Source organism: Phaethon aethereus (assembly GCF_964289735.1).
Source record: "Phaethon aethereus genome assembly, chromosome: 1".
Lineage (NCBI taxonomy): Eukaryota > Metazoa > Chordata > Aves > Phaethontiformes > Phaethontidae > Phaethon > Phaethon aethereus.
In genome coordinates, this window is record NC_138575.1 from 78,740,772 (window position 1) to 78,812,860 (window position 72,089).

At 43.7% G+C, this 72,089-nt stretch overlaps 1 protein-coding gene across 1 annotated transcript; it reads left to right on the forward strand.

The window, feature by feature from the left end:
• Window positions 1-673: 673 nt before the first annotated feature.
• On the forward strand, window positions 674-55,171 carry PRR5 (proline rich 5; the record flags this gene model as incomplete). Its single annotated transcript, XM_082004522.1, has 8 exons — window positions 674-1,480; window positions 11,966-12,046; window positions 19,859-19,907; window positions 20,586-20,643; window positions 24,709-24,800; window positions 26,981-27,121; window positions 51,278-51,416; window positions 54,621-55,171. Exons 1-8 carry the CDS (start codon window positions 1,350-1,352, stop codon window positions 55,169-55,171), a joined length of 1,242 nt encoding a protein of 413 aa, XP_081860648.1. The 5' UTR covers window positions 674-1,349.
• Window positions 55,172-72,089: the final 16,918 nt, after the last annotated feature.

Below are 72,089 nucleotides of genomic sequence, written 5' to 3' on the forward strand. Positions count from 1 at the left end.
AGGCAGTAGTTTATCACAAATGAAAAGACTGAGTAGAAAGTGAGGAAAAAATGAAAGGATACGCTCTTCTATATTGCAGCCCCCTTCCAGTGAGTGGAAAGTTACTCTGCAAGGAACCCTTGTGGCTTTTACCAGACTATTTGCAGACCAGTGCTGTAGCAATAGAAGAACAGTTCTTACGCTCTGGCTCAGTCTATTGCAAAAGATTTCTTTCCTGAGAAAGCTAATCGGTGTTTTGTTACATTACTTCCCAGCAGATGAGCCAAGCACTCCTGAATTTAAAACAGAACTGTGAGTGAGTGACAGCGAGCTAAGCACAGGCTAGAGTCTTGTAGCAGCATATCTTTCAGCTCCAGTGCGGCAGTCAGAGAAAGATTTTTCCTTTGAAGATAAGACACCTGGGGCTTTTGTAGAAACTAAGTATGCCCCGAGTTGTGCAGCTGTTATCTCAATAGAAAAAGAAAAAGGCAGAGAAAGACAAAGCGTCTGGCTCTTCCGTGCGCCACCAAAAATTCCTCAAAATGATAAAACCCGAACTGGCACTTTTCATTCTGCAGTTGTGTTGCTGGCAAATAATTTCTATCTTGTGGCTTATGTGACACTTTCAGCCCAAGCAGCCTCCCAGGCAAGCCGTGAGGCTGGGCTGTGTGCGTACGGGAGAGAGGGAGTGCGGGAGTGTGCGTATGTATATGTATGAGCGAGGGAGCGAGAGCGCCTGTGTGCAGTGTTGTAACGTGGCAGGGCACAGGCAGTTATGAAACTTTCCAATAAAGTCTCAGTGCGTCAGTATTGGTTGCTTGGGTGTTTTTTTTTTTCCTGCCCGTTGCCCTCCAGTTTCATTTCCATTTATGAGTGCAGAGAGAGAGAGGGAGAGGTTGAGAAATGCTAGCAGACCCCCCCAAGCCGCTGGAGGAGCTGAGCAGTTCCCACGACAGGTGGAGCACGCCGCTGCCGCGGCGCTGAGCGAGATTCCCGGGTCGTGGTGCTCGGGGACAGGGGGAGGGCAAGCCCCCGCACTCGGGGCAGCTGCTGGTTGCAAAGGGGCCCCTTCAAAGTGCTGCAGCAGCCAGAAGTTCGACTTCTTTTATTTTCTGAACGGACTGGAGAAATTATTAACCACAGTTGATGACGTCAGAGTTGATCTGATTAAAGGTTTGTTTTCTTGCTGGCAGAGGTGTGCTCCGTAGAGACTGGTTCTCTCTTCTTTTTTTTTTAAGTTTCTTTTTTGAACAGCAAACGGAGGGAACTGCTCGCATTGCTGCTGCCACTGCCGCTGCTCCAGCTGCGTGTGTGTGTGTGTAAACAGGATGGTGTATCTGTAGCTGCCACGCGCAAACACACATTTGACCATGAGGACTCTTCGCAGGTTGAAGTTCATGAGTTCGCCCAGCCTCAGTGATCTGGGCAAGAGAGAGCAGGCAGCCTTGGATGAGCGGGGGACCCAGCAGCGACGGGCCTGCTCCAACGCTACCTGGAACAGGTAAGGTCTCGCACGATGTGCTGACTCCCCGGCAGCCTCTCCGTGCTCCCGTGGCTGTGATTAATGTGCAGGTAGCCGCTCCATCGCCTTGCAGGCTAGGGTGCCTTGCTCCCAGCTCAGCAAGTTTACAGTATACGGGGCTTCTGCGTTAGTGTGTTACATGTACCGGAGTTCGTGCTCAAGTAAAAGACAGGAGCGTTTTGCTTCCCGTTGCTGTTAACCTTTCTCTGAAGGCTGATGGCAAAGAGCCTTTCCTGCAGATGGCTCAGCCTGCTCTTCCTTGTGACGGACAAGGACTTGTTTCAGAGCTACAAATATGTCTTTGTGTCTGTCTAGATATTCTCATTCGAGATTGATTTGGTTTATTTTAGTTTTAAAAAAATTACATATACATAGCTATTAAAATACATTATTATCTGCATAACTGTATATATTGCTGGTTGTTGATATAGATCTGACAAAGTCTACCCAATTAATACAAATATCTCTGTGTGTGTGTGTGTATGTGCGCATGCCAGCACATGCACTTTGGACAGGGAAAAATAAGCCTTGATTGTTTTCTTTACTGTGTTTATACATCTGAATTTTATTAGTTTGACAAAAAAAAACCACGCCAACATTTTGCTGAGAATGTGTCAGCACAGATAGTTCAGAAAGCACCTTAATGACCATTTTGGTGACACTTGTATAGATAAGTCTCTAAGTTGTTAGGAATTACATTCTTACATCCTTTTTGAAAATGAAATATCATCTCCTGGGTCACAGCTTGGAAAGCCTCATTTGTAATGTTTTATAATTGTATGGCGGTACAGCCATAGAAGAAAAATACCAGTGAACTATAGACAGATTTGTGAAAGGTATTTGAGTTCTGAGAAAAAAAAAAAAAATCACACCTTCTGTCCTTACCACTTGATTTGTGGTTTCATGCCTGCATTATGAATTAGTTGTTTAATGCCAGCAGTGCAGCAAGCACTGAAACTGTACCAGTCTCAAAAATCACCAAGTTTCTGCTTAAATATTGTGCTATTTGTATGACATGGAGCTGTCCTCACGGTCTGGATGGTGATGGTAATTAAAGGCTAGACTGGGCCACCTTGGCTTGTGCCAGTTGGGGTTTCGCTTGGCCAGTAGCCCCATGGAAAGCAGCAGGGAGTAAGATACTCCTTGGTGTGAACCATGGTGACAGAATACAGTCCCCAAAGCCTTTTTGTGACAGTGTGCTGATGGCTTTAGTTGGCAGGGATTAGTGTTTCCAGGTCTTGCTTGTGGGGAGGGAGCCGTGGAAGTGGATGCCCATGGAAAGCAGGTCAGGCACCAGGCTTGCTGGGAGGGGGAGAGCTCCAGGGTTAGGGATTCCATGTACTCAAACCAGAGGGTTTTCCTAAGTGAGATAGAGCAAGAGTTTGTTATATTTAATTTGGACAGGACAGGTTTAGCTCTGACCATAAGTGATTGCCTGTCAGCTAGCTAGACTTCTGCACGTTTCATCCAAACGATTAGACAGTTGTCCCATCGCCTCTTCCTGGGGTAGGTGTCCACGAGTCATCCTGTCACCACTTTGCGTGACCTCAGGCCTAACTGTGCTTTCCTGCTGCCTGTTGCCTTTTCCTTGTGCAGGGATCACCGGGCTGTCCCTGCCATTTGGTGGCACGTGCCTCTCAAACGCTTTGGGAGCACTGGCAGGGCTGCTGTCTTGCGGCGGCAGGCCGGTGCTACCTGTGGTGGCAAGTCAAGTGGGCACTGCATGCCTGCACTAACAGCTGCCTGAAGCTATGGCAAGTCCTGCAGATTACAAGCCAGTTGCACTGCAAGGGCAAAGGGAAGTCCCTTTGTTTGTTGCTTAATACTGCAAGGCTTTCTGCCGAGTGGAAGAGAGAGTGAGGGTAATTCTTCTTTCAGGTGCAAAAGGACTTGTATCCTCTTTTGGTTTTAAGAAACTCAGATATTCTACAGGCTGTAAAACTGGAGATCATCCTCAGCAAAGCCGGGGCTTAAATGATGTTGGATTAGTAGTATTAAGAAGTTATCCACTGTAGCTTCTGCCTGTCACCGGTGCGTGCCCATCTTGGCATGTGTAACAGGGTCTGGTCTTGAAGGAGTTGGTGTTAAGCTCTGCTGGAGAGACTGTAACATCAGTGTTGCAAACTGGGTGTCTAAACTTTGACTAGGAATCTCGGGTGGGTTTTGAAACTCTTGGGCTGTGGAAGGTTTTTTATTTTTCCCCTGCGTAATTGAAACACCCCAATAGAGGACTAGCATACCATACTTTGGTTTATGGGAATATTTGCTCTTCCAAACAAAAGGATTGCCTGTGTTGTTTCATTCTGTGCAATATTGAGCATAAGAGCTTCACAGAAGTCGAGATGCACCAGCAGAGCTCTTTCCTTTCACCAAGCCTGGCTGTTCTATATTTAAATGTCTGCTGGTTTCTTGCCTAATGTTAGCAGCTGTGCCTGGGTGTGGCATATGTGTATCTGCTTTTGAAAGAGGCTTTGAACCAAGTTCGTCAAAACTGATGTGGGGAGAGGTAAAGCACAACCCCATGGCAGGCCCTGCCCCACACGAGACTGCTGGTTCCATGCTGAAAGTCAGCCCTTTGAGGTGGAGCAAGGATGCTGCCTCGGCCCTGCCAGGGGCTGTGCTGAAACGCTGCCGAGCCAGAGTTTTGCTGGTGGGGTCTTCTGCAAGGTAGCAGCTCTGTCACTGTGGGCTTTTCCTGAGGAGGATGTGCGGCTCCGCGTCTGCAGTCAGCTTGTGTGGCTGCAGTCTGGCTGCCCAGTGACGTCCCCTCTGCCACCTCCATTGTGTTCAGACCGGTCTCAGCCCTCAGACTGTTTATACCAGAGGATGCCTGCTGCTTTCTGACACGGAGGGAGAGCAGACTGCAGGAGCTTCATCGCAGGGTTCAGTGTGCAGGGGCGTGTAGCATTCAGTGCTAGCAAGGAAGGTCTCTTCCTCTCCGATAACTTTCCTTCATTTCCAAACTAAAATGCTGTATAACTTCTCAACACTGTTAGATCAAAGGGAAGTTGGTGCCGGGCTGCTGTCTGCTTCTATGCAAATTAAGCTTTATATCACAGCTTTTTCTGAGCTTGCTTTCCCATGAACCCCAAAAGATCTGTACAGCAACACACCGGCAGTGCACATTAACTAGCAACCAACAGCAACATAGTGGAACAATACAGTTTCGTTACAGCTCACAGAATTTGCATTGGATTAAAATAGCTTAGATTTTTTCACTAGCATTGTCTTCAATTCCTTTTCTCCCCTCCCCTCCCCCCCCCCCCCGGCCCCTTTTCTGCTTCAGGCAAAAAAATGAGGGCTGAATGCTGACTAAACCAATTGGACTGAGAAACCCAGGGTTTTTAATCTTGAGCTTGCAAGCCAGGGGGGCCCCTCTCAGGGCAAATAAAATCCATCGAAAGGTTTTCATTCTGACTGAGCTATCACAGACTGCCTAATCAGGAGCTGATACTGTCTGAGTTGTGCTGTGGGAAAGCCTCTAGTCAAAGACACTTGGATCTTCAGTGTAAGAAAATGGGGAAAATTCAGGGAAACATGAAGGAGTAGGAGATAGCAAAGAAAAGGCGAAGAAAACACAGATGAGATGCCTGTGACATTAGTGAGATCAGCAGTGAATCCAAGGATATATATGGAATCAAAAAGAGTTTTATAGTTCGGGCTAATTTTTACAGGGTTGTAATAAGCACAATAACTTGCTATAATTTTTACAGTCACGGGAACCATATTTCATCTTTTAATTAAAAATTAATGTTTTTTCAGATTACAGGGAGGCTTTACTACAGAAAACATTCTAGAACAGCATATTTATCTATTACTTCTACTTGGAAATTTTCTTTCTTCCAATGTTTAGTGTTTATTCAGAAATATTTTGAAATATTTCTGCCTGTTTGAGAATAACCTTTTTTTTCCTGACCCTTTATTTGGAGCTCTCTTTGGAACGTTTGGCCATGTGTGTGCATGGGGGGCAGACAGAGCCAAGCTATGGGGTGGGGAGGAGGGACGGGCTGGGTGAAGGGGATCTCCCAGCTGGTCAAGCCACCACTGCACCATGGAGCGTGTGCCAGCCTTGACTCCAGTAATAGAAAATGGTGGTGGAGAATGGCTGCTCCCCATAGCCCTCCAGACATATTTATACTTGCTTGAATTGCGGGCATAATTGGAAGCCAAAATCTCCTTAGTCCTACACTCTGTAGAGATACTAACTCCTGGTAACACTTCAGCGAAGTCCTTTCACCTGTCTGTCTCACCTTCTTCATACGTAAGAGTAGTAGTGTTTATAGTTGCTGAAGGTTGTGAACTAATGCCTCTAAAATTCTTTGAAGATGGGATTTTGCAGACCAGCATATTTTCACTTGTATGATCCAGTGTGTAATTGCAGCCTATCCCTCTTTGCAGATTGCTTTACCTTGGGTAGAAATTTCAGAAACTTAATTGAACTAGCAGCTGCAAGCTTACTTTGAAAGGGTCAAGGCTTCATGGAAAGCCTGTGGAGTTGCAACTGGACTGAAGCTGTGCTGAAAATGGGCTCTTCCCAATTAGATTAAGGTAATTCAGAAAAATGAGGTTTTATTCTGGAGCGAGGGTGTCTTAAAGGAGGTTTTGATGCAAATATATCAGGTTAATTATTATTAATTAGCTATTCCCATAACATTCCAGAGGAAATGAGCCCTAAATCACTTAGTCCCTTTTGAAAATGAAAATCTTGCCTTTAACTACCCGATACTCGCAGGGGGTGATTATTCACATAGCATTGTTTTTGCACATGGACTTTACTTGGAGCTCTGGAAAGGGAAGAATTTGCAAACACTAAATAAATAAAACAGTATTTTCACCCATGCTGTTTGCATGCAAAGGTAATAACTGCTTTAGAGAACCAAAATTACCTGCGTGTTGTGCACGAATGAAAATGTGAGCCACTCCGCCTGCTTTGCCAGGAAATGCCAAGCTGGGAATGCCATGGCCACGGTTGAAGCAAACAGGTCAGCATTCAGACAGAGGCTTGCAGTTGTTCCTCAATTCTGTGGACAAAGTGTTTCTGACCTGTCAGAAAACAGCGTTTTAATGACAATAGGTTTTCCTTCTTGGCTTTTTAAAAAGTCAATGAAAGAACAGGGGTGGGTACTTCAGTGCTGGGGGGAGCCAACCTCCCACCCACCAAAGGCAGTGGTGTCTGGGTGGGCAACCAGCGACTGAAGGGAAATGTATGTTTTGGTGGTATTGAGCTACTTAGGCAGTGGCTTCTCTTATGCAAAAATCAGATTAATAAGCCCCACCCTCCCTGTCTTGGCACTCACACTCTTAGGCTGGTTGAGAGTGCCATCAGCGAGCATCCAACTTCGTGCTTTGGGGATTTACGCTTTCCAGATCCCTTTGTGCTAAAGCAAACAGTGGGGAAGGTCTGTGCTGTGTGTGCTAGAGCTGCCATTCCCCACGTTTCAGGTGGCCGAGTAGCAAGTCCTGGAGCCACCACCTTCTCTGGAGGATCAGACAAATATTCTAGATTGAGTTGTCTCTCCAAAGAGGTGAAGGGTCTTAGGCTGCTGGCTTGATTTTTGTTGCTGTGAGTGCCTTCTTGGTTGTAGGTAGTTCTCTTTCAGCAATCAACTGCAATCTGTGGCAACTGTGGGATAGATAAGTACAATACATTACTCGAGCCATCTGACATTTTGTCTTAATTCTAAAGGCAAGCCTCCACCCCCAAAACCTAGTCTCTGCCATTTTCCAATCCTGATATTTCCCCTCCTACAGCCAACCTGCTCTAGCCATGCTTCTCTCTTCCCTGCCCACCCACTGACCTGTGAGAAGCCTCCTCCTGGGCTTCTTTCTGCCCTGCTGCTGGTCTCTCAAAATGTCTTCTTCTAGCCATAGTCTTCAGACCAAGAGTGACCCATAGCATATGTTTTTATTGAAAGGTGTCTGCACAATGTATCTTAGTGCTTGGATTCAGGTTAAATAGTGTTACCACAGAAATTTACCCCAATTCATACCAGTTGAGGAGCTGGCTAACGAATTGGTGGTGTGCTTTCAAGAAATACCATAATCCCCTAACTCAGAGATTAGCCTTTTCTCACAGGGTGAGGGTGGCTCTAGCTTGTTCCAAAGGCGCACTGCTCAGGTGCACAGTCCTTCCAGGTCCCCCTTGTTCCAGCAGAAGATACTGGTGGGGGAGTATTATTAGAAATTGCTCATTTCCTTAAGCAGGAGAAAGTGCAGCACTGCAGGAGTAGGAGGTTACATCTGCACTCTCTGTAAAATGCCTCTGCTGGTACAATACAGCAAACCAGAAGCATTTATAACCCTGACCACACAGTGTGAGGTCTGGTCTTGATTGCAGACTAGAACCTTAATCAGTACTGAGCATGGGCTCTTTTTTGTTTCCTCTGCAATGCTTTGTTCTTGTGCACATTGAGCACACATTTACGCACGCAGCCACTACAGGGAAGGTGTTCAGAGTAATAGTGCATGAGTACACCCATTATTAACTTTCATGTTGTAAAAGAGTTACAGAAGGGAGTTTACAAGGCATTTCCAATTCAGGTTACCTATTAAAATGTAAGTTTAATTACATACATTATTGACTTAAGCCTCAGTGGCAGCTGGTCACAGACACAAGTAAAGGTGATCCGCCCACCTCAAGCATCTTGCAGGAATTCTGTATGTAAGCAGCACCTCAGATTTTCTTTACACCAGAAGCTTGTACCATTCTGAGTAAACCCTTTTAAACAGTCATTCATTATAGAAACCATAGTGTTACTTTGATTTAAGCAAGAGTTGAGTTTGTTTTTTTCATTCACTGAAGGTAACTAAAAAGAATTAAGCTAGCTTTTTATTATCCTGACACCAACTTATGCCACTGATAGCGTTGGTTATTCTGACTACTCTTTGTTCCCTCTTGAGCAAGTGTGGAGGGCCAGATCTCCATGGTCCTCCTTGGACTGCATGCCTGCACCCTGCAGGCAAGTGCTGCTGTCTGCAGTGGGAAGGAAAGGCTGCTGGTCAATGTAGCGGGGACAAGACTTGTTTTACAGACAAGGCAGTTGTCCCTCACTACAAGGGAGGTTCCAGACAGATTAAAAGATCACCACTAGGATGTTTTATTTAGGTGCAGTTCTACTACACGAGCAATAACTTACATGCTCACAACCTGCCTTGCTCTCTCTTTATTTCTTTGAGGAATAATATTGGACCTGTTAAGCTGGAAAGAGAAAACCTCTCCCTCGTTTAGAAAGGAGTGCCAGAGAGAAGGGGAGAGAGCACGCTGGCTTCTAGGAGAGATATTTAGTCATTCTTCTCTGCAGAAGGCTGGCAGGGAACATTGCAAAGTTCATTTCCGAATCAGAAGAGCATGTAAAGACTGCTTGTTTTATTCACTACATTAATCGTACTTCACATATTACTCATAATATTAAAATACCCAAGTCACTTCACTGTATGCCAGAGACATTTATCTGCCAATTTTCAAATAATCATAAATTGAGTGTGTCTGTTCGAGCCAGCCAAAATAAGCTGGATTAGATCATGAGTGTATGTCTGTGCACATGGGTGTAGGGGAGAAAGAGGGACCAACAGGGAGGGGTGGGGTATGGTTAATGCCGTGGAAATGTCACCAAAGGAGCAAAAGAGAGAAGAGAATAATGGTTCCTCTTTTGATGTGCTTGTGTGTTTCTCCACAGCAGGTCATATCCTTCAACTGCCACTTTTAATTTCCTTTTTCCACAGGTGAACACGGCTGAGCTTTTCTTACAGCGCATCTCTTTGCTGTTCAGCATTGTTGCATGCCTGCATTTTGAATCTCTCAGTGAATAGTCACAGTTCTGCCGTCCAGCCCAATCCTTTGCTCCCAGCAAGCATTGAAAGGGGTTCTCTTAGTGTGGACCTGTGAAGGTTTAATGTGGGCTGCTGAGGTTCCCAGGCACACTCCACTGCTGAGTGGCGCAGTGCCTGCAATGACATCACCTTGAGGTGGGAGCAGCCGCATGTAGCTGGATCTGGCTCTGAGCTGACCAAACTCATCTGCCAGTAGGAATCAGGCTTCTTCCCTCTGGAGACCTTACGAACAGATAGCACCTTTAGCTCTTCTTCACAAGACAGAGCAACCACAAATCCTGGTACCTGGGATGGGCAAATCTAGTCCTGGTTTCGCTTTCCAGAGCTCTGGTTGTTGCTCCGTTGCACCAGAATCCTGTGCAGTGTGAGCAGGGGGAGGTCAGCTGCAAAGCTCTGAAAAATGATGTTGTGAAGTCACTGGTAGAACCAGATCCCCAGGAGGGATGTGCATGGTTTAGCTTCTGATCCTCAGAAGGTCTTTTCATCAGATGTTTTAGGGGTGAGATTTCAGTCAGTGGCCTCCAGATACACCTCATGAGCACCCCTGTGGCTGGTTGTTGCTGTTCCTCGCTCCTGCAGAGTACAGGCTGGGAGATGGCATGCAGAATGAGATCCATCCAGGAAGATGGTGCAGAGCAGGAAGACTTCTGCCCTGTGCTTTTTTAAAAATAAGCTTTAAGATGTCATCTCCCCTTCTGAGGTGCAACATTGAATAGGAAGAGCCACATGCCAAAATCTGTATTTTCTCTTCGCGGTCAGTAGGATTGTGAGGGAAGATGCAAAAAACAGTGACAATGATGGCATGTAGTACTGCTGTTGATAATCACACTCATTGCTTTTGTTATGATTTTCATAAATATATCTTAAAACACCCTTTAGTGGTCAGTGTTATCGTCTTTATTTTACATGTGGCAGACGAAAATGAAGTAACAGACAGTCACTGCCAGTGGTGGGAATGGTCATTTCAGTAAAGTCGTATTAGAAACCAAACAGCAGTAATACGAGCAGTGGAGCGGATAAAGGCTGCTTTCTTGTGTGGTAGCATTGGGAAGCTAAAGCATCTGTGTGCATGTCGAATAAAGGCTGAGCTCACCCTGCAGTATGTTCTTGGTCACTAAAAGATGCTCCTTCTACCCCAGCTGAAACCTGAAAGACTTAATGTTTTGAGGACTTCATTCCATAGTTAAACGTGGTAGAAGTTGCGAGGCGGTTCCAAGAGTGGAGAATGATCTGACAGATGGAGGGACCACATGAGTCTTCTTTCCTTTTGGAGTCAAGGGTGTAAGGCTATAAAAGGTGGCACTGGGTTGGAGAAAGGAAAGGAGACTTCTACTTCCTTTTACTAATGCTGGAGCAGGTTTGATCTCACCTTTCACTGGCATTTCTTTACCTTTGTCCTCAGACCTAAGCTCAGTGATTTAGGCTGATGTGTCATCACACTATATTGTGTCAGCTGTATTTCAGGAGCATTTCAGGGCTTCATCTTGAAGCACATACTCATTTCAGTAACCCTTTGAGGTGTGGTCTTGTTAAGTTCATGGGACCTAAGCATCCCTGCTAAGCATGTGGATTGCTGGGTACCTACAGTACCTGGCAGGTTTTTGCCATTCAGCATCCTAGAATGGCTGGTGGCCATACACCCCAGGGACAGAGAGTGTTGGGTATGTGACTCCCTGCTGAGATGGATAATTTTGTGGTCTCAATCCTATCTTCAGCTGTGTCTGATTGCAGCACAAAGTCACCACCTCTAAGCAACATCTGCTTGCAGAACAGTTACAGATGGCAATGAAAATGAAAAGGGAGTGCTTTTGTAGGACAGATGGTTGGCCTGTGCCTACCACAATGCTGCCTCTCTCACTGTCTGCCTTAGAAACTCTAGACCTGTTCTTTCAGTGCAGCCTTGGTTTTCCTGTAGCTGGGGCAACAGTGTAAATCTTTGAGAAATGAGTAAGTGGTAATAGGTCTTTGTAACCAATTGCCCCTTTTCTGTTGTTTCATTTTTTAAATTATGAATGAGAGATTAAATTGACTTAAAATTCATAATTGTCCAGTGTTTCTTTTTTTTTTTTAAGATCTAACCATTCTTGGGATTCAATTCTAGTAAAGAGATGCTATATTTGTGGGTTAAACTTCAGGTATAATGTCCAGCATGGATAAGTGCTGGCTTATTGATAAGAAATCAAGTAACCATAGCTCAGCCAAACATACGCCAACAATGCCAGTAATATCATTACTGATCTCATAGTGAAGCTGTTAATTGTCTCTGTGGTGAGCCATAGAATATACTTAAAAATACTTCAAATATACTTAGTATATGAATATATTAAAAGTTAAATACGTAAGATACGTAAAAAGTACCTAAAATATATAAGCCTAAGTTTTATGAAATTACTGATTTCAGATGTGCAACTGTTGAAGTTACTGAGTTGGAACAAATCAAAAAGAACTGATTTTCAAAGATGTCATCTATTTGCTAGGCAATAATTCCCTTTAAGGCATCTGGGATGGGGTACCAGAAGTCATTTACAACTTAAAGGTCCTTCAGTGTCTAGGCAGAGATGTTAGGCTTATTGTGGAAGTGATACCCTTCTAAAATGTAGATGGCTGCTAATGACTCCTAATGTCCTCTTTCAGTATCCACAATGGAGTAATAGCGGTGTTCCAGCGTAAGGGTCTCCCGGACCATGAACTGTACAACCTCAATGAAGGAGTCAGGTAAGAAACTCAATTCTACGTATGGTGTTATTAGCCAGTGTGCACAGTACTGTTTGCTAGCACTTGCAGTTGAAAGCTTCTGCAGCAGTATTACATTGGGTTTTTTCCCAGACCAGTACAGTCAGTTTGGCCTCAGTGAATAGCTGTTGCTGATATGTGTCAACACCTCGCTGTGTAGTGAGAGCCGAGTTCCTCCTCCCGCAGAGGAGGTATTTAGCTGTAAGGGGGATGGATTATTTCAGAGTCTGTCTTGACATACTGTGTTGAAACTAAGGAAGGGAAAACCTGGACCCCTCTAGTAAGGCAGCCCTATTCCACTGTAATGATGCTGCCCTTTCCAGAGGTGCCAGGACTAGCTCTGAGGTGCTTCCCTTGCATCTGTGGAGGACGTAAAGCCTCCAAATACTCATTGCAACATGGCAAGGAAAGTTGTCCTGCCTGGTGGTCCCTTACATCTAGTTGCTCCTTCTGCACAGGCTGAATATGCTATAGGTGGTGTAAAGCTGTCTTGTCAGCACAATGACCTGAGTAACACATTTTAAGGTTCCTATTTCTTTCTCATACTGTGATGATACTGTTCACAACAGACTAAATATAGACTAGTGAGAAGTAGAATGGGAACTTTTTTCCCTTAAAAAAAAAAAAAAAGTTAAAATCCTACCATTTGAGCTATTTATTATTATTTGGGTCACAGCAATCCTGTGCAATGCTATGGGCTTGGGGAAGAGTGGCCGGAAAGCTGCCTGGCAGAAAAGGACTGCAGCAGTGTGCCCAGGTGGCCAAGAAGGCCAGCATCATCCTGACTTGTATCAGAAGTAGTGTGGCCAGCAGGACTAGGGAAGTGTTCATCACCTTGTACTCAGCACTGGTGAGGCCGCACCACAAATACCGTGTTCAGTTTCGGGCCCCTCACTACAAGAAAGACATTGAGGTGCTGGAGCATGTCCATAGAAGGGCGGTGAAGCTGGTGAAAGGTCTAGAGCACAAGTCTTATGAGGAGCAGCTGAGGGAACTGGAGTTGTTGAGTCTGGAGGAGACTGAGGGGAGACCTTACCGCTCTCTACAGCTACCTGAAAGGGGGTTGTGGTGAGGTGGTGGTTGGTCTCTTCTCCCAAGTAACAAACCATAGAACAAGAGGAAAGAGCCTGAAGTTCCTCCCCCAGTGCCAGGGGAGGTTTAGACTGGATATTAGGAAAAAATTCTTCACTGAAAGGGCTGTCAGGCATTGGAACAAGTTGCCCAGGGCAATGGTTGGGTCACCATCCCTGGAGGTATTTAAGAGACATGTGGATGTGGTGCTTAGACATGGTTTAGTGGTAGGCTTGGCAGTGATAGGTTAACAGTTGCACCTGATGATCTTAAAGGTCTTTCACAACCTAAACGTTCTGTGATTCTATTTAAGTTATAGCTGCAAAGAAAAGTTTACCAAGAGGTAAGCTGGTATCTGGATTTACAGCACTTTACTTTTTGCTACTTTTTCTATCACTTATTTGTTATTACTCACTAAACCTTCTCTCACTGAGAAGGGCAAGATAGCAGATTTCCTCTTAGAAATTTGTCCCAACGCTTTGAAGAATAAACGGTAGAAAAGAAGCTGTGCTTACAAAAGACAGGCAGCTTATTACATTCTCTGGCTGTCTTTAGATAAGAGCCTCAGTGATTCCTTTTCTGTTACCGCTTATTCCCACTCTATCCAGGGACTGGAGTCTGACAAAATCCACAGAATATCCAGATATTCTGAGATTATCTGTTGCTGTCTAGTTCCCAGTCTGGGATAGCTCTCCTGGTCTGGTTCCTTTAATTGTGGGAATATCTTCAGAGAAGTCCAGACAAATGACATTTGGCCTGTGATTTTTTTCCCGCTCTCCCTGTCTTTTTGAAATGAAAAGAAACTTATTCTCCCGTTACTTCTTACATCCCTGGGGAGAAAATGACATACAAAGAATAGCTTTTCTAGGATGGCTGTCAGTTAGCATGATCCATCAATCATTTAGAGTTAGTTGTTGGAGTAATAGTGGATCATTACTACTGTAAGTGCAGTTAGGATTCTTCAGCTTTATCTGAATGACAAAAAATGGTAGTTCTGCGCGGGAGAAAGATGGACTTCACAACTCTATGAGAGTTATATTCCAAAGCTGTTTATTGTCTTGTCTGACTCCAGTATATATCATAATTTTTGTTTAGTCACCACGCACACACTCATGATTGGTTACAGCTTGTTAACACACATTATTGCAATTGGCTATATACAAAATATCACGCGCTGTCCATACGCCTCTCACACAGTCAGGATTCGCTGCCTGCAGGTGTCCATGCGCTCCTTTGCTTCCTCTTAGTTGCTTACCACAGCTCTTTCTCCTCAAGGCCGAGCCGTGCAGATATCCAGCTGTTTACCAGCTTCTCAATGCCACAGCTCCTTCTCCTTAAGGTCGAGCCGTGCAGATCAATGCCACAGCTCTTTCTCCTTAAGGTCGAGCCGTGCAGAGTGATCCCAGCAGTTCTGGGCTGAGATTTCCTGGCCCAATGCATTTGCCTCAGGATGCTCATCTGCTGGTGAGGGACAGAAGAGGAAAAATTATTTGTTGACGTGACAGAGGCAAATATAATCTTGTATGAGCCAACAAATGGAAGATGGATGGATGGATGGATGGATGGATGGATGGATGGATGGATGGATGGATGGATGGATGGATGGATGGATGTTATTTGGTGAATTGTGCGCATATTTTGCTTTCATTTGCCTGGGTATCAACAGTGCACCATAATGATGCCTAGTAATATAGTTGTGTTGAATTTATTGGAACATCCCAGGCAGCTGAACAGGCAAGCTGACTACAAATAGACTGATTTTTTTTTCCATTTTATGATGGGCTTTGCTGCCGCAGGATAGGCCCATTTCTTTTTGTTAGGGTAAGGATAACGCTGCTTTGTTGTTGTCTTGGCTGATCACTCACTTCAAGGAGAATGCCTGGTGACTCATACCTGAGCTAATGGACAAAATATTGTGAAATATAGACTGAGCTAGAAAGCTGCGGTCATAAATGAGGCATCAGCAGCATAACTCTCCTGGGATGAGTGAGTGTTTGGCGAGATGCAGCATGGCTTTTGAGACTAGTTCTTGTCTATTCTGCTTTGAGGTTGTTCCCTTTTTCCTCCAACTTGGCCTGAACAGCCTTCTAATTTATTGCCAAAAGCTGTCCATCCTCTCAGTAACAACTCTGAGTTTGTTTTTGTGAAGCTTTTCGTGTGTGTCCTTCTTGCTTCATTCATAGAAAAAAGCTAAGATGAGAAAACTGCGAGCGAGCAAAGAGGCCAAAACAGCCAAAGGATCTGTCTCTAGAGGAGAGCATGGTTGTGGCATTTTTTAAACATGCCTGTTCACACATCCAGCCACATCCTCTTTCCAGAAACTACTGCACTCCTGCTGTGTGCTTCATTTTACTGCTGACTGCAGTCAGTAACATTTTAGGGCCTCCTGACTGTTTGCAACCGAAGCCCTTTTGCCTCACTTAAATTCAGCTCAAAACCTAACTAAGAAATTACTGATTTGTCACATATCTAAAATATCTGGCTTACTACTGTTTTTATTTAATTCAAAGTAACTTTCTTTGGGTTAATGTTATTATTGAATGCAAAAATATCTGATTCATAAACAGGACCTCAGGAGTGGAACAAGTGTATATTTTCCTTACAATTGTTTTGGTTGCATTTTCCCCACAAGTACATAAATAAAAAGACACATAGCCATTATTTCCACTGGGCAGAATTTGAGTGTGGAAGCATTCAGGTAAATAGCTAGTATCAGTAATGTTTTTCAACAGTTACAGGACAGTAAAAGAAGTTAATTTATTTTACCACTTTAATTAAAGCAAATTCTGGGATACTTTTTATAATTAAACCTTGACTATCCAAGTTGACTCACAGACCAAGTGTAAATATTTGAATAATTAGCTTATGCCCGCAGTATTTGCACACCATCATTTTGACTCAGTAATGTCACGTATATTCAACTACTGTATGTCACATACGTGCAAACAAATACGTATAACTTCCTTTTCTGAACAGACATCCTGAGGCTTTGAACTCTGTTATGTATGCACTGATTATTTAAGAAAACATCAGTGGGTGCAACTCTGTACAGTACCGTTTACTTTTCTCCAGGTTTGGCTCATAAAAGCTGCCACTCATTTACATTGATGCCTTTTGACACCATTCTTGCATTCCTCTGTCATTAGAAAGTGGCCTTAAATATGGAGTTATGTAGCGCTCGGAAGCCCTGCTGCCAATAAAATCAGTGTGTGACTTCAGTCTCTTTCATATTGCTGTAACTCCTAAGTCTGCTAAAGCTAATGAAGTAAGGTGGTGAGAAGGTACGTCAGTAACTGGGAGTAGCACCAGTGTTGGCCTGTACTTTACGCCTTCTGAGCCCTTACTAGGTCATTGGATAGGGGATTGATTAAAAAGTCAGGTAATAAAAATCTGTATTCATATACTCACCGTTTGGTATTTCTCCTGGTGCATAAATGTGATGTTAGTAATCATACAGTGTTTTTTCCTTTTTCATTTTATGCACTATATGTCATTTCAAAGTGTTTATTTACACCACTTGTAAATCAAGGAAGAAAAAGAAGGAAAGGGAAACACAGGGAAGCAGGACGTCCTGTATTAAAGCTAATACATATTTATAGCTGCCTCTTTTCTGAGTTTCAGGATACTGACTTAATGCAAGCAAAGCACATTTTAGTGGAATTTCCTCCTTTGTAGCAAGAGTTCAAACTCCGTAAAACCACTTGTTTCCATTTGCTTATTTTAATTTTATTTAACTAATAAAGTTAAAATCAGATACTATACAGCGTTAGACTTTCCATTCTGACTAATGTTGCAAGAGTTAATTTCAAAATGAACCAGAGAAGCAGCAGCAGGAAGATACAAAAAAGTCAGGAGCTATTTTAGCGTATTTTATGTGCATTATAAATTATCATCTTAATTTATGAAGTCATTAAATAGGCAATGAAGACCTGATATCAATGATATACAAGCTTCATCAGAGTGCAAAATGGCTAGCTTCAAAATCAGATACACTTGAAATGAAGTATCCTACCTGATCAGGGATCTCTTTTAGCTTTGATCAGATTTTTACCTGGATTCCACCATGATGTCCACATATCTAGATAAGGTTATTCAGTAATCTGAATTATCCAGGATCAGTGACAACCTAACTGATTTTTGTTAAAGGAAATTAAGCAAGGATGAGAAAAAATTGCAAGCAATGTCTTGATCCAGCTTTGTTGTGAATCTCTTTTAAATGAATATGGGTACAGAGAACATCAAACACCAATGTTCTGATGTGGCCTGAGGGCCTCACTATTTCACAAGAAATTAATTAAGCAGCATGAAGTATCTGTATTATTAGGGATTCAAAGAGCAAGATGCATTAATTGTGCTGTCACTTCTTCTTCCACCCTATGAACAGGGATGCTAATGTAGCCATAGTGCTGCTTGGTGTGATGCAGTCCAGTGCATATAATTAACTACAAACTGGTTGTTTAGTTCATTCACAACCGAAAAAATGGAAATGTGGTGGGATTTTGTTTTATCAGAGGGCTAGTTATTGGATAAGTAGAACATCGTTTTGTATTTCCTGCTCTAAATGCCATGAATTATCAGTAGAACCTAAAATATGAAAAGAGAAAGTATTTGCAAATCGCTTATTCAAGACTATGAGGAATCCAGGACTAGACTTCAAAGAGCTGCTACCTTGAGGAGAGAGTAGAAAATTAACAAAATCTGTCAGCATAAAGAGTCAGTATTTTTTTTGAAACAGTGGCACAAAGAGATATCTGGGAATAAATTGCCTCTGTCATAGGAGAATTCAAAACTGCAACTTTCCCATTATTTTAACCTAAAAATGGTTTATCTATTCATGTTCAAACTAAGAAAAACCTTTAGTGCGATCGCTTGTGATGCAGAAAGAAATCACACCACTTGGACAGTGAATTCCCACTTTGAAGTGTGCATGGCGTGATTTAGCTATAGCATCCTTGTACTCATTGACGTACTCTTAAGGCTTTAAGACTTTAACAGTCTTTGGGGGAGGTGGGTTTTAACCCCTGCCAAGGGTTTGGGGTGGGTACCATTGAGGGTGGAGTCTCAGGGCACTGCAAGGCTTGTCCTCTCCCATGGGTTGCAACACCATGCCAGGAGGGCTAGCCATACAGTGGCCATTTATGGCAATGAGAGACCTATGGCTAAAGCCTGAGCTGGCTTTGAAAATTTTTGTCCATAAATGGTTTGTCTGAATTAATAGGGTTTCTAGCAGAAAAGGATTTTGATGCTTGAGAGCATCTGAAACTCCCCTTCCTTTTGTTTATTTTCTATTTCCTTTATGCCTAGAGTGTTTCCACAGGCTGCTATGAGGTCAGTGTGGACATGTGCTTAAGGATAAATAAATAAGATACTGTATTTCAGCCTCCTAAAAATTGACCTGCTCCTGCTTTCTCTGAACTTTCAGAAGATCTCAAGAGGCTGTGCTGAAGCATGTAGTGTTAAAAACATCAGATCCAACTCCTGCAGACTTTTTCATGGAGCATGGGAATATGCTGTACTTTTTAAACCAGACTTGTATTTGTTTACTAGTTAAATAATTTGATTAATTAGTTATTTGCTAGTTAAAAACATAACCCAAAGGGATAGATGATAGCATGCTACCAAGAATATAATTTACATAACTACCCTAATTGAAGTTGGTGTTTAGATGTTAAGTCGAATTGATTTTAAGTCAAATTTGACCTAATTTCTTCATGGGACCTGAGGTGGTCACACAGACACAAGTTTTCAAAAGGGCTCCAAGCCAGATTTGCAATTATTCGGAAAGCCCCTACATTTTTATAAGGTCCAAGCTCTCATTTAGGCACCTAAATAGCAACCCGAGTGCAGAGAAGTCTATCTAGAATCCAATGTGTGAGACTTAAATGATGTACAGCTTTTTAGCAATGTAGTGAGTTTTACGTGGGTGCAAATGTTGGGCTTGCAAATGGGGTTGAATTCATTCAGTTTGTGAATTTGAGGGTTGTTTGCAGGAATTACTTGCATGTGAGTTTGGTTTGCTCTCTGAGATTCCTTTGTATGTTTTAGTGTAGAGTAATCATGAAAGGCAGAGCTAAACTGTTAAATTTCTACCTGCTTTTTCACTGAAACTGTATGAAACTTCAGCTGTCGTGGGTCTCCTGAGTGGAAGATCATGACCCTTTCAGTGAAAACTGGACAAGTTTCACACCTGCAACAAAACCCACAGAATATCATCCTGCTTCAGGTTTCTCTCTAATTTGTCACAGCTCTTTTTTTCAGGACAGAGACGGGGATGATTTGGCTCTGAACACATCAGCCAAGTCACGTGCTCATTTTTTGGCTCAGACCCATGGATAGGCAGAGAGCGCCAGGGGTTCTCCCATGTTTGCAACACCAGGCGCCAGTGAAGCCCTGGCACAGCAGGAGATCAACTCGAGCATTTTTAAAAGGGTTAGATGTAGGATGGAAAGCGTCCTCTTTTCATCAAAACTCAATTTCCTTTCATACGTATTCGTGCAACTGAGCCATCTAAAAGCACTGCGGATATTTTTCAACATACAGAAGTGCTGGTTGGGAGTCTTGGTATTGTTGACCCTGTTTGCTCTATTTGTAGTTAGGCATTACTGCAGGCTTTGTGCTCATATGAAAATATTTTGCTATTAGTGACTTCCTCATTTCCATGCAGTGCACAGCTAATACGATTTGCTGATTACACAGATCCTTTTCTTATTCTTTTTAATACAGGCAATTACTGAAAACAGAATTGGGATCCTTTTTCACTGAATATCTACAGGTAGGCATGTGTTTTCTTTCATTTAAATCAGATTTCATTACATGCTACTGAGCAAAATAATTTCACCCACTCTAAATGCTGATCTGGAGCTCCTTGAAACCATTCAGAGATACCCACTGACTTCTCTGTGTTCTGTCATTTATGGACTAAAGGGATCCGGATTTTCTATATATCTAGCTAGATAGTGAAAGCCCAAGCCATGGAATAGATTTGTGCAGTCACTGTGTTTCTCTATGACATTGCTGTCTTTCAGTAGACTTCAGACATTCTCTTTTAACTTAAATTTTAAGTTCCTCAGTAAACAAGTTAAGTTCACTGTAGTATAGTTAATAGGAAAGACATTTAGCAGTCAGTACATATTGTCTATTGAAGCAGTATTCTTTCTGCTTCTCTAAGGCAGAGTCCTTGCTTTGTGGGTCAGCCATTTGAAGTTTTAGAAGCACTTTGTACCACACAGAATACGTGCTGTATCCTGAAAGCAGTAGGTGACTACATCATCACTTGACCACTGTGCCAAGTGATTTAAGCAAGATGGACACAGGAGGAGTCCTTTGATGATTGATCATTAAAATAAAAGACCCTTTTTATTGTCAAAAGTTAAGAATGAGCAAAGTGTGAAATACAATGGCTGTAGGGAAGTACAGAATTGAGTAAAGGTAGTCTATATTTTATTTACAGAATCAGCTGCTCACAAAAGGCATGGTGATCCTAAGGGACAAGATCCGGTTTTATGAAGGTAACTTGGATTTTAGCATTGCTATCTATGTCTGCCACAGGAGTTCTAGCCAGTGCATTCTGGAGGCAGTGTGATGCTTTCCACTATCTTCCTGGGACTCTGGATTAGCTTGTATCAATTAATTCCTGTAGTCTGTTCTTGTGTCCTGCCTTGATGTTCCCATTGGCTTTCATCAAGGAGAGGTGATAGCCTAGAGCAGCAGCGAGGAAGTAACGGGAGGATTACCTCCATGGATACTTCCTTCTCCTTCAATTATAGCCTGCTCAATGTTAAGGAAAAGTGGAGAAATAGAGTGAGGTATCTTAATAAACCAAAACCTAAACACTAAGATCCCAGTTAGTTGAAGTGTCTGGCTAAGTCCAAAATAATGCTGTAGGTGGTTTTAGTAGTTATTCTGGATTCATTATTACATAAACGAGATCAGACACAGTCTCTTTTTCACAGTCAAGGCTCCATTTGTCTGTCTGCACCTTCTGGATGTGTCACCTTATGGAAGTAAACATAAAACCTGATGTGTTGTTTTACAGTCACCCTCATTTCGCGTCCTGTGCTATTGCGCAGCATTTAGATATGCTCTTAAATATGCCATTTTGTCCTAAATGTAGGCATACATCGTCAGAGGATGAAATGGTTTCGGAATATCTTCGAGAATTATTGCCCATGTAAACATTCTGAAGATCTTCAGGGAGTCTTGAGGCAGTTTTAAAGAAATGTGTCTTTCCTTTTCCAAAGCTGCAGTCATAATACCACTTAGTCTAAATATACTGTTTAAGCAGTAGCCTGGAGACAACCGTTTCCATTAGTTTCAGCTATCTATAAATCCTAAATGTGACCTTCCATTACTGACAGTACAGTTGATCAGATTAAGATGGTGCTGTGGGACCCAGCTTTTCTTATGAAAAGACAATAGCACTGAAGACTGCAGAAAGAGAAGATTTCACATTAAAAAATAGCCTGAAAAAGTACCCAAACTCCTTGAAGCTGAACACATTATTCCTCAGTTATATAAAATAACATCTTGGAGAGTACAAGGGGAGCTGTAAGGATCTCAAGGCCTTCATAGCACTTTGTAAATCACAAAGAAAGTTAGTTTTTAAGTATCAGATTGGCAAATTAGATGCAGACACCTACCAAAATCCAACCTGTTTTTCTTCTGGTTTTACTAGCTTGAAAATCAAAAATACTATCTCTGATGTTTCAGATCAAAGCTGAGATGAAAAATTGAAATGTGAGACCACTAACTGGCTTTCAAATGTAGGTACATGTTTAGCCAATACAAAATTTCAGCAAGCTCTTAAGTTTATTTTGTTTTTAAAGTTAGTGTATTATTTTGTGATTTGCCCTTAAAATACGGTCAGAAATGCTGGTAAGGTGAGGATTAAACTGGTCATCTTTTTTTCCAAGTCTGTCCTCCGAAATGTCAGCTCACTAAAACTGGCAAGTTATGGGAGGGTGGCTGTAATTTAGGAATCTCATTCAGAGGCAGAGGTCTTTCTGACAGACAGCTTTCTGTTAGCTTGCCTGGGGAGCTGCTGATGGATGTGAATTTCCAAGGCTGGAATTTGGGTTTCCTGGCAACAGAGGCAGCACCCCAGAGTCCATCCCATAGTCAGTGACCCCATGGCTCCCAAAACGCTGAAGACAAAGTTGGTTGAGCTCCCATTCTGAGCAGGGCTCCATTTTGGGTCTGCAGCAGCAGCAGTCCTGCCCTCAAATCTCAGGTTGCCCCACATCCCATGGTTTGAGTTTCCCTCTCCAGTTGGTGTTGAAGTTTTCAAAAGAGAAAAAAGATCACTTCAGAGCATACTTTGGAGGGTTTTTGCTCTGCAAGAGCTTTTGAAATTTTTCGCTTTTGTTTTGAAATTACGATTTTTTATTCTTATATTTCTTTCAGGAGTTTCAATTAACTTTTAGAAGCACTTTTAAGCATTTTTATGTCATACAATACTGTGCTTCATTAAAATGAGCATTTAGAATAAGCCAGCTTCCTGGAATCCAGCAAATGCTTATAGTAAATGTAGAGGTCTTTGCCTGACAGTAAAACAAATGTATTCTTGAGAGGACACGGAAGTCAGTTCCTCCATGTGAAAGATGCTCATCATCAACAAACCGTAGGAATTCTTCCACAGCCCCAGTAAAAGGCCTGCCTGGCAAAAGGCAGTTAACTTTGCAGCCTTTCTGAGCTGCTGTGCAGAAATGCGTCACTTCACAAAACAAGGTGCACACAAGATGAGTGTGCAACAGTAAAGGGATGTTTTATCTCAACAGGGTAATTTGACTTCATGCGATTCTAGCACCAAAATTTTAAAAGGACCAGTGTTCGGCACCCACATCTGGAGCCAGATTTGTAAGGGCTTAGTTTCCACTTAACCTCAACTTCTGGGCAACTAACATATTTAACTCTTTTTAAAACTCTGCCCTAAAGGCGTAAAGTGGTTGGGCTTCTCCTTCATGATCGGATTTATATCTTTGAAACACTTTAGTGTTTTAGACACTAGTATGTGGAGATTATAATGCAATGGTATTATTATTGTTGTTGTTGTTGTTATTATTGCTACAGCTGGACCTGATTCCCTGCTGTGTTTCACGAGAACTAATGCAAGACAATTTTTTTAAAAATTGAAACCAAGACGACCCTTTTTAATCTTGTGCATGAGCATGTAGGACAGAGAACTCCTGCTTGGTGGTGCAGGACAAAGACCTTGGCGTGGTTCACAAGCCAGCAGCTGCAGTATAGCATGGTGATCCACATTTGTCACTGAAAGCACTTAAAGTCATCAACGCAGGAATAATTCAGGAGTTGCAGATGGGCCAGAGCTGGTGCTATTTGTCATGTGCTTAAAAATGCAGGGAGGTCAAGTATCCCATAATAAAGATTGGCACTTGGCTAACTTGGAGTGTAGATTTCATGCAGTTTCTTTGTGATGTGTGTGCAGTTCTGGGCAAAATGTTCCCTGGCTGAGGCCCTAAGTAATGCTGTAATACCAAAATTAACAGTAGTATCCGATTCTGACACCAGTAGTGATATGGATTGATTGCTATTGAATTTCCTTCCTGATAGTCATATTGTCTTGTCTGAATGCCTCATGGTCATTGATGTGTATTTATCTCCATAAAACTTGCTAGTGGAGGTGCAGTGGCATTGCCCTTATTTCACAGCTGGGTATGGGGCACAGGGACGCTAAAGAGCTTGCCCAAGGTCACACAGGTGGTTTGGGGGAACAGGGATTTGAAGACGGCATTCAGCTATCGAGCCAGACTTCCTCTCCTGTAGATCTTGGCGCCTGCATTTCCCTCTGTGTTTTATGAAAGTTTCTGTGAGGAACTTCATGTCCAGCTTGGTTGTAGGACCTGGCCAGAGCTTCTCCAGCCTCAGTTGGAGAGGCTTTCAGGTGGCTGCAGCTGGGGAGGGAACAGAGAGGGAGGTGGCCTCGCTGCAAGGACCATAGGGAACTCAGGTCATAGCAGGTTTTGACTGCATCCTTCGAAAGTTACAGTAAAAACTAGAGCCACAACACCATTCTCTTTTTCCATAGATCTTGGGTGAGATTTTCTATGTAAGTGGAGATACAGGGAAGTTAAGGGATCAGTCTGAGGGCATGCTTTGTGGAGGAGCTCCATAGAGCACAGTTTGCTCTGCTGGCTTGCGGCTTAGAGGGCAGAGGGGAGCACCATGGAGGAGATTACTGTGCAGGAATGTTTCCATGTTTAACCTGCTGTGTCCTCCTCCTACTGCTCTCCTCTGCAGTCTTGTCCAGTAGGTATTCCTGCAAGAAGAGGAGGAGGTAACCCAACCTATTATTTTTTATTCTTCATGGGGTTTTTCTGAGTAAGCTTTAACCTCAAAGTCTCTTGAGTTTACTAAGAACATTAGGTGTGTCATTTGAAAAGACACAAATACTGAATGATCCGATGCAGTGAAAGGAATACTTAATTCCATACTGCTAATAGTAGCTGTTACATGATTCATAATAGCAGACCCACATTTTTTCCTGCATGTTCTAGTCTTTGCAGTTAGCTGATTACAACCTAAATGGTTCACTAGTTTGTTTTGTGTTTTTGCAGGGCAGAAACTACTGGATACCTTAGCTGAAACCTGGGATTTTTTCTTCAGTGATGTCCTGCCCATGCTTCAGGCTATTTTCTATCCTGTGCAGGTGAAAAATTACTCTGTTACAACAGAATCTTGAAAAACTGGAAAAAGCAACTTTACTGGTTCATCAACAGATTGATGCAATCCTTAACTCTCTCTCCTTGGGCCAACCTCTCAGTGCAGCTGTTCTGTATAGTCATGTCATGCTAATAAGTAACTTATGCAAACAGGGGTTTGAAGTGCTTAGGTGAAAAAGATGAAGGGGAACTTTGAAAACAGGAGTGGAGTGCAAGGAGGATGTTTATTCCTTATGTCAGCTCACATTAAAGCTCAAAAAAGCTTATGAACAATAAACTGATGCATACAGTGAACTAAATAGAGCTGTGTTGACTTCAATATGCGTGTTTCCTTCTCTGCACTGTGAATTTGTCTTTGAAGTATCTCCACTTTTGAAAAGGAATTGTATTTCTGAGGTCAAATTCTATGCTACTATAAATGAACAGCAATAGTCAGTGGAGTTAGACCGTTTACGTGAGCATAGAATTTGACTCCAGTAATTCTAAATCCACAATAGATACTTGATCTGATTTGGATGAAGGCTCAATCTTCTAACTTAGTGATGGCCACAGGGTGTTGTTTATCACTTAAGTCCCAAGGAGATGTGTACCAGATGTAAGTGACCTTCTAGAGTTGCTCCTAGATGCCTACAGATTTTAGTGGGAGTTTGGTACCTAAACGTATTTGGGAAAACTTCAGAAACCTTCTTCCATTTTTCCAAGTGGACTTTATGCCTAAAATGATTGTCTGAATGTTAATGATATCATTTGCATCTGCAGATAATTACAGGCATGAAGTCTGAGTTCAGTGGAAAAGCTGCAACACAGAATTTGATTCTGAAAGAGAAAAGCTCTAAAAACATACAGGGCTAGTTGACCCACTGACTTCTGTCTTATCAGTGGAAACTTTAAAATGATAGAAATAAGATGGTATTAAAAACCTGTTAGAACAAGATGGGAGATTTTTCTTAGTGCCACGTAATTTAAATCAAAGGCATTTGGGCACCTAGAGATACAAGTAGGCTCTCAACCTGGTTTTCCAAAGCAGTTGACTAAATTAGAACTCACTCAGATGTTTTTGAAAATTGCACTGAATACCCCTTTTCACTGTTGTGTTCCTGAGGCCTTTGAAAATAATTTAGCAACACAAGTCTCCTCACCTTTCAGATGGAAGTAATTGCTTCAATTTTCAAAGGAACCTAGAGGGGATAAGAGCCCCAAGGCCCATGTAATTTCAAATAGATCTAGGTGCCTGATGTTCTGAGGTTACTTCCCAAAAAACTAGCTGGTGCTTATGTGCTCTTGTAAATTATTTTCTTTAGCAATTGAAGCAGACTTGGGGCCTTCTTTATTTCAGTATAAATAATTAACAAAGTGAAAAGGAATGGGGTTGGCTCAGGCTTCTTTATTCCAAACTAAGATAAGTCAATACCAGATGAATACCAGACCTTCCAGAAGCGTTAATACTTGGCTGGCAGCACGCATAACTGCAGGCAAGAATATATATGTTCAGCCATATATACCCAAGGAAAAAACCCTGATGCCAGAAACAGGAGCAGTTTGACAACTCCTCGTAATGCAAGCAGTGTTACCTCTGCAGGCAGAGCTAGCATTGTTTTCTTCAGATGAGATTTTTTTCAATGAGAAGGTATTCTTGAACTGTAAAAGGTTGTCTTTGAAAATGCAATATGAAACTTGAGCTCTGCTCCTGCCTTACAGTGAAGTCTCCCAAACTGTAGAGAAAAGGAGGATCCGCAGGTGGACTGAGTCAGGATTCCCACCATAACGTGAAGATAGTACCCAGCCAGAACTCAAAATCTTGAGAAATAATGGAAATTCACCCTTGCTTTTTTTTAAAAACATATCATACATTTCATTACTGTTAAAGTACAAAATATGCATATATATCCTGCGCTCAGGTATGATCCCCCACAGCCCACCCCAACCCTTCATCATCTTCATACACAGTCAGACTGTCATTGTCTGCAGCATTCATTACTGCCAAATCAAATTCATTCACTGTGTAGACTTGTAGGCTGCTCTGTGTCCTTTGTTATATTTCCTATGCTTTTCATTCAAATTTACCATTCTTGTAATCCTTGAGAAGTGGAGGAAGAAATTTTGACAGGATTTTGAAACTCATTTTCACACTGGTCATAATCCATCTTGCTTTGTTTCTGTTTCTAAGGGGAAGGAGCCCTCAGTTCGGCAGCTGGCTCTTCTGCACTTTAGGAATATAATTACCCTCAACATTAAATTGGAAGATGCATTATCACGTTCCAGAGCCAGAGTTCCACCTTCTATTATTCAGATGCTGTTAATACTCCAGGTAAATTCATTACTTTTCTGAAGCTGTTTTCTTTATCTTTCCCGTGCTGCATTACTGAAGTCTTCTTAAGCAGTCTCTGATTCTGCTCATTCATTGAAAACTTCTTATCCAGAATGCCAGAGCTTCTGTGCAATTAAATGTGGTCCTAATATCTAAAAGTAGAGACTGTAGAAGTTCAGATTGCATGCCTTAAGATCCAGAGGGTCTGAGAGTAAGAGAGTAAGGATTCATTTTGAAACTGGGGGCCTTGAAACACGCAGTTTTGCAAGCAGGCCCATGTATGTGGTAGTAACATGATTTACATTAAAAGCTGCATGCTGCTGCATTAGCAGTTCTGGATATGAAGCTTCACATCCTGAGTAGGTAACAAAGTGAATATGCAGTTTATGGTTGAATCGTGGTCATATTTGGTCACTGGAACTGAATTCTATCAAAGTTATTGATACAAAACCAGTAAGACCAGATACTGGTATTTGCCTTCAGTGTTAGATTTATTCATTTTTCTTTTAGTAGTAGTGAGGAGAAACAAAAAGAGGAATTCTAGGCAAAAGGCAAGTTTAAGGTTTTTTTTTTCTTAATTAAAGAAAAGCATGAACCTTGTGTTGAGGAGAAGGGGGATGAGACAGAAGAGAGGGAGAGAGACATGAGTGGATTTGTAGGGAGTGAGGAATTTGATATTTTCCTGGCTGGTGATTTCTTTTTTAATGAATAAATAGATGTAAAGCAAATGAAAAGATACAGTTTCTCACACTTGAAATGTTTCTTTGCTCTTCATCACCATATGAATTAGTTCTGTGTCTGAAAGTGTTTTAAAGAGCAGTATAAACTAAAGGCCAGTGATGACAGTGGAGCAAGGAGTAAGATTCTCTCTGCCGGGTCAAGAAATGGTATTTCACCTCTGCTCTCACAGTGTACATTTGTTGGAGTGTATAATGGTGTGTTCTGGTTTTCTCAGAAAAAGATACTTATGTGATAGGACTGCCTGCTTGCCCCTTGTCTCCCTTCTCCCTAGCATCCATCTTGCCAAATGCTTCTTGAAACTACTGGCTGCTTGTGGCACAATGACAGCAATATCAGAGATACTAAGATTCCTAGGAGTTTCATGGAAATTAGTGTCTGGAGAGAGGAGAGGAGCCTCAGGGAAAAACTGGAGCACGGACTTAACTGCATAATGAGACATCAAAGAATTCATGTAACTGAACTGTGAACCCAGCTGTGTTCATAGACACCAGAGACTCCACATGAGAGCGTACCATTGTGAAAACCTTAATCATAGGAAGGTTGTCTATCAGGCCTCATCCCTTCTTAGACATGAGATGAACTGTCTGTTGTAAACCAGGCTTCAGAAATGTCATTGCTAATAGATCTGCTAGCTTTTTTGTGGTTTCTTCTTTAAAGAATCTGTGTTGGCTATGGGCAGGATCCGGCTTTGAATGAATTCAGTGGTGAGCTGGGAGCTGAATAACATCCTGATTTAGAAAGTTCACAGGAGGTGACGTGGAGTCATTTGCCAGGATCAGTGCTACAGGAAGTTTCTTTGCAACTCTGCTTTCTTCAACAACCAGAAGTGTTAATAAGGTGGATGCCTGTTTAGGGTAAAACGCCAAATCCATTCTCATAGCAAAGCTGTTGATAGAAATCAATAACAAAGTGAGAGGGAGTTTGCCCTGAGTGTTTATTTCTGCATACATTACCTACAGTTGTGTGATGGGGATGATGAAAGTCCGTTCTCAGCAATAGCTTTGCCAAACTTGTGGTTGAAAATCTAATGGAAATTACAGAAAGGGGTCAGAAGAGGATCTGGGAGTGAGCTATTTACATGCTTAGCAGTGTTAGTCAATAATTGGATTTCAGAGCAAAGGCTTTTTCCCAAACTCAAATGTCATGTTGAACAAAAACAAATTTTATTCATTTATGGCATAATAATGGAATTTCCTTGACTTAGATTAACTTAGATTAACTCAACATGTGAATAGTACTGGAACAGAGATAACAATTCAGCTGTCCAAAGAGTACATGGTGGTCTTGTGTGCCTGGATTACCCAGACTGAGAGACAACGTCTTGGTGTGGACATTGTCCGATCCCTATTTCTGTGTACCGTGGATGTCTCTTCCATAACAAACTTGGTGACACTGCAGCAGATTCCCATTGCTAGAAGATGAGTGTAGTGATGTCGACCCTGGACAAAGTGTTGATTCTGGTGCTAAGTTTCCCCATTTCTGTACTTGACAGCCTTGTGCAGCTGTGTTACACAATTAAGTAGTAGGTCATGTTCTTCAAGACAGCAGCTCTAAAGTCAGCTTGACAAAGGTCACAGGTTGACAAAGGCCCATGCTGACATGCACCAGTCTGTCCTGTTAGACTGGATTAAAGTGGCAGAGATTTGGTAACTAATGCAACACAGATGCATTGTGTTGCTCATGTATTAGCTTGTCATGGTGTTGGGGAAGACTTCTGTCAGAAGGCAGACACTTTCCTTGTGGAGGGGAAGGGAAGCTTTTTAAAGAGGAAATGGAAGTTGCAGCCATCCTTGGACTTTATTCAGGAGGTAGGTGTTGATTCAGCAAAGCTCAGTAAGCACACCTTTTACATGAGTGTGAGTTAGCTTCATTGGCTTCAGCATGTGAGTGATTTCATTGACCTCTGTCAAGTTACTGACCTATTGAAAAGTTGCACACATTCCTTGCTCAGCTGGCCACACTTTGGCAAGGAGAATAAAACAGTCCCTGCCAAAGGCCTCCTGAGTAAAAGGGCCTGAAATGAAATTGAACTCCTTACTTGGTTGGTTGGTTGATCGATTTTCCTTCTTTGCATCAAATCATTCATCCTGTCCACAGTAAACTATTTAATATATTTGCATATATTAAACTATATGCATTTAATACCCTAGCATGTGATACAGCACCCACACCAGTCCTCTGGCATACAGTGACATGATAGAGGGTATGGATTAGGGACAGAAGAGATCACCAACCTGGCACATTCCTCACAATTTGCCCAGAGCGACAGATACCTCCATTTCTTTGCATCTAAGGCATCAAAGATTTGAAAAAAGAAGAGGGGGAGGGGCAGAAAAATCTCATACCTTCTCTATGTAGTCCCTCTTTGAAGGAAAGAAGAACCTCCATTTCTGGGATAAAGTTGTTACAAGTATTTTAATAGCAGATTGTAGATATGAAGCTTTGTTGTATGATACGCCCCATTTAAGGGATCAGAAATTATTCCTCAGGTTAATTCTTAGACTTGTGTTCTCCAGTCCAGTAGAGCCACTTCGGCATCCCACCAGAGCTATAACCTGGACTAACTACAAGCCAGTAATCTATCGGGAAAGAAGCAGTCCCCCAGATCTGGGGGAAGGAGTGATATTCCCATGCTGTTGAAGTTAGTGGAGTTTTACCATGGCATGGAGGAAGGGCCTTATACCACTCAAACTTTCTGTTGCTAGCATAGCCTGACGCGGTAACAAAGCACAAACTGAAATGTTAATCCGTTGTGGTCACTTATAGGCAACATAAGCTAAAGTGCCTCTAGGATGCTCCTGTTTAACTTCTAGGGCCTTCAAGAGCAGGGTCATGATTGTGGGAAGTAAGAGAAGAACTAAAAGCTGCTTTTGAGCACAGAGGGATGCACAGGAGCTCATGTAACTACACCAAGTTGTCAGTCTTGCCTCAATGACCTTTCTCTTCGGGTGGAATTAGGAAGCTGGAGGGAGAGGGATGAACAGAAGGAGATATTAGAAAAGAATTTTCTCCCTTATGCTCTGTGAACCAAAGAAGGCAAAACTACCATTGAAGGATAAACAATCTGACTTACTTCCTAAAACATGTTGTCAAAAGCGACATTTGCCGCTGAAACTGGAACATCTCATCTCCAGGTATCTCTCCTGAGGTCTGAGAAAGTTGGAAGAGAAGAATTAAAGAGTGTTCATCTGCATGTTTCAGTTAACATCAGGATTATTTGAGTTCACAGAATGTCTCTGGGTGACCCGAGGTATTTAAAAACCCTAAAAAAGCACAGCACAATATCTTCCATGCTGAGGGATGAGGCCTCACTAAACACAAGCTCTGAAGAGAAAAATAAAACCTGTGGTTTCCTTTTTGGCTTCTCTCAGCTTCATTTGAACTCCCTTGCGTGTTGTCTTTCTTTGTAAAGGAAGACAAAATAAATACATAAAACTGCCTGGTGGGACGTATTTGTTATCTCTGGAAAGTTCCTAAATGTAGGTTCAGCTCCTTGCACTTTAAAGAGGTAGAAAAGCACCTTGCAAGAGCTAAAAGCAAGTGCAAAGAGTGCTGTTTTTCCACCTCAGCAGCCACACAGCAAACCAAAGACAGTGTAGCAGTTAAAAACAAAATACTCTGCGCTATCAGAAAACTGCAGGGTCCTGCCTGTGGAACAACAGATTTGCTTTGCGTCAACTGAGGTGAATTCTTTATGGTCATAGGGTTTCAAATTTGGTGGTTGCTTTTGAGAGATTGTGTTACTAAGTCTCTTAAACCTGAATCATGGGTTGAACAAAGTGGTGTGGATATGAGGTTTCAACATGCTTTTATTTTCTCCTATACCTTTTTCTGAACTCCTAGTTTATAAGACACAAAATTAAAAACCAATAAATAAATGTATTGTAGACCCTATCTAAATGTAGATCACCATATCAAAAACCTGTGCTTCCTCTGGGTTGTGCATAAATGTGTTTTCTTGCTTCCTGGTGATAAGGTGGCTTGTCTGTGTCATTTGCATCAGCCCCATAGGCACATGAGAAGTGAGGTAAGAAATCTTACAGCTGGGACACTGCCTGACATAAAGGGAGGAGTCCTCCATTGCATTGTGTTGACATACATGAAACTGAGAATCTGACCCTCAAGATTTACACCTTAGAGTATTTTGTAGTAACAATGTTCACTTTTAAGCAATGCCCTCTGCTAATTCTGTCTTATTTATTGTCCTTATCAGCAAGTGCCATTTGCAGTAATTAAATTGAGACAGGTTTGTTATCCTGGAATGAATTTGTATTGCCATGATTTTTAACAAGGTGTAACATTCATTTGTTGGGGAGAAAAGATTCTTTTGAAAGACAATCTTGACCTTTTTGCTAGTGAGGAGTACTTGTCATATTTGATTTTTAATTTCTTCATATGTTTTTTATTATTGTGCTAGTTTTCTGGTGCTGGGAATCATTTCTGCATGGAAACAGCAAAAATGCTAGAATTCTTTTATCTACATCTTGGAGTATTGCCTGAAGCAGTTTGGGATGTGCTGTGTTAATGAGTATTAGACAAGAAGCTGGGAACTGACCAGAGAGTTCAAAAAAGCGGCAGCAGCAGTAGCCTGCGTGCAACACAGGGGAACCAGAAAGGTCTAAATGTGTATTACAGCAGTGCTGACACTTCAGCTGGCTGATGGTGCCAGGCGGGAATGCTAAATATGCTATTTGTACTCACCAAAGTACTGCCTTTGCTCGCTTGCATGTCTGTCAGTCGAGAGCAATCCCCTGACATAGCTGGGGACATTGGTGTATGCGGTAAGGACGTGAGTCAGTGACAGTCGGTGGCTATCCGTTTTCCATTTACAAGCTGTAGGCTTATAGTTGAGGAGGGAAACCACATCAGAGATGTTTTCCCTCTATAATGATTTTAGCTCTGTTTCCACCTGGCACTTATTTCACGGCTCACCACAAGTATGTTTTCTCTAGGGGCAGAGGTAGGGGGGTGAGTGTGGTTGCGATTAACCATTCCATGAGCCTGACTGACAGAGGGCTTTTTCAGTAGTGACTCCAGCACAGCCAGCATTTCCACACCACTGACCTTGAAAGACCTGTGCTCATGTGGACCCTCTCTGTAACTACGGCCAATGGAAGTCCATTGCCATGTGAAAAGAACAGATTTTGTTTTGAAACGGGGTACTCTGCAAAACTATCTCTCAGCGTATTTGATAACACTACATGTTGCCACTTCTGTAACCTTAAGCAGTGGAAAAACATGAAAGCAGCATGAAATGTTGTAGTTTTTTTGCTTTGTTACATATGAACCTGCCTCATGAACACCATGGCTTGGTAATTCACATGTGTGTCTTGTCCCTCCTGTTAACAGAAAGACAATGTTCAAGGGAACATGACCATAACCTTGTCCATACCAATCAAACACAACTGTTTTGGAAGGCAATTTGCATTGTGCAAACTGCCTTTGGGCATACACTGCTAGTGCATTTTAAGAGTACCTCGCATTAAGTAAAATGTCGCTTCTGCGAAGGGTACCACCTAGTTAACCAGCAGTATGGCTTCAGACAGAGTTGGTCAAACGCCGCAGCAGTTGTCTAGAGTTATGCTGTTATCGTCCATGAGGTCCTCTGCAGTTACTGCCCATCTGCTGTCTTGCGCTGTTGTAGGTGAGGAGTACTTACTTGTCCTGCTTCAAATAACTCAACACTTGCCTTGAGGCTAGAGTGGGCGTGCATGGACTTACAGTCTAGCTGCTGCCTATGGCACCTGAGACTGCCTCAGCCCACAATAATTTACTTGTGCAACCCAAGTGTGAGTTGTTTCAGCTCAGGTCAGTTAGGTACATCTTCAACCTCGACTAAACCAGGTTGTCCTTACTAAAATAAATGTCTGTCTCCTGGAGTTTGCCTCCATTAATGAAGCTGGCCTATTAAAACCAGTACAAGTTCATTGGTAGACAAATCCTTAATCCTTAACAAAATAGAGTTAAATCAGTAAAATCATTCTTAACTTGAATTAGAATGTCCCTGCAGACCCTATAATCTTATCGAGTAAGAGGGAGAAGGTTTTAGCTAATTGCATTAGTTTGTACAAATGTCTTTTGTGGATCCGTTTGGGCCAGTAGACTAAAACTGGCATAAAAGATAGCACAGAAATTTTGACTATTGAAAAACTCCGAGCAGCAAACATTCCCACGGTGCAAGAATCCTTTGAGGCAGGGTGATTTAATACTGTAATTCATGGGTTGTCTACAGGGGGAACATAAGAAAGTTAATCTAAGCTACCTTTTAAAGAAGATTAATTAAACCTCATTAAAACTCTGTATGGACACTCATTCTGAGAATTAAAGGGCTAGGAAGGGAGGTGAGTTAAATTAATGACACTTCAGTTCTACATCAGAGGCCTAAGCACAATTTATTTAAATAGCTTTCTATCCTTTATTTAGTGAATAGTATTTCATTTTCCTGGATGTCCCCAAGTAGACGAAGCCACTGGGGAATCATGGCTTTTGAATTGCCCTGGGCTCTACGGGGGGGGGGGCGAGTCCCAAGAGGTGGCAGTCACTTCTCAGCTGTTATGGCTGTCCACAGACCTGGGAGCCATCCCAGCTGCCACCGACACCATGGGTAGTATCTGCCAGCTACTGCAGTGGTGGCACCCGGCACAACGGGGGAGGACTGTTTGCTCTCTGTGACTGAGCTGTTTCTGTGTAGGTAGCAAGGTCAGCCGATGCTGTGGTCAAGGTCGCTGGTGCAGCACCTTCTGCCCTGCTGGGATTCACCTGGCACCGCTCACGAGAAGAATGGCAAAAGTCACATTTCCAACAGAAAGACTGTGCAGGGTTGTTTCTTGGTGTTGCATACATGGGCTTCCCTGTGGGTTTTGGAGATGAGTCCCCATCAGTTTCCAGTCAGATCTGTCCTGGGAAAGAGTTGTGAAGGATATGGCAGCTCCTGCTCTGCAATGCCACCCAAGCCCTGTCCCCAGCGGGACCTCTCCTCTCTGGGTCTGTGGTTGCTCGTGCCAGAGCCAGCAGCCCGCGGAGACAGTGTGTACCAGGCTGGTGGCACGGGGACTTGTGCGGAAGGTAACTGCTTTGTGGTGTATGTCTTCAAAAATGAAAAAATTAAAAAAACACAAAACAAACGCTGTGCATTGCAATCTGCAAAAGATAGAGGAGTGATTGAACGGGTCTCTCGGAGGCATCCTTTCTCCCACGGTGAGTGGACAGGGTTAATTGTCTTCTATCAGTAATTTCACAGTCTTACCCTTAGCTCTGCTGCGGCTGCAGAATAAACAACTGTGTGGCACAGTGATATGTGACACGTACTGTGAAATTCATTAACTTGCCACTACCCAATTATTACAGGCAATTAAAAGATAAACAGTTAATCATGTGACAGAACAGGATTCAGATTGCATTCTTTGATTTAAACCGTTACCTCTTGGGAGCCTTTGGTTGTTTCCAGTTTGCTACCAGGTGGTCAAAGCAAAACTTCTGCAGCACAAGGTGGCAACGCTGTGATGGGCTGTGCCTGCGAGGCAGGCGTGTGGGCAGTTGCGACAAGCATCTCCGGTACGTTACGGCTTTGCGGCGTGCGAACCGGCTGGCTGTGGCTTGCTCTCTAGTGCTCTTTGATCCATATGCAAAGCAAAAAGCAAGTGTGCTGCAATCAAGCAGATGCTGGCAAGAGGAAAAGCTGTTGTTAGCCTGGCTGAAATCTGTCAGAAAGGTATTTTGCAAAATACAGCTTTTGCACTGACAGTGGCTCTTACATAAAACCAATTAAATTTCTTGGCTTTGAGCGGCTAGGAGCTAAGAGCTGTCAGCTACTTCTATTATGGGCCACTGTGTAGCTCCAAGCCTCCTTTTTTGCTAGCATGGGTAGAGAAGAGCCTTCATGCACTGGGTACTGTATAAACACAATGAAAATATGGTCTCCACTAAAGATCATGCAGCTTAATGTATGATGGTAGATGTATCTGGACAGACAAATGGGGAATACAAGGAGACAAACATACTGGAAGTGATTTTATGACAAATAATGTTGGCCTTAGTGGTCCAAATGTCCTCTAGAGATGGGGCAACGTAGTCCTTGTCCTCTAGTTGTAGGTTGCTGGTTGTGCTCCAAGAAGAAAAAATAAAAAATCCCTCATTCCTCCTGTATCACTCATGAGCCTTTCTTGCGGTTTCCTTGTTTCATTGAAGAGAACAAAACCTTGGAAGAAGCAGTGGGGTATTTCCATTGTTTCTTAAAATGTCTGAATTGCAGGAGGACATATGTTTAGGCAGTATGAAGCTAATGCAGTTCTGCTAAAGCCCATGTATAGTAAAGGAGGAATTGAGCAGTAGTTTTGTCTGAAAAGCTCTAGAATATGGTTATATGTGTAGCTAACATTTAAAACAGAAGCGAGGAGAAGGCTTGCTCTGTGGAGGCGGCTGTGTGATTATTATGCAAATTAAATTAAAGCATCAGCCAGCTTGGGCGGGGGGGGAAGACTTTCGTTTCAGTAGTAGGGTCATACCTACAAGAGGTAGGTCAGGGTGTCTGTTGGTTTCAGCCACACAGGTTTCCGTTACATACAGAGCAACTATGGTTGTTGCAAGAATTGCTGAATACTGCTGAATTTTGCCAGAGCGTGGAGTTGCCAGTGTGCATGTCCCTGATGGGTGACAGGGACAAAGGAGGGAAGGTCAGCCCTCTAGAGCCTCTCCTGCCATCACATCCCTATTCTGTGTACTGTTTGTTTGCATTTGGGGAGTACACTGCTCAGTGCTTTTTGGCTGTAAACTCAGATTTTGTATGCTTGTACTTCTTTGTTTCCTTTTATCCTCTACACATTGGGTTGCTGAGTGAGGGTTTCCATTATAGATTCAGTCAGTTACTTTCCGAGTGTTTTGACTTGGCAAAGACTTTTTTTATTGAAATTGAATCGTTCTGTAGAAACGTGTTGCTTTCAGCAAAGCTTTTGCTGCAAGCCAGGAGGGCTCCTGCAGGCCCAGGCTGCAGGCCCCTGGGCTCCAAAACATCTGTCTTCTGGGATTGATGGAAGTTTCAGTAGTGCCCAGTGATAGGATGAGGGGCAATGGGCATAAACTGCAGCACAGGAAGTTCCACCTCAACATGAGGAAAAACTTCTTTACTGTGAGGATGACGGAGCACTGGAAGAGGCTGCCCAGAGAGGTTGTGGAGTCTCCTTCTCTGGAGAGCTTCAAAACCCGACTGGACACATTCCTGTGCAGCCTGCGCTAGCTGATCCTGCCTTGGTCGAGGGGTTGGACCAGATGATCTTCAGAGGTCCCTTCCAACCCCTACCATTTTGTGATTCTGTGATTCAACCTCCTTGTGCAAGAGAATAACCACGAAACACTTGCTTAGGAGTGTGCTGCTTAGTTCCCAGTTGTCCTGGTGGGTTGCTCCCTGCCTGCACAAGCAGCAGGCTGGGGGCAAGCAGCTGTCCTGAGTGGCTGGTTGCCAGCTGCCTGTGCGTGCTGTCTGAACCATGCACCTTCTTAAGCCAGGATAGATAGGTGATCTGGAGGTGATCTGCTGTTTTCTGGCTCACAAGGATGAGTTAGTGGTGGTGAAAATTGTGTCACTACCAGAAATAGCAAAAATTTTAAAAATCCAGAAGGCACAGCTGATGCATCTGCTCTGTCTATTCAACAGTATTTCACAAAAGAAGAAAATTCATGGAGGAGATTTAGTCACCTGCAAAGGATGTAGTAGCATGGAGGATGCTGAGGGATAAATGTTCATTAATGATTTAGAAGTGGAGTGTGGCTGTGAAAAGCAGTATCAGAAATCCTCACAAGTAGGTAACAGCAGTCAAGTTAATGTTTGCAGCTCTTCCAACACATTTCTTGGATATCTCTTCAAAAGAGGATGCACTGAGGGAGGGCTCTGCCATCCTTTTTTCTCTTTGAGTACCTACCTGAAAATAAATGCAAGGTGGATTTTCTTGTAATAAATGTTAAATGAGAAAACACTCAGAGCCAAGACTGGGTAAAAGACTTCAATTCTTAGAGTTAAGTCATCAATTCCCCATCAAGGTTAGATGAGCTTAATGTGTATAGATCAGCAAGAACTTCAGGAGGGAGCCTAAAAAGAAATGAGAAGCTTTATTCTCTTGGACATTAAACATCCCATCTAATAATTTGGTAACTCTCGGTGATCTCTACATAGGGCTGCACATGCGCTTCTGTACACGTGTGTGTTTGCCCATGAGTGTAATGTGGCAGTGCCAAAGCATTTGTAAATGCAGATAAACTAACTCTAGCTCAAATTTATTCCATAAACAGCTCTTCAGAGACATTCACCTCTGCATAGATTCATTTGTTGCGTTGTTTCAAAGTCACATTACCTTATTTGACTGAGATGATTGCAGCTCTGATCTGTGCCCAGGTGAGTCACTTAGCCAGAAATCAGAAAACCTCTAGCCCTAAACCTATGAAAGGCAGAAATGCATACCGCTATTTTTCGTGGATCTTTATTAGCAAACTGGCTGTTCAGCTTCTGCAGGATCCTAAGCACTGTATGTAAAGCCTCAAGGTAACTTCCTTACTTCTGTTCATTTCATATCTTCTCTTCAGTCTTCCTCTGCTTTGTCTTTTGCAGTCTCGTATAAAAGTTTAATAACAGTTTAAAGAAAAATAATACATTGAATTTTTGTGGGTCAGGGGAAGACTAGCCTGTTCTTAGTGTTTTATCCTTTCTGGAAAGAAAAATCCTATGGCAATCTTTCTGCAGCTGAGCCATTTGAAAGACTCTCACCAGCTGAACCCAAATGGTGTCTGGGTGTTTTGTCTTCCTTATCTTTTGTCTGTGTCTGAGTACCACCAATGAAAGGAAGAGACAGACAGAGCAGCTTCTCATGCTGACATTGACATAACTTGGCACTTGCTGGAGATTAAAATGAATATGACAAGATCTTTATTTCTGAGGCAGTCACAGGGATCTGAAGTGCTGACTTCTGTCAATACAGCAATGGCAAGCCTCTGTGCCTCTCCCTCCCATGAATGCTGTTGCTATGAGAAAAGCAAGAGGCAGAGATGAGACAAGACATGATTTAACACTTCAAATATTCTAGGCTTTACCAGCATGCCAGTGGCTTAGGATAAAATGAAGTGAGAGAAAAATAATGTGAGGGAACACTGCTGAGGGCTCATAACGATGCAACCATGAATTGTGTGGCTGCATCTGTCCAGCACATGCAGAAATGATACTGGTGTCTAGGAATGGACATATAATGCATAGGGCACAGCCTCCAGTGATTGTAAACCAGTATAAAATTATTAACCTCACAGGGGTTATTCTGACTTAAAGCAATGGAGAATTTGATGTACAAGTCCTGCTTTTCACATTTTGTCCTGTCATGAGATATACATGTTTGCGAACACACATAGCACTGTCTTAGAGGTTACTGAAAATGAGTCCATTATGAATTCTTAGTCCCCTCCACAGGGCTGAGATAGCCCTCCGAGAGGGGAAACTGCTTTCTTCCAGCTTGTTCCAGTCTGCAAAGTTGTGGCCTCCATTTCCCCCGAGCCCAGGCACATTTTCTATTCTGCCTTTGGACTGCTGCAGAGAAACCCTCACGGGGAAGAGGGCACACATAGTTTAAGTGAATCAGGTTCAGCTTAGTCAACACAGGTTTGAACAAAGCAAAATTTAGTCCCTGCTTCAAGCAGTTTTGATCCTGTTTTGAGTCTGTTTCCTAAAGGCTAAAAAATGTCTGAGTTGTTGGCTTGGGATGAAAGTGGCATGAATCATCAGGGAAACCCAGGAGGAAGTACCTAATATTTTCTATCCCAGCAAACACAGACAAGTGGGCTAGAAGCAGAACCATGAAGGTTAAACTTCCAGTCCTTGACTCCTTTCTGCTCCCTGTGAGTTTGATGCAGGGCATTTCTTTTTACCCAGATGTCTCATCAAAATTGATTAGTTGATCTTGTAGTCCCTCTCAGTGAGGTCCCAGAGTTTAACTCAATGTTTTTATGGGACTTGAGGCTCTCGGATAGAGAGTCCTCCAGAAATGCTGAGCCCCATTGAAGGAGTAGAAGAACATGAGCCAGCAATGTGCCCCTTGCTGCAAAGAAGGCTAATGGTATCCTGGGCTGCATCAGACAAAGTATTGTCAGTAGGTCAAGGGAGGTGATCTTTCTCCGCTACCCAGCACTCATGAGGCCACATCTGAAGTGCTGTGTCCAGTTCTGGGCTCCTCAGTACAAGAGAGACATGGACATACTGGAGAGAGTCCAGCAAAGGGCCATGAAGATGATAAAGGGACAGGAGCATCTCCCATGTGAGTAAAGGTTGAGAGAGCTGGGACTGTTTAGCTTGGAGAAGAGAAGGCTCAGGGACATCTTACCAATGTTTATAAATACCTGAAGGGGGAATGTAAAGAAGATGAAGCCAAGCTCTTTTTGGTGGTTCTCAGTGATGGGACTGGGAGCAATGGGCGCAAACTGAAACACAGGAGGGTCTGTCTGAATATAAGGAAACACTGTTTTACTGTGAGGGTGACTGAGTGCTGGCACAGGTTGCCCAGAGAGGTGGTGGAATCTCCCTCCTTGGAGTCATTAAAAAGCCATCTGGACATGATCCTGCGCAACTGGCTCTGGGTGGCTCTGCTTGAGCAGCGATGTTGGACCAGATGACTCCAGAGGTCCCTTCTAACCCCAGCCACTCCGTGATTCTGTGAGCATCAGGATTTCATCAATACAAGTGGAAAAATTAATCACACTCTGTCTTACTTTTTTTCACCCTGTTTTTACCCTTGCTGGCTTGGGCTGGACCACCAGCTGATGTCACTCAGCATAGTTCCACTTAACTGCAATTAACATTCAGAGTTAAGCTGAATAATTGTTGCCAGCTGTCCTGTCCTTCTCAGCATTGCACTTGCTCACCTCCTAAATAGGAAAGCTGCAACTACACAAGGAGAGCACTTAGTGAAAGTACCAAAGAAATCCATCCTTTCCCCTGTTCAGATGACTCAATAGTCAGGGTAGTTCTTTATTACTGGAAACGAGTTATCCTCTCAATTACTGACCATCTTCATCTAGTTCGTTAAGAATTTCTAGCACAGGTTGTTTATGCTTAAGGGCTACTGCAAAGTCCCATGCAGCAAGTTTTTACATCATTATTTGCCAGAAGCACCAACATATCCTACAAGAAAGCCCACATTGAGTGCACCCTATTTCCTTTTTTTGCCTGTGCACTTCTGCTATCACTGTTAGCAAGAAAATGTTGAATTTAGTTAATCTTTGGTCTGACACTGCACAGCTGATTCTACACACTGTGTTGCCCTTGGTCTCAAGATTGCAAAGGCTGAGAAGAATCCGTTATCACATCTGATACCTCCATGAGTCTACTCAAGAGTTTGCATTTACTCCATGTTGTCGTGGTTTAGCCCCAGCCAGCAACTAAGCACAACGCAGCCGCTCGCTCACTCCCCCACGGTGGCACGGGGGAGAGAATTGGAAGAGTAAAAGTGAGGAAACTCATGGTTTGAGATAAAGACAGTTTAATAAGTAAAGCAAAAGCCGCGCACGCAAGCAAAGCAAAACAAGGAATTTGTTCACCACTCCCCATGGGCAGGCAGGTGTTCAGCCATCTCCAGGGAAGCAGGGCTCCGTCACGCGTAATGGTTTCTTGGGAAGACAGACGCCATAACTCCGAACGTCCCTCCACCCCTTCCTTCTTCTTTGTCCCAGCTTTATATACTGAGCATGACATTATATGGTATGGAATATCTCTTTGGCCAGCCTGGGTCAGCTGTCCCGGCTGTGTCCCCTCCCAGCTTCCCGTGCACCCCCAGCCTGCTCGCTGCAGGCCAGCATGAGAAGCTGGACTGTCCTTGAGTACTTAGCAACAACTCAAAACATCAGCACCTTATCAACATTTTCTCATCCCAAATCCAAAACATAGCCTCACGCTAGCTTCTATGAAGAAAATTAACTCTACTCTGGCTGAAACCAGGACACATGTATAGGTGGAGGCCAGATGCTCCTCCACAAATGTAATTCCATTTGTATAATACTGGGAGATTCGGTCTGCAGGGCTGACTCCAAGGGAACAAGGTGGGTGGCTGAGGGTGAGGGAGCCCAATATCTCCACCTACTTGGGCTTCCTGATTTTGTGTTGGAGCCTAGGGAGTTCCTGCAAGGGGTATAAGAGTGAGATCTTTGAGTTCTTCAGTAGAGTGGTGTGCACGTCAGCTGAAGATGGAGTAAATGTGAGCGGGAGACTCCCTTGCAGTAAGAGCAGCAGCTCTGAACGGGAGGAGAGCTTCAGTTGTTTGGGCAACAGTTGCTGCTCCAAGAGCCACTGTGGTCTCCTCCAAAGCATGAGGCTGGATGGGCTTGGTCAATGAAAGTGCCAGAGTACTGCAGAGAAAACAAAAATCCTACATATCTGGGGATCACTCCTGAAGCCTCTTCTCAACCAAGTAAACTGTAACGTAACTTTGCTGCCATTGGCTTGTGTGTGAGCATTGCAAAATCAGTAAAAATTAAGTGGTTAGATATTAGATGATATTAAGTAGGAGGGATGCAGACCTCAATCCAGAATGTGACCCATAGCATACCTGGGAGCACATGCTGTGCTGCCAGTGGTGTACATGGCAAGCACTGGTGGCCCATTTGTCCCCAATTCCTCTTTGCAGTGATTTCATGCCTGCTCTGAGTCCAGGTTGCTCTGTGTTACTCAAGTTCTAGAAGGTTAGATATGATGCAATGAAAGGTGTTAGGTGTGCCGAAGTGGGATAACAAGTAGTCATGGCCTGTAAGGGCACTGTTTCCAAATCTTTTACAAGCAAGGTTGCTGCTATCTCTTTGACTAAAATAAGAAGCAGATCTTGCCGTTTATGTGGTCACCAGGGTGTGCCGTGGAGTCTGCACACCCTTATCAATTCTGCACCAGCAGTGTTGGCTGAGTAATGATTGTTTTCACTGCAGATATTATTCTGTGTCTGCCTTGTGGTACGTCTTGTGACTTTTAATTTCAGTTTTCCCTGGGAGTAGTTGGGCAACTATTATTACCCAGTATTTGTCAGATCATCGCTGCTGTATGTGTGTTTCAGTCATACTGATCTCACCCATTGCCAGTTAAAGAAAGAAATGCATTTCTTAATGCGTTTTTCTTTCCTCCAAGGAATCTGCTGCTTTTATGTAGAAAATAGTTGCATTTCTTAGCTGTTTTCCCGTGTGGTTAAGACAGGGCCATACATGGGGCCAGGACCCCACTTTGCATTTGGGCTTGACCCTGTAAACGCTTCGCAGCACGTTTTGTTTCAGGTAGCACCAGGTCAGGACTGCTTCAGCAGTGGGTCACGGCTTTTTGTTTGTAGATGAGGATGAAGGCCAGCTGGTAAGGACACTGCAGTGGACCCAGGCTGAGGACACTGCAGCAGAATGAGGTTCAAGGTGTGTTATTTGGCCATGAGCTGAGCCGTATCCGGCTGCTTCCTGTCCCATGGGCAGAGGACTTTGTTCTTCTAGGCCATCAAGTCACCAAGAGTAATGATTGCTGAATTGACTTCAAGTCATCTAGAAATCTGGTTTCTACTCCTTTTCTGAGTCCAGAAGTTGGTGACCCCAGGTCTGGCTCATGGCTGTTCCTGCTTGGTGTGCCCTGTGGTAGAGCTGCTCCCATGTCAAACACCAAGACATGCTGTGCCACATCTGCTCCTAGGAGGGTGCTGGCCTTGGCTCCAGAAGGACTGCTTGTTTTGCCCACCCTGACCTGGGGGAAGACAGATTTTTTTTTTTTTAATATATTTATATTCTTTTTATTTTTCTCTATTTTATTTTTCATTTAAAAGCTATCCATCAGTTTATTAGTTGAAATAGGAGACAGTCTTCTACACAGTACTTACTCATGTAAACATGCTGATCAGCTGAAGCATTAAAGCTAAAGTTGCGTGCTACATCATTTCATCAATGACCAGTGTATACTTCAGCACATCTACTGTTGCAGGTGGGCATGAAGTAGTTTCCACTGTTAAATCCAGTTGTTAGGGTACACTTAGACACTGGGCATAGCTTTTCATGTATAATTTAATAGGTAAATGCTCCTGTAATATTCTGTGCTAAAGAGGGAAGTGAAAAGCAACTGAGTAATACCACCATTTCTAGATGTTACTAGTGACGGGTTCTGTTAGTCTAAACTGGAAACTGCAGAGGACCTATGACCTTTTATAAGCGCTCAGAAAAACACTAAGTTACTGCTGGTCAGTTAAAAGCAGTTTGGTGTTTAATAGTGATTTATGATTATTTTCAGACACAGATGAGTGAGGAGTTACCTGGGGCAGCTTGCAGTTGTCCTGCCAAAACTGAAGCAGCCTGCAGGAAAGATGAATACAGGGAGGCTCATACAGCAGAGGAGCTCAGCAGATGACAGGGGGCTTGCCCAGGGCCTGAAAGAGGAGCCCAGGAGGTCTGTGGGGTACTAGGAAACAGCAGGTGGCAAGGGGATGAAGCAAAGGGCTAACATGAAAGGAGTTAGGCAGGAGAGAGTGATGGCCATGTGGAGACCCAGCTAAGACACTGAAGTGGAATAACATGAGCCAAGCATCAACGAAAAGCAGCCAGGTAGCAAAAAGAACAGCCAGCAGCTAGGTTTATTTCTAGCCTCCTGGCATGCATTGAGACATCCCTTTGAGGTATGCCTGATAGCCAGAGGATGTGACATCTTTAGCTGTAGCTCTTTTGACTCCAACTGTTGTGATTTATGTGCTTAGTCCTTTGGTCTGGTGCCTCGCCTGTCATTAAGAGGCTGATGCATTGCAGGATTTTTAAGGTAAATCGTTTTTCAGTCAATGTAACTCACCAATTCCCAAGGGTTCAAGACAGTTGGATGAAGTGGTGAATATACCAGTCTTCTGCTGGTGGCTGCTCTGCCCACCAGGAGTACTTGAGAAGAAAACGTCATCTTTGTTCTACTTAGCGCTGTGCTAGCGAGCACTGGTGAGTGGGCTGTAATTCACAGAGTGATGAGCAGAAACTGATGTAGCCTGCTCCATGGCCCAGGAGCAGTCTATGCTCGTAAGGTTGTATTTCATTATTGGTCTCCCAATAATTGGGCCGGCTATTAACAGCAGGGATTTGCCACCAGTTTTTGCCACTGAAACAGTGCTCCCTAATATGTGTGAAAAGGAGACGTGCAGCTTCATATGCAGTTTTTGAGGTGAGAAGCGAGATGCATAAACAGCAAAAAATACACAAAACCAACTCTTTGTGCCACATGCCAGGATTTCACAAGCCAGGTCTTCTCTGTAAATTGTCCTGCGTCTGCCCACAAGAGCATGGGAAGCCTAAAACTCTGCATCCTAATTTAGCCGGGCTGTCTAATGAGACAGCAGCAGCATAAATAGTTTTTCATGGCTGTGACTGTCTTTGGGGATTGCTTCATGTCTGTTTTTTTTACCAGAGCCTGAGGAAGTGAAGTAGCCAACACCAGGTGAAAAGTGGTGGGAGGTGGATGATTAATTTCTGGGCTCCTTTGCAACTCACAGCCTGAACGCCTCCCCGATGGGCCGGGCTTGGTGCAGCCAGGTTTATGGTCATTTCAGAGCATTCATTTGGAAGTGCTGATACTATCTGGTTATGGTTTAGGTGTATTTTTTAAACAAAAATTAAAGGTTTTCAGTTGTGGTGATGAATAAAAAGAGGGAGCCAGGGAGTATGCAGCGATGACTGCCTAGCTGCACAGGGACAGAGGCAGCAGGCAGGCTTGCATCTTACACCCAGTTGGATCAATGGCAGGTCTGCCCGCCTGCGTGCCACTACCACTGCTCACTGCCCATGAAGAGAAGAGCAGGGTGTTAAAAAATAATACAATAGGATATAGAAATAAAGAGTTGTGATTATGGTTATTTCATTGCCATGGTAAAATAAAGCAAGGACATTTGATACTTTTTTAAAGACAAATTGTGCCAAATGTTGCCAATATAGAGTTTAGGTTTCTGGCAGCTTTGCAAGTCATGTAGCCTGTGCTTAGATACGGTGTTGATAATGGCTTAGTAGTATTTTTGTTAAAACATACGTTAATTAAAAAAGTCTTCAAAACAATTCATCTTTATGCAAAAGGTTAAGGTAATAAACCATAGCTTCAGGCAGGTTTTAAAGTTGTCTTTGAGTCCTTAAATGCCTGCCTGGAGTGACCTCTACTCTAGGACCACTTTGAGGCTTAGAGAAGTCCTACGTATATCGAAAAAGGAGGCCATGGCCTTATGGGGGGTTCCAAAACTGCCAGGTCTTCTTCTGAACCTATCTGTTTATTCGCAGTGCCAAAAGACGAATTCATTCTTCCCTCTGTGCTTTCATAAGAAGCCCTTGTGCCCTTTAAAAACTCAGTAGGAGTTTGTGGTTAACTTGTCGAATTAACAGGGATGGAAACCTGAGTGGATTGGTGTGTCCGTTCTCAGTGGAATGACTATGGTTTTGTCGTGTGCGGTGTGTACCCAAATACAAGGAATGTTTTGTTCCAGCAACATATTTGAGTGCAGCAGTGGGGGGCATGCATGCGGCCAGTGCTGTGGTTCAGCAGACCGGGCAGTTCCTTCTTAAAGTAGCTACCTCAATAACCTGTAGTCTTTAGGGTATATGGCCCTTCTGGGAGTGCTTACAGATTTGCATATCAAAAATAGTAGTGCACAAGGTCCTTTTTTTTGAACTACTATATACAATTCTCTGTTTCTAAATGATTTAAGTACAGGTTAATGAAGGAAGGGACTTGGATACTGTGTTACATGCAGAAATGCATGTATCTGTTCTTGATGCTGTGTGTAGACCTTTTCCATTTGCAATAGTATTCATATCATCAAATCCCCTTTATCCATGCTTTGAGAGCAGGGCAGACTCTTGTCAAAATACTACATTAAAATCCATCCAAAGACAATGAGGTGATCCTTGTTGCATTTCAAAACAGTGTGACCAAGATGAGGATTTGATCCAGCAGCTACGCTGTTCCAGAAGTACTAAGGTACTTGCAGCTATTTGATACTGAGCTATTCTGGCCCTCAATTGAAAAAAAAAAATGGGTCAGGCAAGGCCTTCGAAAGGAATTTGATAGATACATCTCACACTTGCAGACACGCAGGAAACTCTCCTGCTAAAATGAAATTGGGTTTATGAAAGGTCATGGTTATCTTTTAAAGCAAGTTTTTGCATGTCTGCAGAGCAAATATTACATTAAAGATAAGGGAAGAGTCTCTTTTACTGAGAATGCTCCAAGTTTTCTTTTTTCCTCCAAATTACTATACAGCTTCCTGCAAGCTAAGCAGCCAGCCTGCTAGGTATGACACTTGCAATATGCTATATAGTAACATACCAAACTAGTGAGGCATCAAGCAGTAAGTACAAGAAGAACCATGAGCTGCCAAAATAACAGAAAAATACTTTTATTTTATTATTTTATTGGTGAACTTTAAGTCCTGCCATCGGTTTTTCAGAAACTATTGTGACACAGATAACAATCCCAAGTTGGCTTTACTTTAAAGCTAATTTTGCTTTTATAAGTACAATCACTTACAAATTTGGGAAAGGGTCTAGAAAGGACTTCATATGTCTTTAAGTATATGTAGACATCCATGTAGATAGATGTATAGATGTCTATACATGTATATCTATCTATCCATCTATCTGTATTTACATAGAGACATATGAAGCAATTATAACCATACTTTGCTCCATCCTAAACTTCCACCGCAAGTGCCTTCCCACAGAATTTGGTGTCACACAAACAGTGATTTCACACGTGGCGCAATGTGAGATGGGGTGGAAACCTCTGATGGAGAGAAGAGTTTAAATGCACCCTTGAGGCCGGCAGCTAAAGCAAAACAGAAGCTTCCCCTGGTCTGCTAAACCTGAAGGTGTCCATCCTTCCCCTTGAAGCTCCTTGCCGGTCTCTGGCTGCCCTTCAGCTGCACCAAGTGCAGCACCAACCATGCCTGGGGTTCACTAAAGAATTGAAATTGGAAGAATTGCAGAATTGGAAAGCCCCACTTTCTCGATAGAGTTGTGGGGCACCCCTGCTCCTGTTACTACCTTTGGTATATCTCAGCTAACCTGTTGTGGGTTGATGTATGAACCCGCAGCTACCTTATTCCTGCGCCATGATCTTAAAAGCTAATGAAGAGGAGCAGGGGCTGCCTTACACCCCGTGACCCAACCTTTGACAGCCTACAGCCCGGACCCTGGGGTCGGGACACTTCCCAGCCATGTCACGTCGACACAGCTCCAGCAAGGACCGGCTGGCTCGGGGTTGGGGACATTTGGCTTCGTGAGCGGCACACCCCTGGGCAGAGGCTGCAGCCGGGCAGAGGCTGCAGCCAGGCAGAGGTGGCCCTGGCGTGCTCTGAGCTTGCAGACACTCCTCAGGGCCACTCGGGCTGGGGTAATTCGTAAATAAGTGATGGTGTCATTTAGGTCACTTGGAAAGCTGAGATAACCCTTGCTGAATATTGGGATGTACTTGTATTTGGTTCAGTAGAGGCCCAGGGGATGTTTGTCATTGATATTCTGCTGTGAATAACACAGCAGAAAGAAAGGCAGGAAAACCACTGTTTCACAAGTTCAGGACATGATCTGCAGCCTGTTACGCTCCTCCTCTCACAGAAGCTCCCCATCTAGAAAATGGCTTAAGGGAACTGCCCCATTGGGCACCTGCAGGAAGGGCTGAAACAATGGCCCACGCAGGAAGGATGTCACAGGTGGATACGGCACGTTTGTGCCAAGGTGCAGAGCAGAAGAGAAGTCACCACAGCTCCAGCGGATGCCAGATGTTCTATGACTTTTCAGTATGTTTTGAAAAGCATCCCGTGGGTGGTCGCAGAGCTGAGGAATAAGATTAATGGCAGGCTGTGTTAATACTGGGTGGTATTTTGTGGCCTCATTACTTCAAAGGTGGGAACTAAAAGAGGTTGAAGGGAAAAGGGAGGTGGAGATCAGCATTGCTCTTGGGAGAACAGGAGTGAAGCTTGAGGGCAAGACTGAAGAAGAAGCCGATCCAAGTGGTTAGGGAGTTGGGACTTTGAGAGAAGATGGTGTTTCCCAGGAACAGTGAGCTGACGGGCTCTCCAGGCACAGCAGCTGCAGGGCAGCAGTGGTGGGGATGAGGTGAATCTGTGCCTGAGCACAGCTGCTGCCCGGCCCCGTGATGGAGGGGTGTTGCAGCAGCTGGAGCTTGGGATTTGAGTTTCCATCCTCTCAGCTCATCCCAGGAGCCTACCCCAACCCAACAGAGCTGCTGGAAGCCTCCCTGTATCCATGCCAGAGCAGCAGTCAATGCAGAATGCAGCTCAGGCTTTTGAGGTGTTTGTCAGGGAAGGAGCGTATAGCAGAAGAAAAAATTTACAGCCGAGAGGGAAACCAAAAGAACTTTTCAGACATTTAAGGCCGATAGGAAATCAGGCAGTCTTAAGATGCCACTGGGCAAGGACACTTTTATCACTCGTACAGTGTGGCAGTTCTGCTAGTGGTAAGAGTTATTTTGTGGGCAGCATGGTACTAATGAATTACTGGGTTTCATTCTCCATAGTTGATATTTAGCTACCCTCTTTCACAAGTATCAAAAATACTTAAATGCAGAAAAGTCAATAAAGCTTTACCACAAGGTCTGGGCATAAGCAATGCTAAATATCACTGGTTTTTGCCATTAGTATTATGTGTCACATTAAGGAGTCTGTTTCCAGAGGTAATTGGTATGGGCGCCTGGAGTGGATGGCCTAACACGCTGGCCTTTGCCAGTGGGTTACGAGCTTGATGCGATCATGAATATGTAGTAAGGTAGCAGGCATGTTGCCCTTCTGAGGGCTGAAGAGATCTTGGCTAAATCCCAGCAAGACGGAAGGGGAAACCCTGGAGCAGATCTCAACACAACAAAAATTGAGACCCTTCCTCCTGTTATTTGAAACATTTTCTCTGATATAGGCTAACAATGACTTGGAAGTAATACATGCACCTTCATTACGTCTTCTGAATTATTCCTATGTTATTTTTGTCTGGCTTAAATTGAATGAATAGCTATGGGCTCATTCTGCTGGTGTTTGCAAGCTTTTAGATTCACTGCCCTTGTGTTCATATTTGTATTTGTGACTCTCCCAAAGTTTTACAGGGCATAGCACATCTCCAAAGATTGTTATTCATTATTTAAAACCTGCTGAACTGGAATCCAAATTCTATCCATTCTCTGTTGGCCATTATTTATTTTCCATTCATAAACTTGTTATCAAGTAACGCCAGGCGGCATTCAGGCAGCTCAGCAGCCAAGAGGTGAAGTAAGCCATTCACAAACACTTTGCAGGCTGATAGTCACGCATAGACACTGGTTGGTGAATCATACTGAGCAGCGAGTACATCCTGAACATCAGGATCCTTTCACGTGCTGAAGGAAGTGTTGCAATTTTACACATTTGATCTGCATATTGGTCTCTCGAGACTTTCATCCCAACATGTTTCTTTCTGCAGTAATTCAGGCACATATTAAGAAATCTGGAATTCTGGTAAATGCAAGCAAACCTCTTGCTGAGTATGACATTTAGGATCTTAATTCTGCAATGAGATATGTCAAACATATGGCCACATAGCAACACACTAAAATGTGAATTTACTTTGAGTTGCAAGAGGAATCCTACACATGAGTATACAAGGGCTGTGCGCAGACAACGCAGGAGTACGCACACTGCAGCTCTAAGTGGAAAGGAGACAAGAGCTCCGTGGGGTTTTCCTGTCACCTCTGCAGCCTTATAAGCCCATTTGTGGGTTGAAGTGCAGAGTTAACAGCTAGGGGCAGAAAATTTTGCCTATGCGTGAATCTTGCCATGCTAGTTACAATGTGACTTTTGCCTGGAAATGGCAAGTGCCGGGCAGGGGGTAAGGAGAGAGATACAAACCTCTTCACTGTAAATATTTCTTATTGAAAATATCCTGGAAGAAATATTTCTGAGAGTCTCAGTTTCCCCTTTTTCTTAACCCTATTGGTATTGCTTAGATGGCAGTGACACCCTGTGGTAGCAGCCGCTGGTGCAGCACTTGGCGGTAGTTCATTCAGGAAGTCAGTATAAGATTGCAATAACAAAAAGTCCAGGGATGTTTTTAATTCACTTTCACAGACTGCATCCTCCATGCTCCCTGAACTGCCTTTGCACTAAGCAGGATGTACCTTTCTGGATTTAAATGTCCTGGAAGTAGCTATTGCCTCGTTCTGAGTATTTGTGCAGTGCTCACAAAGACTCCAATGGTGAATCTCTCTGGTTTGACTTGCATCTCTTGGCTTTACAGTAAGAGGAATCCACTGTAGTAACAAACCAGTATCACATCATGGTGCACCTTTGCAATATAACTTGCCTCCTGCCTCTTTGCTTGCCCTGGTGAGCAAGGAAAGCTTGTGGTTGGAGGGAACAGTGCTCATTTGGAGTTTTTTCTCGCTTTCAGGGGGTTCACGAGTCGAAAGGTGTGACTGAAGATTATTTGAAACTGGAATCCCTGATCCAGAAAGTCGTTTCTCCTTACTTGGGTACATATGGTCTGTATTCCAGTGACGGACCCTTCACACACTCTTCCTGTATCTTGGGTAAGAATAACAGAGATTCAATTTGACACAGCACCGAGGGCTTCACCAAAACCTCGGTCCACACAGGGCCAGGGCCCACACAAGAGGAGACTGCCAGTCTTGACACAGTGCGGTCAGGCTCCTTTTCTAAGGCCATGTTCTTTGCAACGTGCAAAGTCACGGTGAAACTTGCCAGTGGCAGAAGATGAAAACAGATCATCATAACTGTGCTCGTTAATAAATCTGTGAATCTAGAGTGTGGTTAGCATTTCCATTCAACTTTTTAATGAGAGCTTTAACACAGGATGCTTTATGGACAGGGAGAGGAAGAAGAAAGAAGCCATTTCTAGAGTGCTAAGTAGTGTCTGTTCTTCAGTGCACAAAGATCATACAAGGCTGTTTAAAGCAAAGAAGAGAGTAGAAATTTTGTCTTGGAGAAGACTAAGCGAGAAACTTCAAACATGTAAAAGCTTTCTGCAGAGTAGAAGGTAATAAGCTGTTCTGTCTTATCTCCATCCCACTGGAGATGAGAAAAATAGAGTGGACCACACATACAAGGGGAAATTCAGCTGACGTGGAAGGGAAAACCTCTAATGGTACATAAACAGCCTCTGGAATCTTCAGTGCTAGAGGTGCTATATACGTGTTATATACATAGGCATCCATAAGGAGCAAGGTGGGTAAATGTGGTCTTGCCTGGTGACAGAGGCTGAGTGAGTGACCTTCTTGAGTCCCTTCCAGCTTATTTTCTATGATTCTTTGAGTTCTGAAGCATTCAGTGACTTCTGTGGAGGCAAGATTTGGCCAAGATGAAGATCTTTTGAATATCCCACATAATAATTCAATCTGTTGAAAATGCAAAGGGGATACTGCCAGCATAAATCAAAAAGGAAATGTGGTAGTACCCAAGTATTTTAATGTAAATACTATGATGGCCTGCTTCAGCAGAGAAAATAGAGGGGAAAATAAGTTCAATTGTGTGTTTTCCTTGCAGTCAATTTAATCTGTTTGCTGGTCAGAAATGGTCAATAAGGTAGTTGATTTTCCCCAGAAGCTGAATGAAAAAATGGTTTTATTGCAGTAGGTGTTTAAGAAACAAGTCAGTTTTATGTGAATAAGTGGAGGCCAGTATTTATAGAGTATGGTTCGCGATTACTACTTTGTGTTTGTGGCTTGCCATTAAAAGGCCGCAAGCATTCAAATGGAGCCCCCAAACTGTCATTTTCTGAATACAAGCTTCTGTATGTCAGGACAGAAACAATGCACCCTAAGAGAATAAAACTCCAGTGAAGTGGGTTATTAGACAATAAATGTGTTATACGTCTGCAAAAGATCGGGAGGTTTTGGTGGACTAAGCACTTCCCGTTGCTGTGGTCTGTGGCAGTACTCCTGAATTGGTCTTACTATAGTCAGTGAACCCAGATCCAAGGGAGCCAAGTCTGTAAGACTCTGCTGCTTTTAAATTAGCGCAGCTAGCTCTCTCCTGGTATTTTGGTAATATGATTTAAAGCTGTGACATATTTTCCCTGGGAGGCTTCTGACCCCTTTTCTTCTGTGGCAGGGCAGCCCCAGGGAACCTTTTCTGTTTGCCAGGTCAAACTCCTAACAAACAAAAAGTCCAAAAGTTAACTTGGCTTGTTTGATTTCACTGCTGAGGCAGAAACAACTGCAAAATACAATCTTCAGTACAGAAACTGGCTTTTTTAGTAGTACAGCATATGATTGGAATTTATGTCCAGGTAAGCACATGATTATACGTAAGTATAGTTTTAGAAGAGACTGGTATCTGTAAAGGAAATTGCATGGTTTGGAGGGGAACATATACCAGCATCCTAATTTGAAACCGACAATTTATACGCAGTGGCTGTGGTTGACTTCCAGAGTGTAACTCAGTTCCCTTCTCCAGCCGTGACCCTTTCATGGGGATGGCAAAGTGAAGAGTAGCAGGGAGAAAGCTTCAAAAGCGAGATCTATTATTCGCACCACGATTTTTTGGTTGTTGGGTTTTTTTGCACAAGTGAGTCTGAACAATGAAGTCTGAAAAAAGTTTTCATGATGATCATTTTGAGCTAGCTGCTGGAGAGCACTCCAGCACTAAACGACTGGTGGCGGATCTCCGTGCTGACTTGCTGCCACCTGCTGCTCATTCTTTGGAAAGAGCCCGCTTGGTTAACAGCAGCATTCACACAGAATCACAGTATCATTAAGGTTGGAAAAGACCTTCAAGATCATCAAAAGTCCAACCACCAACCCAACACCACCATGCCCACTAAACCATGTCCTGAAGTGCCACGTCTACACGTTTTTTGAACACTTCCAGTGATGGTGACTCCACCAACTCCCTGGGCAGCTTGTTCCAATGTTTGACCACTCTCTCAGTAAAGAAATTTTTCCTAATATCCAGTCTAAACCTCCCCTGGCACAACTTGAGGCCATTTCCTCTCATCCTATCGCTAGTTACTTGGGAGAAGAGACCAACACCCACCTCACCACAAACCCCTTTCAGGTAGTTGTAGAGAGTGATAAGGTCTCCCCTCAGCCTCCTCTTCTGCAGACTGATCAACCTCAGTTCCCTCAGCCGCTCCTCCAGCATTCATACAATCACTGCCAGATAAAGTGCAGCTTTGTTCCCCAAAAAAGGTTGCTGTGGGCATTGCCCTCTAGTTAATGTTTCCAAACACTCTTGGTGCTCTCTCCTTGTGTGATCTCCAAACGATGCTTTGAATCTAAGTTTTTGCAGAATTTATTAATAAGACTGCCTGTCTTTATCCTTGTGCCCCAGATTTGAAGAGACCTGATTTTCCCAGGGTGGGTGGAAAAGTTAATTTCAACTACTAAAAATTAGTGATGACCTTTATAACCTGAACAGGAACAGAATTGTGCTTTCTGTTCTTGTCTAAAGAAAGTATTTGCAATTGTATAGCCGGTCTCCCACAGTATTTACTGTTTTGCTCCATCTGCTGAAGTTATATGTATATAAGGGCATCTCAGCTATTATTTGTAAAGATATGTTTGGGGTCTTCAATATGCTAAAGAAAGCTAGGAAATCTGAATCCTATGGATCTATAAAACCAGCAAAATACATTCTTTTGAAAAAGCTTTTGTCATTCAAGAAAAGCTCATGAATATTCAGGATTTGACTTCTCTTTTGTACACTTGTAATTATTAGTACCATAAAAATGGGAGACTTTGTAGATGTTACTCAGGATCTGTCTCTATTTACAGAGAAGCGATTCTTCAGGCGTTCAAAATCGGGTGACATCCTCGCCAAGAACCCTGTGGTGCGATCAAAAAGCTACAACAATCCACTGCTGACGCCAGTGGCCGAGTATGAAACCGAGGGCATGGCTGCCAATGGAACAGGCATCCGAAGGCATTCTGTTTCGGAAATGACCTCCTGCCTGGAGCTCCAGGGGTACTCCAACCTTACCACCATCATGGACAACGGTTCCAAGAGCTCCATGACGGCCACAAAAAGCTCGCTGTCAGGAGACCAGGAGAGGCCCAGCACCGGGTCAGTGCAATGCTCTGGCAAACTCAGCACAGTGGAGCAACAGAAAGGACTCTTCCACTCGATGGACGACCCACATAGGTCTTTTGAGCTGGACAGGGACCCTTCCTTGATTCCAGTTCCCTCTTCCAGCCCTGAGAACATAGTGGATCAGATTTTGGAGTCAATTGACTCTGATTCTGAAGGCATTTTTATTGATTTTGGCCGAGGCTGTTCTAATTCATCAGCATACAATGTGGACGTGAACAGGCAGAGCATCATGTGAAGGACATTGGGAGACAAACCTTGGGCTTTAATATTATATATGAAAGTTACACATTGAGTTGGACTGTGGACAAGCTATGTATGTCTAGGGCAGAACCTCTGTTGTAGGTCATCACAGCTGTACTGAAGTACACAAACACAAGTTTACAACAGGCAGGAATCTGCTGCAAGGGGGAAGAAACTCCAACCACTTCTCCCTGTTCCCATCACTCTGCAGTTGGATTTCCTGTTGTCTGTATAAACTTAGGGGTTCACAAGCTGACAAGTGTCTGGTAAAATGCTATTAGTGCAGCTGACAGTGTTCGTTCAGTAAAACAGCCTAGCAAACAGCTGTGTTCACTTTTAATTTTCTTAAGAGATATCCTGTAGACGGCAGGTTGTTCTCTGAACTGTAACACCTCAGCCGGAGTAAAAACATATCCTTTTAAAAAAGCAAAAAAACCCAGAGGCTGTGGGCCTTCATGCCACAGAATACAGTGATAAAAGAAATCTTTTTTAATCTTTTTCTTGTACATCTTGTATGCACTCTTTTGCCTAATGGTGAGTTAGAGTTCTTGAAGAAAGGCAAATAAACAGAAATGTGCTACCTGATGTCACATGATGCCTCATGTCTCATGTTCTCTTTCAGAGCCACTACCTTGTGTCTGTGAGAGAGTTGTCTTGAAACTGGCTTTTAAGGACGTGTTAATTTGCTCTGAATGTGGCACTTCCAAGAAATCTGTGCACTGTCGACTCCTGGAGCATCCATTGTATGGAGACATTCCAGCAGAATTCAACTTACTTGTTTCCTAAATAAATAAAAATATGGCCTCTTGGTGGAAATCCTAATTATATGTTTATATTCTTAAAAAAATACAATAATGCATATACTGTCAATTATGTATTGATATTTGGGGAATGTGAACCTTGCAGCTCTTCTCAGCCTGAGCACTCCCAGCTCTTTGATTCTCCCTCACAGTAACATGGTGTTGTAAGAGCTGTGTCAGTGGTTTTACAGATTGATGCACATGATACTAAGGTGAAGTAGAAATCCTGATGTGTGATAGATTTTTCATCAGGTGGTTTTACAGTGAAGAAACAGCTACTTCAGGTCACTCCATCCTAGGGATCTCCTCTGGAGGAAAGAGTCAGTCGGTAACTTCTGAGCTGCTCAGCAGAGACTGGTCGTCAGTTTGGTCTGGCAGCGCCTGGTGCTTAGCTCAGATGCTCAAGGACTCTCCAGCTTCGCTCTACACTTGGACTGCTGGCCCCAACATTTGTCAAACTCTTCCCCGGGCTTTGATTACATTTCTTGTCTCAAGGCCCCACTTCTGGTACTTAATTTCCCTTGGCCTCATTACTTGATCTTTTGGAAAGTGTGAGCTCAGTCGTTCGCTACTGCCCTGCTTGGCTGGTGGAGATTTCAGCTTCCAGATAGATGTGCAGGCTCCCCATAAGACAGAGGTTTGAGAACCACAGAAGCCAGCTGAGGAAGGAGCCCCATAAATGAAGCAAGGGTTTGGTGTCTGTTTTGCTTCTTTGTGTTTGGCATGTCCACCTGTGCAGTCTCCCCTACAGGTAGGCACTTAAGTTAGATCATACTTAAAAGTTTCTTTTTCTCAGAGATAAATAACTGCTTCTATGTCCCAACAGTCTCAAACCTAACAGCCAGGGAACACACCTGGATGGGACCATCCAATGTGGGCCAGAGTCGGTGCAAAGAGACTTAACACCAACTGGCAGAAACACAGATGCAGCAGAACATATCCTCAGCGAGAGCAACTCCAGTGCCTGGGGGATTCACTGAGGTCCAATAAATGAAACGGCTCAGGATGCAGGGACCTATCTAGCCCTCTGGATGTGCAACTAAAAGTTGCAGTTTATCAGGTCACTCATTTGGCTGCTTCCTGGCCATGGCAATGCCCATGCAATCCTGCCGTTCTGCATCCAGGCACACCCAGGGGTACTTCACTCCTAATGGGGCGGAGTATGTTGGCAGCTCACTCACATCTGAGGTTTATCAGGTTCCTACTAACTGGTTGGTGGATGTTTGCCCACCCTCTCCTAGCTGGGGAGCACAATGAGCCCACAATCTCAAGGCACATTTGGTGCCGCATTTGGCCCTGTGCGAACCACGGGGAGAGAGGTCTCACTGAACTTGGATCCAATATATGACAGGATTGGTGATTTCCAAAAGTAACCTAAAGTGGTACAAGCCCCTGTGCTAGTGCCCTCAGTCTTCACCCTCATTCCTTCTGATAAACACCGTTCTGTAAACACTGTTTCCTGAATTATTATTTAGGTTGGAGAGAAAAAAACTAGCCACAGCCTTGTTCTAAGGACACAGTGCAGGGGAGGAGAAGATAGATTCAAACTCCTACAAGAAGATTTAAAAAATATAGTGGATCAAGGCCTATGCACACCATCTTCCCTTGGGGAACATTAAATGTAATAAGAGTCATAAGCTTACTTAATTACTGGCGGATATTTAAGTACAGTTTCAATGGAGAAGAGAAAGGGACTGCTAGGACCCTTCCTACCTGAGCTTTTGCATGGTTAGTGTTCTCCCCCATGATAGGACACCTTGAATCTCCCTGGTATGCTGGGTCTCCCACCTTGCATGTATGGAGCTAGTAAATGAAACTCATCCTCTAGCTGTTTTATAAGGTTATTTAAAGATTGGGTTCAAGACAGTGACCGCATAAGAGGAGTATTCCTAACAGTCACCTCAGAAAACCTCAGAGAGGGGCATGATTTTAGGAAATAGTCTTGTCTTCAGCATTTCATCTTAGCCAAGGCAGGCAGCCTGGTGCCTGTTGTAAAAGCCTGCTCTTGGACGCTTTGCCTTCCCACATGCGCTGTGTGTGGAACAAACAGTCTCAGAGCGTTGTAGCATTGCAGCCCAGCACTTCCGATCTAGCTTCTACATTTCTAACTCTTACACTTACAGTGGACTTTTTAGCATCAAAGCTGTAGCACCAGAACAATCTAATGTAGGCTTTCATTAGCAGCACATATAGACAGATCAAGTCCGGTTCACCAGGACCACATTGGAGAATTCCCATTCTCACAAAGAGAAAAGCAAAGCTCAGCCCAGCCAAGCCCAGGACAGCCCCACCCCACCTCCAAAACTGATTACCAGCTGTGATAGAGTTGAATGGGTATTTAAGGAAGTTGGGCCCAGACCTGTTGGGATTCATTATTTGTTTTTAGGATGTTCTGTGAGTGTGGCTGAGCTGAACTAAAAGGCTTATATTTATCCTCTGTAGGATGAAGAGGCTCTCAGCTGGCTTTAGTTGAAGTAAGTTAACCTGATGATGCTGTAATGGAACATGCTGATCTCTGCTCTTGCTGTGGTTCAGAGCTTGCTGGACTAAACTTGCCTCTGATAGCAAACGTGGTATTCACATTTGTGTTTTGTCTGCTATGCTAAAGCTCTACTACTGGGGTAATGACTAAAGAAGGAGCAAATGCATTCTGACTCTAAGGGTTCCAACTGCAGTTTCAGGGCTATTTTTTAATTAAAGAAAACATTCTAAACTCGGCAGTCTTGCTATGAAGAGCCTGCAAATCTGAAGTCAGAGTTACGTTCCCTACTGCAATGGTGATTGATAGGGTGGCATTTTGTCTCTCCAAGTTTATATTACAATATGTAGGCAGGTAAGACTGTAAATTGAGAAACTGGGTGTGGTGGTCTAGCTAATTCTGTGAAAGTCACCATTTCTGTTGTATTCAGAGATGAAGTTTCTCACCATCTCATTCCCCAAGAAGTGGCATGACTGGTGACACTACATACTGTGTAGAAGGGTGTAGGTGGAGCTGTGCTCTAGCCCTGAGCTTTTGAGTCTTTGTGCAGGTCTGGTTTGTATCTGCAAGGTCATGCGTGTGCATGTGCTTCATTTGTGCATAGGCAAGGTGCAGAGGGGTGTGGAGTGAGATGTAGCCCTGGGAGGGCAGATCATGGGAATGATGCTGAGCCAGGCATGTGCAGGCAATCAAAGCCCAGTGTTCAGTGAGTGTGAATGCTGCACAGATGTGAGACTACCCTAATTTGTGATCCTTCTACTAGTAATCCCAGTGCAGGCAAGTCAGGGGTGCGGTCTTGGAGGCAAATCGTGGAGTCATTAGAAAAGAAAAAATGCGTATCAAAGAGAATAGTGCAGGTTCTTGCCAAAAATGTGTTTATGAAGTGATGGCTTTCAGCTTTCAAATGCTGCTACATGGCAGTGTCCCAGTGTACCAGCGATACTCAAGTTTTGTCCCTAAGGGGTCATTTGCAGTTTGCCAATTCTTCCTCTCCACCCTTCCTTTGTTATGATAAACTGTGGCATTTTATATCCTAATCCAAAACTCAAAAGCTCTCTGCTCTTTCCCTGGTTATGGCACGTTCCAAAACCCTATGAGGGAGATACAGAGCAACAGACAGCACTTAAAGCTCCTGTCACCTGGCACTGCAGGGGTGAACGTTATGCGAGCAACAGGAACTGGGAGACTAAGCTAATGAACAGCTGCTGAGCTCTGTGGAGGAGTAATACAGCTCCCTGGAGCACAACTGGAAATAGCAGAATAATTGGCTGCAAATAATGCTGCCCAAATAGAGGCCTTTTTTTGTAGAATTTTTTTTTTCTTCTCGGGACGCCTTCTAGACATGAGAGTATATAGAGTATATGAAAATATCCGATATCTCTGGAAAGTTCTGGTTAGAGATGTATGGATTGTCTCTTTATTAGGTAAATATCCTGCAAGAACATTTTTGGAAATAAAGATTTCAGAAAGCCCTCGGTGTTATTTTTGAGCTCTGGTCTGCAGTGGTGTGACTATCATTCCAGAACATTTCTCAAAGTACCAAGATTTGGAGGGGGAGAGCAGAAACTCAGATATCAACCAAGCTGGTAGTGCTGCAAATAACATATGCAGCCAATTTAATAATACATAAATCCTTGCCACCATGCTCTCCAGGAGAATAAAATGCTTGGTTTATAATTGACGTCTTGTTTGCACCTTTCCACAAAGGAAAAAATACACTTCTAAAAGATGAATAAATATATTTTGCCTCGAAGAGCCTTCTAAACATCGCTTTCTCTTTATGTGGCATGGTAGCAACAGCACCAGATTGATGCTTTCCGTGGTTTGCAAGTTCCTAGACTCCTCTTCCTGTGCAAAGCGAGGAGACAGTACTTGGGGATGGAAGAGCAGACCAGCATCTTGAGATGATGGGGGTGAAAGGTGACAAGAAAGCAGCTGTGCCAGTGTCCTCTAAAATCCAACTCAGGTTAGAGCTTCTTGAAGCCGTTCATTTGTCTTAACTGGCAGCAGGCTTCAGAAAACCACAGACCACCTGATGTTTCTTGGGCTGCAGTGGGTCAGCTGCCAGCCCATCCTTCCCAGGAGGGTGATGTGGAGAAGAGCTGCCAGGGACTAGCTGCTGGAGGCATAAAGGGTGGTTCCTGGTCACTCCATATGTCCTGAAGGATCTCTGGCTCCTGCCTGTTTTCTGATGCTACTGAGAGATTAGGGATCTGAGGGATGGAGATGATACCAAATGATTGAACTGCCAGAGCTATTGAGACGTGCCAGAAAGTGGTTCAAGTATTTTTTGTGGTCCCAGGATACCGCAAACAAGCAAACACAAACTCTCCCAGGCGCTCTGTGTTGGCCTCATTGCTCCACCAAAACCGGTGGTTAAACTCAACTAGTTTCATCAGACTCAGAATTAGGCTAATACATGGTCTCCCTGAAATAGCTCACCTGGCTTAAAGCTGCTGCTTACTCCTCTGTATCGCTCTCAGAAGCCACATTTTTGGGGAGATCTGCAGAAAGGATTTAGCTTTGACCTACTATGTCAATATCATAATTACCCTGGTATTTAATATTCTTCAGGCAGGTAACTCAACTGGTAATTAAATAATTAAAATAGCCTATTTTTTCACAAATGGTGGACCCCTCAGGTCTTGTAATGCATAATTGGATTAGCAAGTTGGCTGCTCGCCTGCCTGTAGCAGGATTGCCTACCTGAGAGATGAAGTGCTAGGATGCTCTGCCAAAGCCAGAGGAGAGGGAAGGGAAAACTGGGTGTGTGAACAGCTGTGGAACTGCTGGGTTAATAAACCTGCCAGAAGTTTATTGTTAGTTAGTTGCCTTTGTAAAAAGAGGTAGCGGGGCCTAAGTTTATATTTCTGTCACTGAGGGTCTGTGTCAGCATTTGCACCTTAAGATTGCTAACTCTTCCAGAACATACTTATTTCCTAATTATTTTAGGATGATGGTTTTTTTCCCCTCACAAAAGCAAATAGTCTTAGGCAGAGTTTTAGCTAGATTTCAAAATGCATTCCCTTTATAAACCCTAGCCCTCTGAACTCTAGGTGTGGATTTAAAGGGAATTCTTAGGTCACTGTTGTTGTCTTTACAGTGAAGATCAGTCTTGGGATCAGATTGCTGAGCTGGAACTCAGAGACTGGGATGGCTTAATTCCTTGTCCTCCACTATCTTCTGCATAGATTTAAGTCACTTAATAGCTCTATACCTCTTCAGAACATGGCGATAATGTTCTTATCTGTCTGCCTTACATTTTAAATTGTTGAGTAGATTGTCCATTGCTTAAAGCTTTCATGATAAAGCATGCATAACAAGAGGAGAGGAGGCAGTGTATTGGAGAATGATTGAATGCAAATTAGCAATGCAATCCTAACTTTTGTGTATTTACCTTTGTTGCCATCATATTCTTCTAATGTAGCTACACCACTCATTTAAGTCTGTACATGCTAATTAATTCTTATTTATGATCCATTCCCTGACTATCTTCATGCCTTGTTTGGCTTTCCTTTTCAACAGCAATCTTCACTGACACATTTACAGTGACACTCAGCTCTGTTTCCTCAGCTGATACTACCTCTTTAATACTCTGTGAGCTTTGAGCACTTCATGTTTTTTTTCCTTCAATCCATGTTACTTCGTTCTTATCAGCATCAAGCTTCTTATTGCCCATTACTCTAAATACTTTAGGTCCCTCTGAAATTCCTCATGTTCTGTCCTGAATATGCTCAGTAACCCCCAAGAGCAAATATATCTGCTTCATGCTTCATCCATCTCTTCCAATCAAAAAACTGGAAGGCATTAGGCTTGATTTCCGAAGAGGAAAATTTATCTTCCCACTTGCAGTAGGCTTGTGGAAAATTGAGGTCATAATGTTCTGTTCTTCATGATCACTTGAACTGTTTTTCCCAGATACAGATGTAAAGGTTGCTAGTTTGTGTTTAGATCATACCCTCAGGCTAATGTTAAAATACAGGTATGGTACTTGTGCTCTCCAGTTCTCTACAACAATGTCTGTGTCTCAGAAAAGACTCCATTTGCTGTGAATTATTAAGCCACTTCATTCTTAAACCTCATGGGTATGCAATCATCTGGGATGGTAACACACTACAGGAAACTGGAGAAGTTGGTGACCTCTTGGGGTATCCACAGGCCATCTCTTTACATGGTAAGATAGAGTAGTAAAAATAGAAATGGAAAAATTGCGTGCAAAAAATCAGAAGCAGAATGGCATGTGGGTGCTGGAGTAGACAAAAATGCAAACCGTTTAATGGCAAGACTTAACTGACTTCAAATCCAGCTAAGATCTCGCCCCACATCTGTTCCAGCAGCTGTGTAATGTCCCTACTCTTAAATCTTGTTCAAGCCTCCTTGGGGGAAGAGAGTGAACAGAAATTACTCTGAAGAAAAAATTGTACAGAGCTCTGAAGAATTTTGTAAGGCTTATGAGGGGAGGAATTTGTCAGGGGAAGGGTGGAAAACATTTTTGGTTTCACTGATTCAATTTAAATCTTGATTTGTCACACAAATGTTCCCAATCTTTGGCAAAATTGGCTTCTAAAATTATTTTTAACTGCTCTTTGTGTCATCCACTCCAGGAATGAGGAGTAATGGCAGTCGAGTACATTGTACAGCTCGCAAACCAGGCAGTACTCAAGTGGATAAAAGCTTTCTGAAGAAAACTCCAGATTTCCAGGGCATCTTGACTGAGAGGGGGAAGAAAGGGCTGCTTTGCACAAACATTTCTGCAACTCCCAGCTCCTGCTGTGCGCAGGCGAATGGGAAGGTGATCAGCTGCACTTCCTGGGATATGATGAACATTGCTGAGAAAAACAGGCTTGGCATGTTAGTTACTTTCTAAATTCACTTCTCCCTTCCTTGGGTCAAACACCAAGGACTCTGTTCATGCACAAAATGGCATTTGGATGGCAAGACCCAAGGTGGCATTTGAGTTTTACTCTGTCAGATGCTGATATGGCCGAACACATCTGTGGCAGCGCTAGTGCCCCTGCTCCCCTGCCTCTTCTTTTTCTTCTACCTCCTATGAACAAGTAACTGCTGATTAACAGCTCTAATATTTTGAAATTGGTCTTGCATGGGTCAAACCTTGGAAGGTACTATCCACAGTGTATGGATCCATCCAGGTATTTCCACTAAGCTCATCCATGGACCATAAGGGAGCCTTCTGCAGTTAAAGACTGCAAGCATCCAGCACAGCTCAGGATCTGGCCCTGTCACCCTGGAATTATGAAATGATGAAGAAACAGAGTAAAACCGATGCCACACTTTGTGGGAAAAGACACTGCATGTTGATGCCTCCAGTTGGTATGTGCAGGCTGGAAGGACCATGCAGATGGTTACTGTGCAGATTCAAGTGAATCCAACTTTCTGTCAGCAAGAATTGCCTAATGATTTGCTCATGCTGAAGAACTAATTTGATATTCTACCTTTTGCATCTGCCAAAAGTTATTCCTTGAATGTTGTGTGTGGGTAGAGGTTCTTGGATGGTAATGCTGCAGTTTAAATGCTTCATTTGTAAATGCTCAGAGTGGATGTATCAGTCTTGGTTCATGTTGTAGGAGTATTCGAATATAACACCAAGTCACTGCCAAACAGTCTTATGTATAAGAAGATATGATTTTTTTTTCCTTACTCTTGAAACTGCCATGTATTTTCCTCTTTCTAGTTTTACTTGTTTGTTTTTTTTTCATGGAGGATGCTTTAAATCAAACCTGATGTCATGCTTTTCTGCTCTTGGCATAGGCTGGGATTATCTCTCTGTCTTTTCTAATACAGATGACTATACTGTTCTTATTTTTTCTTTTGTACAGTAACCCTGCCAGCTAGCTCATTAGGACACTTTGTGACAAAAGCTGACCACTGACACTGGAGATGCTCCCTCAGTGGTGTGCCAGTGGCTAGGCTGCATGTTTAAAAAGGGAGACATAACTGTAAACAGGACTGATTCAAAATGGCTATGCTGTTTGCTCTTTCCGCTGGAATTTCTCTTTTCCCTCATTAATCTAGCTGTTGTTGCCTTTCTGGCCAGTCTTGTTGACTCTACAAGCTGCGAAGAAAGACAGCACAATAATCTTGCTGGGGTTTGGGATCTGTTTCTTGGGCTCCTTTGGAGCTCCTTTGTAGGGTCCCTCAGGGGTCCATATTGGGACCAGTACTCTTTAATATCTTCATCAGTGACAAAGACAGTGGGATTGAGTGCACCCTCAGCAAGTTTGTAGATGGCACCAAGCTGAGGGGTGCGGTTGACATGCCTGAAGGACGGGATGCCATCCAGAGGGACCTGGACAAGCTCAAGGAGTGGGCCTATGTGAACCTCATAAGGTTCAACAAGGCCAAGTGCAGGGTCCTGCACCTGGGTTGGGGCAACCCCCATATCAGTACGGGCTGGGGGATGAAGGGATTGAGAGCAGCCCTGCTGAGAAAGACTTGGGAGTACTGGTGGATGAGAAGCTGGACATGAGTCGGCAATATGCCCTCGCAGCCCAGACGACCAACTGTGTCCTGGGCTGCATCCAAAGCAGCATGGCCACCAGGTCGAGGGAGGGGATTCTGCCCCTCTACTCTGCTCTGGTGAGACCCCACCTGGAGTCCTGCGTCCAGCTCTGGAGCCCTCCGCACAGGGAAGACATGGACCTGTTGGAGCGGGTCCAGAGGAGGGCCACAAAAATGATCAGAGGGATGGAACACTTCTCCTGTGAGGACAGGCTGAGAGAGTTGGGTTGTTCAGCTTGGAGAAGAGAAGGCTCCAGGGAGACCTTCTTGCAGCCTTCCAGTACTTAAAGGGGGCCTATAAGAAAGATGGGGACAGACTTTTTAGCAGGGCCTGTAGTGACAGGACAAGGGATAATGGTTTTAAATTAAAAGAGAGCAGATTCCAACTAGATATAAGGAAGAAATTTTTCACAATGAGGGTGGTGAAGCACTGGCACAGGTTGCCCAGAGAGGTGGTAGATGCCCCATCCCTGGCACAATTCCAGGTCCGGTTGGATGGGGCTCTGAGCAACCTGATCTAGTTGAAGATGTCCCTGCTCATTGAGGGGGGGAGGTGGGACTAGATGTCCTTTAAATGTCCCTTCCAGCCCAAACTATTCTATGATTCTATGAAACGCTTCCCCTTCCAGCAGAGGCTTTTCAGGGGGAGTATGAAGTTCAAGATTTGCTCAAGTCACTGCCATAGCTGACATTTTCCCAGTGCAGGAGTCCAAAGGCAATTTTCAGAGGGGAGATCCTTCTTCACAACTGGCTGGGTAGCAGTTGATCTTCAGACTAAGATCACAGAATCACTAAAGTTGGAAAGAACCTTCAAGATCATCAAGTCCAACCATTAATCCAGAACCACCATGTCCCCTAAACCATGTCCTGAAGCGCCACATCCACATGTTTTTTGAACACTTGCAGAGATGGTGACTCCACCACCTCCCTGGGCAGCCTGTTCCAATACTTGACCACCCTCTTGGTGAAGAAATTTTTCCTAATATCCAATCTAAACCTCTCCTGGCGCAACTTGAGGCCATTTCCTTTCTAGTTAGTTGGGAGAAGAGACCAGCACCCTCATTGCCACAACCCCCTTTCAGGTAGTTGTAGAGAGCGAAAAGGTCTCCCCTCAGCCTCCTCCACACTAAGCAACCCCAGTTCCCTCAGCCGCTCCTTATAAGACTTGTGCTCCAGACCCCTCACCAGCTTCGTTGCCGGCGGTCCCACCGAGATGTGAACTCAGATCACTGGATTCAGAATCCAGAGTGCTAACCATTACACAAAGATTTTCTACAGTCTCTTTCTGCAGGATTTCCATGGCCTCATCTCTGTGATTCCTTGGGTGAGCAGTGAGATCAAGCCTACACCTTTTCCTGTCAGGATGAAAGGATCCTGCAGGTCCACTTCTTTGCCTCTCTCCATGTGCTCTCCAGGCCAGAGTACCTAGTCTATAGCAACAAATCAAACAAATCCACATTCCTGCTTCCAGATGCTGGCCCTCGGAAAATTAGGACAGACATTTAAGAAGTTATTACTGACAGTGGCAGTGCTAACCTCTTCTAGAGGGTGGGCCTCTTCCTCACTGGGGGGCCGTTATGGAAGCAGTGTGCTCCCTGGTCTGGGGCACAGGTCCTCTTCTGGGATGTGCTTTGTGGTGCTGGGCTTGGTGCCAGCATGCACAGCACCTCTGCTCAGCACCACAGGGGAAATAACACTCAGAAAAAGGTTAGTGAGGGTTGTGCAGTTTTGTGAGGCCACCCCACTTATTGATTCCGACAGCTTAGTCCTGAGCCTCTCCCAAGAAACGTGGATCTTTTGTGCATCTCAAGATCACTCACTGATAGACATCGCCGCTGCTCTGCAGGCTCAGTGGTGTTGCAGCTCCCTTTAGGTGCTTCCCGGCTTGCAGTTGGTTAGAGCTTGTACAGTATTACTGTGTTACTATCCAAACTGGCCACTGGATTGCACCATTGCTCCAAATAAATGCATCTGAAAGCAATGCAGCCTCTGAGAGCAGAGGAGCCAGCTCTGTATATAAAAGGCCTTTTGTGTTCTTACTTTCTAAAGTCCTTCTGAGAAAACAGCAGCAACATGCTGAGCTTGCTACAAGAAAATCAGTCTCTGATCAGTTTGTGGGCTTGATGGAGACCGAGAAACACAACCATCTTAGCACCCTTTGATTTCCTCGAGCCCTGGTTCCTGTGGCATACTCAGCCACGCACACTCTGGCGATGAGCTGGGCAAGAGCTGCTGTGTGGTGTTTCAGAAGAACGTCCCGTCTGTGGTCTCTCATCTCATTGTGAAGGTGAGAAGACTGAGAAACTTGGAGAACTAATTGCTCTTTTGAAAGACCCTGGTGAGAGGAAGAAACAGGAGAGGGCAATGCAGAAAGGCAGAGTCCGGGCTGCTCGACACAGCTGTTGCAGCAGGGCTGTCTCCTGAGATGTGGAGAGCTGGGATGTGAAAGGCCCTTCTAATGAACTGCAGCAATCAGCTCTTGCAATAGCTGTCTTGCTTCCACCGCACACGTCACCTCTCTAACCCCAGGCTGGAGCTGCTGATGCCTTCCCTATACGCCAGCCCAGGAGCCAGCAGCCTGAGACATGGGCACTGCCACAGGGGTGCTGAAGCTCACTAACTAAAAGATCCATTTCTACAGAGAGATCAGATGACCATCGTGCAGGTTTGGACCAGGGTCCCCATAGGTAGCTCCTCTGCCTCAGGCACTCTGCAAGGCAGGGACCACTTCTGTACCATCGCTGTTCAGGTCCAGCAATGGGTCTCCTCTGGGGTCTTTGGGGGAGCTTCCCCAAACCTGACCAGCCACAGCTTGTGCTTATATTGGTGGTCTCTGGTCATCCAGTCAGTTAGATCCTTCTTTGTCTTGCCTTGGTGCTATTCGGTTGTCATAAGTCTCCAGTGGACCATGACTCTGTTGTGACATTCGATTGGCTGCCTTGCAGCTGTAGCTCATTTCATATCCTGCCCATCACCTTAAAGCCATCGTTTAGGCATATCTCTGGCACATGCAAGGTGTCCAGGTGTTGTGGTTTAATCCCAGCCAGCAACTAAGCACCACACAGCCACTTGCTTGCTCCCCCCACAGCAGGATGTGGCGGGAGAGAATTGGAAGGGTAAAAGTGAGAAAACTTGTGGGTTGAGATAAAGACAGTTTAATAGGTAAAGTAAAACAAGGAATTCATTCACCACTTCCCATCAGCAGGCAGGGGTTCACCCATCTCCAAGGAAGCAGGGCTCCATCATATGTAACGGTTACTTGGGAAGACAAATGCCATTACTCTGAACATCCCCTCCTTCCTCCTTCTTCCCCCAGCTTTATATGCTGAGCATGACGTCATATGGTATGGAATATCCCTTAGGGCAGTTGGGGTCAGCTGTCCCAGCTGTGTCCCTTCCCAATTTCTTGTGCACCCCCAGCCTACTTGCTGGTGGGGTGTTGTGAGAAGCAGAAAAGGCCTTGACTCCATGTAAGCACTGCTCAGCAATAACTAAAACGTCCCTGTGTTATCAATACTGTTTTCAGCATAAATCGAAGCATAGCCCCATCCTAGCTACTATGAAGAAAATTAACTCTATCCCAGCCAAAACCAGCACGCCAGGGAAGGCCTTGCAGACTCTCCCACAGGTCCCAAGCACAGCAAATGGGCAGGCTACAGAGAGGCACAGAGGGGCTGGCAAGGGGGTCAAGAACTGAGGGTCAGGGTGTCCCCAGAAAATCAGTCTTTTGTTTTTTCCCATACGTGAGGTTTTCAAGATGCAAAATACCGTTAATAAAGTCAGAGGCACCTTGCCTCTGAGAGGCACCCTCCTCTGATGTCTCCAGGTTCAAATGGCACATTTTTCCTCTAAGTGGTGAAGGAAAAAGGTAAGTTTGGCTTTCAGCCATGAGGTGGCTGACGACTTTGTTTCACAGCATCTTTACTCAAAACATGTAGTTCTATGTCTGCTAATTGTGTACGTGAGACCAGTTGTCTTTATTGTGCTTTCTGCCTGGCACAGCATTTCAGCCAAGTGCTTTGTCCGCTTTCTTTCTGGGTGCCTATGCCAGAGCTATGTCCTCTGTGCTTCCGCCTGCCTAGGCTTGGCTTTTTGTATCTTCCCAGCTCATCTGTGCCTTGCTCATACCCCACAGCTCAGTACAGAGTACTACCTATTTTCCTCTGGTGTCACTGCTCCTCTCATGAGTGTTAACATGATTGTTTGTCTGAAATCTGTGATATTAACTCCATGAACCTTAATGAGATCACCATCAAAGTCCCTGTTATGCTGAACAAAACCTTAATGATGAGGAAAACCTTAGCTTTGATGAGCCACCATGGTGACTTTTCTGAGAGATGAGGAGGATGTAAGGTTGCTTGCACTGAATCAGTACAGCTGTGGGAGTGGGAGAAGAGGTGGCACTGAAAATGTGTGAAGAGCTTTGCTTTGCTTCGAGTGGTGCAATGGGTCAACACAATTAAGGGACACCAATTCCCAGAGCACACAAGAAAGGGGGTGATTATCATTGCATCTCGTCGTTTAGCTCATGTGTAGCTGGTCTTAAGGCAAGGCAGACTTCAAAACAAGTTCAGACTGAGGCATTTAACTCATGTCTAGCAAGACATATTCATTGCTCTATCACTGTTCCCCAAGACCTTGACTAAATAAAAAAAACTTCACTCCAATGAAAGTCAGTGCGATACTTGTATGTACAGAGAATCCAAGAATGGTTATCTATACAACATACTCCAGCACTGTTATTTTAAGAAATAAGGGTAGAATGTGCATTTATTTCACTGAAGAACAGATACATTGTACAAACATGAAAGTTAAGCTTTACAGTCATAATTTAAGATGCCCTTAGGAAATGCTGAGTTCAAAAAGAATCTGTATCTTAAAAATACATACTCAATGTAGGTAGGAAGTAACCTAGCTGTACAAGTTGCCAAATATCTGTGACTGAGACTATTTGATGTAACTGTTCAGTCATTTTCAGGGATGCTTTGGATGATTCACTTAGGCTTGCAAGAAGGCTTAATAGTTTGTTGATAAAAGCTCTATGCTGCTATTCCTGCCTATGATACAAAGAAAGGTCTACAATATTTGTCCAATGAATGAATTTAATATCTATCTTAGAGCATGAGATAACAGGGTTTGTGCCTTTATACGCCATTAGTGTGGTAATACATTAAAGTGTGTAGTAGTAGCTGTTTTGCACACCTAGCTTAAAAAGCAAAACTGCAGTTAACTTGCTAATGTTGTTGAATCAACACATTTTATATACTATGAAGGTGAATACTGTGCTCAGTTTTTTAAATCTTTAGGCATGAGAGGAAGGGAGGTATAGGTTAAGGCAAGGAGCTCCCATCAGTGGAGAGCACCTAATTCCTAGAAAACCAGATCCTGATCCTCTACCCTTTTGGAAGTCCTTCCTTTTTCTGGCTGTGTTGGAGGCTCACATCAAGGTAGCACAAGGCAGCTGTATCAGCGCCAGAAGATGCTTCTGCCAGCTCCACATGTTTGCAGTGCCTGGGCACCTTAGCTGACAGAGCCTACCTTGAATATTGCTTGCACAGTTTCTGCTCTCGGTGCCAAGCAAAATGGTCAAAACCTGCAGTGGCACATCCACTTTGCAGACAGCCTTTTCAGGCTGTTTTCTGTCCTGTGCCACATGAGGACAACTAGGAAAAGCAGAAGATGAAGCCTTTCACAAATGGCTTTTACTGGACTGGAGTGACAGTGTTCAACATTGTTCTCATTTCCAGAGGTAACATCATTCTTCTTCCCAATCAAGGCCTGCCTTTGGCTGGACAGACTGACCTCCTGCAACCATAAATGAGAATGCTCCAAGATGTCTCAGGGTAAGGCTTCCTCTCTCTTTGGATGAAAGACAGAGGTGGCTCTGAGTCCTCCTGGAGAAGGAGCATCAGAGTTGGGGCACAGGACTGCAGGTATTTGCTTGTCTGAGGGACTGAACGCAGCCCTTTTTCAAAAAGGATGGAGTCCAGTCATCCTTGAGGACTCCTCAATGATATGCAGTGATACCACCCCTTGGAAAGATGCCTGGTGAAAAGGTGAGCAAGGCCAATGCTGAGGAGTCCTTTTTGGGGTCTGGGAGAAGAGGGTGGGAAGCAGGATCTTGAGCGCTGCAACAAATGCCTTCCCAACTCTGGCTATTGGCCAAGGCCCATAGCAAGGACCACTGCTGACAGAAGAGCCTTACAGGGGTTTCTTTTCCTTGAAAAAGCAAAAGCAGTCCAGTTCACCCCACGTCTGCCACCCAGCTTGGACTCTTGGCTCAGTGCAGCTCAGGAGCCTTCTGCAACTTGGCCTTGGCTGTCATGCAAGGGCCTCTGCCCTTGCTTCTTTGAAAGACAACTGAGGCCTAGTTCAGCTCGATCAAAATGTCTCTTGTTGACCCAAATCTCTTGTGTGGATGCACCCAAGGTGCAAAAAAGGAAATCAGCTCTTGCCAAGCACATAGTTAAATCACAGCTTCCCCTTGATGCCTGCCTGCTGCTTCTTTCACAGGCCTAACCAAGCTACAGAGAAGACAGTCCAGCTGAGGCCCCAGATCATCTTTTGCCCAGCTCCTTTCAAAGCTGCAGTGGTCATCCAACTCCTGTGTCAGGCGACCCAGAGAGCCTTACTCAGTGTGGTCACAGATTGGATGGGCACAAAGGCAGTGCTGGCCACAGAACGGTGTCAATGGGGACAATGTCCTGGTAGGAAGACAGGTCTTTTCATACACCAACCCAAAAAAAGTGGCAGGGGATTCCTGCATGGGTGCAGGAACAAGTCAGGACAATCAAACTGATTGATTCTCCAGCATGTCATCAGTTTGGGGCTTGTGGTTGTAAAGAAGAGCTCGTAAGCACTTCTTAAGTGTAAGTGGGAGTCTCTGGTCAATAGGTTTCTCTTTGGGAAAAGTGCCTCAAAGGTTGCTCTCAGAAGCAGGATCTTTAGCTCTGCAACAATATGCCTACCCTCTGTTATGGATAAAACTTTGAGGAGGACCATCCCTGGGAGAAGGATTGCTTAAGAGGCTGGTGGACAGTCAATTGGGCTGGAATTTCCCACCATCTACATTTAAAAAGAAAACAAAGCAATGGTGCACTTCTTATGCTTTCAAA